Below are 72089 nucleotides of genomic sequence, written 5' to 3' on the forward strand. Positions count from 1 at the left end.
GTTGTCGAATGTCCATACATACTCTTCCTATTCATAGTTCAATTCGAATTAAAGCATGGTGTCTACTCTTAATTCAAACCAAGATAGCTAACATGCAAGCCTAAATGGTGATCAATCATTCAAACTAGCATATTAACTTATAAGCATAATGAATAAGAACAAAAACCATAATTGAAACTTGGAAACTAATCAAACTTGAAACTAAAGAAAAGAATTTACATAATGAAAAGTAAAGTGGAACTAAGAAAAACTTAAGGAAAATTTCAACACAAAAGATTTCATTACAACAATTGAAAACTAGAAAGAGAAACTAAGAGAATTTGAGGGAGAGAAGGGAAGGGAGCTCTAGAGAAGTGTTTGAGAGCTCCCCCCCTTGGGGTGTGTTTACAAGCTTGGGAAACCTCACTATATATAGGCCTAAGGAAGCTGAAAATCTGAATTAAGTATGGCTAATGCATACAACACTTGTTTTATAAAATCTGAAATGGTTGATGCACTTCACTAATGCATACAACACTTCCATTATAAAATCTGAAATGGTTGATGCACTTCACTAATAAATCCCACCAGCAGCCCTAGCTCATCTTCATGTCACCATGACCAAGCTTCCAACCAGAAATAATAGCTCATCCTGAGGTCAGCATGACCAGCAACTTCAAGGGCTTACGAATTGGGCTTCCCTTAAGCAAATTAAGACTTTAAGCACTCAAACTTGAAGTTCAGAATGTCTTCTTTCCAGCCATATATCATTTGGGCCAATCCAAGGTCGGAGGAGGAAGTTAAGGCCAAAACAAATTGCTAACTCATTTTGCGCGCTGATAAAATCCATCCTGAGCATGGCTCTGTGTTTGCTAGGTAACAGACTCCATATTTATCCAATGGGGCTGAATTTTGGATATGTTATATTACACACCCATTGGAACAACTTTCATGAAGAATGTGGCCTCATCCGAGCTATGTAGGTTGCTGAAACAAAGCTTGCAATATGACCTACGAAACTGAGCTGGCAGGGGACTGTAGCCAAAATTGAGTTTGTCTTTAAGCTCTTCATCCATTCATCCAAATTAGGCCCTAACATGCATGGATTGCATCATTTACTATCCAAAGCCCTCATTATTACCTAAAGCTCAATGAACTGAAAGATAAACACAAAAAGGATTAAAAGCACAAGTTTAACTCAAAAACATAACCAAATCATAAGCTAGAAGGGTACAAAATGATATGTAAATATGCACCGATCAAATACCCCCAAACCTAGATTTTGTTAGTCCTCGAGCAAAACAAAAGGAAAACAAAGATAAAAACAAACAAGAAGTTAACTAGACCACTTTCGTAGGTAACTCGATTGCATTGAGCATATGCAACAAGCCTTTAAACCTCTAGGCATCCCTAGTAGGAGGAGTTGTGTCTCCTGAGGGTTTAACAGTTACGATACCCACAAACGTTTTTCTAACTCTACAAAACAAAATGGTTAGAAAACTTATTAGATTTGTTAGTTCTTAAGCAAAACCAAAACCAAAAACAAACATAAAAATAAAAACAAAACACAAAACACAAAAAAAACAAAATCAAAATAAAAACTCAAAACAATCTTTCCGAACATTTTGTGAAGAGAAATGACTCATGCACATGACTTAAACGTTTTGACAATAAAAGCTCAATTTTAGACATTATTCACAAAGCGGCAAAGTTCAAAACATAATATGCTCAAAGTGTAGTAGTGTGATAGCCAAATGCAACAAATTCCCCAATCTTAGTTTCCACACAATTTCAAAAATCATACCAAGCACAAATGCAACTTCAAATCTCACCAAAGTTGTCCTCTCACAAATGAATCACTCAGAAGAGGGCTACAATGCAACACTCAGTTATAGACATGGGATTAGAGTTAAATCATAAGGTACTTAACTCAAAAATAGGAAGATGAAGAACTTGCATTAATATGATCTCAAGAAGGAGGACAAACACTTAAAAGTAGAAAAATGAATGCAATTCAACCACATGACATTTAAGATCAATTTAGGTCTTTAGCATAGGTTGTAATGGGGCCAAGGGTGTAAGGTGAGTAAGAAATGAAGGGTATGGATAATACAAAGTCCAAGGAACTCAAAATGTAAGAACATAAAATAATTGTTTACAAGACTTCGAATCATCACGATTAGATTTTTTTTTCTTTTACATGATCAAAACTCCTTATACCTTCATTTACATTGATTCAAACTCCTTTCCAAACACCAAATTATTTTGAAGGCCCAAAAATGAAACCCAAAAATGAAATTTCATTCAACCACCACTTAATTACAACTTTTCTCTTTTCTTTCACCAATTGTGTGAATTTTTTTTTTCTTTTTCGAAATGTAACACCCATTCCCAAACTTAGTATGAAAAACATATCCGAATTAGAGCTCATGAATTCCTTAGAAAGGTAAATATTTGTTTTTCAGGCTAAGGCGAGGAAATATAATTGGTTAAATGAAAGAAAAGGTTTACATGTAGGCTCAAAATGGTAAACAATGGAAAATCATGCTTAAGCATGCATAAGGTTAGCTTGAAAGGCACAAACGATCCAAAGAGGGCCTTAATATCACTTCTTAAATGTTATGAAATCAAATTGCATAAGAATGAATGACTTTTAAGTGTTCAACCAAATCAATGAATAATGAGATCAAACAACAACTTTGATGACAAGAAAATAAAAGTATGTAAATAACACTCATGAATTGAAGTACAAGGCTCAAAAGCTCACTTTATATAGTTGGTTAAATAAGTCTAATTTGTGATTCATACAATTCTTTAGATCATGCAAATCCTTTAATTGGAAAATTATGAAACAAATGGCAAGTGCAAAGAAGGTTTCGAACATGTCATGCTAGAACGATGCCAAATTAATTAATTAATTAACTATTATTTTTTTACAATAAAAATTTACAAGGAAAAAAATAAATAATAAATAAAATTCAATTTTTTATTTAAGTCATGCAACATTTATCACAATCTCATCAAATGTGTTCGGAAAGTGACTAAACAAGATTTAAAACAAGAAAGAAATTTAAATTTTTTTTTAAAATTTTTTTTTAAGAAAAACCAAGTTTACTTGCTAAACTCCAATACCCCCAAACCTAGAAATGAGCATTGTCCTCAATGTTTAAAAATTAGCCACAAACAATGTCATAACAACAAATGAAAGGTATTAAAGCAAATAAAAAAATCACAAAATCACAAAAGAAAACAAAAACAAAATAATTATAAAATAAAAATTACAACACAAACAAACAAACAAACAAAAAAGAAACAGTAAACCCTAATCAATTCTGAAACCCAAAAAAAAAAAAAAAAATTTTGAAGCCCAAAGCCCACAAGAAAGTTAACCCACCTTGAAACCTAACAACGGTGAAAACCTAACCCACAATGAAATCTGAAGCCCACACGTTTGTTATTATTTTTATTTTTATTTTTTTTATAAATAAAATGAAACTTGAATTGGGAGCGCGAAGGCGGGATTTCTGAAAAGAAAATGTGTGGTCCCTGATGCCTTGGTTCCTGGGAAGTCACGGGTGAAAGGGGCGAGGGACGTGTCGCCGCGCAGAAGCAGCTGTCACATCCCCCAAGCCAGAATTATTGGCTTCTTGGGTGAAGCGGGACGACTTTTTCACTAGAAGGTGGTGAAAGGTGAAAATGCAATTAAGGGGGGTTGGGAAACGGGTGCGGCGACATATAGAGATAAGCCGTAAGGGCCGCACAGAACTCAGAACCACAGCGGCTAGGGTTTAGCAGACTAAGTCTATAAAAGGTAAAAAGAAAGGGTAAAAAAAAACACAAACTCAGAAACACACAAAAGAGAAAAGAAAGAAAGAAGAAAAGAGAGTGAGAAATCAAATGGCCTCTAACTACCCATTTTCGTTGGATCTCAACCTAGCTCCACCGACTCAGACACGAGGCCAAGCAGCGGCACCAGTATGGATGCCCTACTTTTCTTCCGCACGGGGGCCTGTGACAGTAACTGACTCAATACTCCTGGACAACGATGTTGCCATTGGAGTGGCTAGAAATTTAGTGACTCCTAAAGATATACGTGTTATGGGGACAAGGGATGACAACCGGGTCGTGAGCGATGCCCTGGCACTGAGCGTGCAGAGTACAGCAACAGTCGCAAGTTTGGGTCATCGCCTACTTGCGAAGTCCCATGAGGTAGAGGTGCTTAAAGCTCAGTTGGCGGCGGAGCGAAGTATGGTTGAAGAGTGTCAGACTGCTATAAAAAGCTTGAAAAGGGAGAGGTCAAGGATAGTGGAGGTGAATCGACACCAGCTAGAAGTATTGCGGGACGAGAATAGAAACCTATCAAAGATGGTAGAGTTGTACTCTCGCGACATGCGAAAACAGCTGGAAGACCTAGACCGACCGGGTAAACGCAAGCAAGCAGATCGTGAGAGTAGTTACGCTCAAGCTAAGATTGCGATCTTTGGGAGCTCAAGTGGTGAGCCCCAAGAGGCTGTGCATGAAGCCCAGGAAGAGGACAGCCAGAGGGCCAAACTCAAAGCTCCAATGGTCGAGACACCGAGCACTGTGAAGAAATGACTTCTACTGCATTATTGATGTTTTTATTTTAATTTATTTTATTTTTTTGGTTGTTTTTGTCTTTATTTTGTTTTGGAAATAAAAGAGTAAATTTGCAGAAGGAAAAAGAAAACGGAAAAGAAAGCACACTTTCCAAACTTAAATCAAACGAAGACGACAAACGGAAATGGAAGCACAGTTCCCTAACTAAAATAAAATAAAGATAATAGCCGAAAGGGAAAGGCAAAAACACAAAGCTCTAGAAAATGAAAGTAACGGGCAAAACAATAAAACACCAGAAAACACGGAAAAAAAAAAGTAAAGTGAAAGTAAAGGTGCTCCCCCTTGAAGCGATTAGGTCGAGCATGCCCGGGAAATCCGAAATGGTGTTGGCACCTTCATTAGCATATGTCTATTTAAAGCACGCCTCTACAAGCGGATGATACCCAGCATTTCTTCCTGCAAACTCAAGGAAAAACATCAAAAAATCCAGAAACAAAAAAATGGCATCCTCATGCATTCACCTTGATGATCTCGACCTTGAGCTGTCCCTTGCACCACCGAATGCCCAGACAAGGGCTCCTCCAACTCCTGTCTTCCCAAACTCCACATATCATCACGGCACGGCCTCAAACTTTGCTGAGGCAATACCGAACTTTTCTGAGGCACTGTCGAACAGAGCAGTGCTGCTAGGAGGCATGATTAGCAGCAAGCTCACTCCGACAGATCATCTGCATGTGGCACAGAGGTCTGACAAGGCAGCGGTAGAGGAGTCCCACAATTTAACTGTGCTCCACGCGGTCTCCGCTACCAATTTGGGCATGCGATTACTGGCGAGGACAAGGGAGTGTGCCGCGATGAGCGAGGAAATAGCTTCCTTGAAGGCTATGGTGGCGGACTTGCAGAAGCGGCTCTACTGTGCCAATAAGCACGTGGAAGCACTGCAGAGAAAAAATGAGGACCATGTGGAGCTGCTGCAGATTCTACAAGTGCGAGAAAATAGAGGCAAGCCATGATGATGATGGAGATGAAGAAGATGAAGAAGATGATGAAGAAGATGATGATGATGATGTTTTTTTTTTAAATTGTTTTTTTTATTGTTTTGTTTTTTTTTTATTGTTTTTTTTTATTGTTTTTTTTTATGCAATGTTTGAAATAAAAATGTGTTTTAACACTCAGAAATAAACTAACTAACCATACCACGTAAATAAATAAATAAACTAACATAACAACACAAAAACAGAAACAAAACAAAAACAAAGACTCAACAGAAAAGAAAACAAAAAAAATAAAAAAAACTTAATTTAAAAACACACAATATACAAGCAACTCACGGATGACCAGTTAAGGGCCTCAGAAAACACAGCCAGGGGATCCGGGAAGGTTGGAGGGGTCACAATGGTCCCGCTTAAAACCCAAACTTCTTAGACACCGAAGGTGTCGCCTAAAGAACTCCTAGACACTGTATTGACGAAGGTGCTCACTGGAGTTACCATAAGTCGGCTCATATGAAAAATCTTTTTTTTTTTTATAAATATATTCTCGTAAGAAAAAGAAACAAAAACAAATTAAGATAACATGAAATAACAAACCATAAACGAAAATGAACTAAGTACTCTAAACAAACTCGAACAAACGATATAAATTATTGTACTAAAAGAAACAAACCAAGAAACCAAAGAAAAAAAACAAACAGCACTTTCTATCACCTATTTATCACCATTTGGACAGATTCGTTTCATTGTTTTTCAGCTTCGACCTCTGTTCAGTGTTTAGGCTATAACTTTCCAACCGTAAGTCCAAATTTTACGTTCTTTATATGGTTGGATTCAGCATAGAAAAACAAAGAACTCAACGCGGACCAAAAGGCAAAAACAACTACGGAAATAAACAGAATTCAAAGAAGAGAAATGATTGAAATGCTCCCCCTTGAAGCGATTAGGTCGAGCATGGATGCACTTGGAGGTCGCGACTTCTCCCACTACTCCACACTTCCTATCTTTGAAGTTGCCATCTCTCTCCATTTTTATTGAGCTATTTACATTGCTAAAACAAACACATACAAAAACTTGAAATGGAATTAAAAGGATTAGGAAATAAAAACTAAAATGAAAAGGAAAATTAACACACATCCAATTCCATGCTTCAAAGCAACAAGCACCAATGGGTTGTGTAAGCTGGGACTTAAACCCAGTTCTCTTGCTTGTTGGGCAATTGTCCTTTTCTGTTGGACTACAAACACAACTGGTCCATTAACGTCATTAACTTTAAAACAAGAAATTGTCTAGAAAAACATGAAAATGAAAAATAAAAATAAAACAAGTAGGGAAAAGAAATAGAACCAAACTATGTTGCCAATCCCCGGCAACGGCGCCAAAAACTTGTTGTGTAGATACAGCTGCACCAAAATGGATTCAGTTGCATCCTCAACTTGTGATACTCGCAAGTGCACGAGCCGTTGGTAGTTTAGCATATGTAAGTGCGAGGTCGATCCCACGAGGATTGGTGATTGAATGATCCAATTCATTTTCCCTACACAAAACAGAAATGAAAAAGAAATGAAATAAATAAAACAAGGAAGAAAGAAATAACTAACTCAAGCAGATAAGTTCCCAAGTTCAATTAGATTAATGGATTGATTCTAGCTAAAGTATGATTAAGCCATGGTGTGTGGTCATAACCTTGTGTTCCTAATTCCCTAATTTGATCATTTGTTGTCTAACCTAAAATTAAGCATTAGGAACCCATTAAGCATAGAAGAACAATTTAAACAACCAAGCATGTATCTAATCCCTGTTGTCGAATGTCCATACATACTCTTCCTATTCATAGTTCAATTCGAATTAAAGCATGGTGTCTACTCTTAATTCAAACCAAGATAGCTAACATGCAAGCCTAAATGGTGATCAATCATTCAAACTAGCATATTAACTTATAAGCATAATGAATAAGAACAAAAACCATAATTGAAACTTGGAAACTAATCAAACTTGAAACTAAAGAAAAGAATTTACATAATGAAAAGTAAAGTGGAACTAAGAAAAACTTAAGGAAAATTTCAACACAAAAGATTTCATTACAACAATTGAAAACTAGAAAGAGAAACTAAGAGAATTTGAGGGAGAGAAGGGAAGGGAGCTCTAGAGAAGTGTTTGAGAGCTCCCCCCCTTGGGGTGTGTTTACAAGCTTGGGAAACCTCACTATATATAGGCCTAAGGAAGCTGAAAATCTGAATTAAGTATGGCTAATGCATACAACACTTGTTTTATAAAATCTGAAATGGTTGATGCACTTCACTAATGCATACAACACTTCCATTATAAAATCTGAAATGGTTGATGCACTTCACTAATAAATCCCACCAGCAGCCCTAGCTCATCTTCATGTCACCATGACCAAGCTTCCAACCAGAAATAATAGCTCATCCTGAGGTCAGCATGACCAGCAACTTCAAGGGCTTACGAATTGGGCTTCCCTTAAGCAAATTAAGACTTTAAGCACTCAAACTTGAAGTTCAGAATGTCTTCTTTCCAGCCATATATCATTTGGGCCAATCCAAGGTCGGAGGAGGAAGTTAAGGCCAAAACAAATTGCTAACTCATTTTGCGCGCTGATAAAATCCATCCTGAGCATGGCTCTGTGTTTGCTAGGTAACAGACTCCATATTTATCCAATGGGGCTGAATTTTGGATATGTTATATTACACACCCATTGGAACAACTTTCATGAAGAATGTGGCCTCATCCGAGCTATGTAGGTTGCTGAAACAAAGCTTGCAATATGACCTACGAAACTGAGCTGGCAGGGGACTGTAGCCAAAATTGAGTTTGTCTTTAAGCTCTTCATCCATTCATCCAAATTAGGCCCTAACATGCATGGATTGCATCATTTACTATCCAAAGCCCTCATTATTACCTAAAGCTCAATGAACTGAAAGATAAACACAAAAAGGATTAAAAGCACAAGTTTAACTCAAAAACATAACCAAATCATAAGCTAGAAGGGTACAAAATGATATGTAAATATGCACCGATCAGTAAGCAACAAATAAATTGCATTATTCATCATCCGAACTATAATAACCTTCGTTGTCTTCGCTATCATCACTTTCAGTCTCCCAATCATCCCATCCTCCTCCTCCTCCTCCTCCTCCTCCATAACTACATCGTATCTAGGAAGATCACCGAGGTCAATTGTAATGGATTGAATTGGTATTTCTCTTGAAGACACTCCTTCGAGCTGAAATGGTTCCTGAACAACATTTGTATCGCGAAGCGTTTCCGCATCATTTTCCATGCAAGATTCTGACCGTTGGTCAGCGACATCGACGTCAGATGGGTCTAGTTCTGGTATAGCATATACGTTCCTGTGATCCATCTGCTGAACAACTTTCCACCCGCTCCCTGCTTTAGGGTCATCTACATAGACAATTTGTTTTGCCATGTTTGCCAAAATGTATGGGTCGTCATCGTACCAAGTTCTGTTCATGTTCATGTTCACAGATAGTAACCCTTGATCGATTTTAACACTTCCCTGCCTATTTGGGTTTGTATCAAACCATCGACACTTAAACATGATGACTTGGTATCGGTCTTTGTAAAGCAATTACACGACAGTTGTGAGTTTGCCATAGAAATCAATGTCCGTACTTTCCCCTCCACCTGGAACATGGACACCGTTGTTTTGCGTACACAACTTTTCATCTCGTGCAGTCCCTAAAAACTTGACGCCATTAACATGACAACCCGAGAATAATTCAGCTCGAATTGGGCCGAATGCCAAGTTATACAACTCTTCACTGTAAGTGGGGGAATTATCTGATTTCAACTTATTCACCTAATATTATACAAAAACATTCACATGTTAGTTTGAGAAAATTAAATACTACAATATATATGTCAATTACAAAACACTTATAACTTACATATTCCAAAAACCATTTTGGAAACAATTCACGGTGTTTCTTGGAATACAAATGCGATGGATGTTCTCGCTTCATCATCTCTTCATGCTCATCTAAATATGCCATTATCTCATCACAATTGTTCAATACGAACCAATGCGCTACCTCCATGTCATTTCTGGAAAACGACACTCCTCGTACAGGATCTCCAAAGGGTTGTACACTTTGGGCAAAAACAGAAAGTTGCTCATTTCTCACACCTCCGTCATTATTGCGGTGAGGTCAATTGAAAGCCGTGTCCACGTCTTTTAAATACATTCCACAAAAAGTAAGCGCCTCATATTGAACCCAAGCCTCTACAATTGATCCTTCGGGCTTCGCTCTGTTGCGTACGCTTTTTTTCAGCTCTCCGAGTAGCCTGCCAAAATAAAATGAAAAGATGCAAATTAGCAAGTAGGAAGCATGAGATAATGATGCTTACACGAATGATGATGATTATATACCTTTCTATTGGATACATCCAGCGATAGTTGACTGGACCAGCAAGCAATGCCTCTTCTGGTAAGTGAACCATCACATGAATCATACTTGTGAAGAAAGCCGGAGGGAATATCATCTCAAACTTGCATAAGACTTGGACAATGTCATGGCGCAACTGATCAATGTCTGTCTTTCGCAACGTTTTTGCCGTCAGTTGGGAAAAAAATCTGGACAATAATATGATTGGCTTCACTACATCTTTCGGCAATAGGTGTCGAATCCCCATAGAAAGTAGGCGTTGCATAAACACATGACAGTCATGGCTCTTGAGTCCAGTAAATTTACCCCCGTCAACATTCATGCAATGTGCGATATTAGAAGCATATCCGCCAGGAAACTTAACAGACGAGACAAACTGTAGAAACTCTTTTCTGTCATTCGGTTTCATGGAAAAAAATGCAAGATCTCTTATAGCTTTATCAGTGCCCCTTTTCAGCCATAAACCCCTTCGTATGCCCATTCTTTCCAAATCAAGACGAGCTTTTATTGTGTCCTTTGTCTTCTCCTTGATATCTAGAATCGTTCCTATCAATGTGTCAAACACATTTTTCTTAACATGCATAACGTCGAGATTGTGCCTCAATTTTAGTTTCGACCAATATGGAAGCTCAAAAAACATAGATTTGTGCGTCCAGTTCATATGTGTAGCAGGTCTGGTCCGACTAACTATTTTCCCAAATGGAGCAAAATCCAAACGATTAAGCTGTTCCAAGATCTGATCACCGGACGATTCTCTAGGTCTTGCGCGACGCTCTTTGTTCCCGTCGAACTCTTTATCCTTTTCCCGCCACTCGTGGTCCCATGGCAACCATCTTCGATGCCCAAGGTAACACACTTTTCCAGCGTGCCAACCAGAAGTTACATCTTCCTTGCATACAGGGCATGCCATATAACCCTTTGTGCTCCACCCCGACACCATTGCATATGCGGAAAAATAATTCACAGTCCACATAACTGCCGCCCGCAAAGTGAACATCTTCCCAGTGGATTTATCGTACGTACGCACACCATTTGTCCATAAATCCTTGAGCTCATCAACCAACGGCCTTAAGTACACATCGATTGACCTGCCAGGATCCTCAGTTATCAAAACAGTCATCATCATGTACTCTTTTTTCATGCATTTCCAAGGCGGCAAATTATATGGGAATACGAAAATCGGCCAAGTGCTGTGGTGTTGGTTTAGAACCCCGTACGGATTGAATCCGTCAGTGGCAAGTCCCAACCAAACATTTCGGGGATCAGCAGCAAACTCGGGGAACGTTCGATCGAACTCTTTCCATGCCTCCCCATCTGCAGGATGCCGCATCACATCGTCGTCTACTCGTTTTTCCTTATGCCATCTCATGTCTGTGGCAGTATGAGTCGACATATACAATCGCTGCAATATTGGCTTCAGGGGAAAATAACGCATGACTTTTTGTGGAACCTTAGTCATTCTATTCTGAGACGTCTGTTTGAACCTCGACTCATTGCATATAGGGCATGTATCCAATGTTTCATACTCTTTGTAGAATAACATGCAATTATTTTTGCAAGCATGGATTTTTTCATAACCCAATCCAAGACCACTCAACATCTTCTGTGCATGTTTGTGGTCTTTCGGCAAACAATTGTCCGTCGGAAGCATTCTCTTGAAAACCCCCAAAAAGTAATCGAAACACAGGTTCGACATACGATACTTTATTTTTCCGTGCATTAGCTCCACAATCGCCGTAAGAACGGAAAAGCTCTCGCACCCCGGATATAACTCTTGGTTGGCATTTCTTAACAGTTCTTCATACTGTTCAAACTCTGCACTATCCATTGGTGTAGGCACGTCATCTTCCCCTTCCTGATTGCTGCTGGTTGATGCAAATGGAAAAGCATCATGTATAATATCCATGACTTGTTCATTAGCATCCACAATAGGTTCAACATTGTCCACTCTTGTGGCCCTTGAAGACGAACCAATGTCTAATTGTTCCCCGTGATGGTTCCACCTGCTGTATGTCTCAATCATTCCATTCCTTACTAAATGAAATTGAACATTTTCAATTGTATCCCACAACATGTTGTTACACCTCCTACAAGGACATCTGATTCTAGTTGCACCCGGGTTGTGTGACCGTGCAAAGTGAATAAATTCCTCGATTCCATCCAAGTATTCGTCTGCGCACCTGTTAGGGTTCTGTATCCACCTTCTGCTCATAATTCCTGGAACCACAATCACAATATAACAATTATGTTGTATTCTTAGAAAATCATAACGTCACCTTATGCCTCCGGTAAGGGCCCTATCCCATTCGGAAATGCATAGTCATGCCACGTAATTTACAGCTACATGAGATTAGATTTCGACGTGGATGAATTTCGGCAGCATCTCGCTACAATTCTTGAGGTGTACCGTAGATATCAAATACCTACGTACCACCCGAAGAACGTACCGAGATGACACCGAAATCTCCACAATCGAAACCTAATCCTGTAGCTGTAAACTACGTGACACGACTATAGATTTCCAAACTGTCCAAAATATGGGACAATTCAAGAATTAATTGGACCGTAGTCGTGGTTTACCCACCCATGCGCGGTCCAACTAACCTCCAACGGGAACTAAGCTTTACAATAAAAAATGTATGAAGTTAATTTCAATTAACTTCGTACATTGCCGTGCATAATTTAACAATAGAATACAAATATAATTTCACAAAAATAATATATAAAGAAATTAAATTGATATTTTAAATAAATACAAAACAAATAAAATACCTTCTTCAATATGTCCTGAACTGATTTGCAGCTGAGAAAATGGAGAGAACGGAGAGAGAGAGGGGCAGAAGCAGAGGCAAAACTGATTTTTCAGTTTGCCTCTGCAATGGGTGAAATGAATCTGTTAAAGAAGACGGCTTTGCGCGACGAAGGGTTAATTCATCGCGCAAATAAATAAGTCGTGCAAATTCCACTTGAGCGACGCGCAAAGTCGTGCCGACATCACATCTTTGCGCGACGAACACATTTTTTCATCGCACAAGTCAAATTCCGTCGCACAAAATCGACATGCTTGGCGCGCAAAGACGTGCCGACATCACATCTTTGCGCGACAAACACATTTTTTCGTCGCACAAGTCAAATTCCGTCGCGCAAAATCGACATGCTTGGCACGCAAAGACGTGCCGACATCACACCTTTGCGCGACGAAACAATCATTTCGTCGCACATGATGTTAGTCGCGCAATAGAGAATTTCCGTCGCGCAAAAGTCCAGTTTGACACGCACGCAGCCACGATAGCCACCGTGCGCGACTAATTTGCTTTTCGTCGCGCAACGTTGTGGCGCTAAACACCTGGAACACTGTTTGTTTTCCCGCTATTTATTGTGCGCGACGTATGGATTTTTTTGTCGCGCTAAACATCATAGGGCGACGAATATATCTTCGTCGCGCAAATATTTGTCGCGCAAACGTTTTCATTAATAACCGTTGAATATTTTGTCCCATTTCTAGATCTCTGAATATTTGTTATTTGCGATTTTTGGGGTATACAATCTCACAGTATATACAAACACGTTTAATGGTTGGATCGTTGAAATTAGTTTTGTAGAGTTGAATGAACACTTTTTAGTTTCAAAACATATGGAGGTTGATAATCCTACAAAAAGATTCGTACGGAAATTGATAACCCTGAAATTTATTCGTATGGAGGTTGATAACCATACAAAAAGATTCTCCTCTACCATTCCCATAATTAAAAGGGTATGAATGATGATCTTCACTAAAATCAATGAAAAACATATGATTTAGATGGCAAAATTAAAATTAAGGCTTATGATTAATGGTTTTGTATATCGTACCTTGCGCGACGGATAGGTGTTTTGTCGCGCAAAGATGTCATTTGCGACGAGTTTAGTCGTCGCGCAAGAATTAGGCGCTAGAATATTTGTTCGCGGTTTTTTCCCCTTGTTTTACGCGACGGTCGTTTTTTCTGTCGCACGAAGTTGTTTTACACGATGAAATTTCTTCGTCACTCTAGTTTGCGCTACGCATATGATTGTCCGTCGCGCGATGATCTTTTATGCGATGAAATTTCTTCGTCGCTCTAGTTTGCGCTACGCATATGATTGTCCGTCGTGCGATGATCTTTTATGCGACGATATGTCCTTCGTCGCGCAAACTATCGTCGCGCAAATAGAAAAACGTAGTAGTGTCCTAACCTTGTGTTCCTAATTCCCTAATTTGATCATTTGTTGTCTAACCTAAAATTAAGCATTAGGAACCCATTAAGCATAGAAGAACATTTTAAACAACCAAGTATGTATCTAATCCCTGTTGTCGAATGTCCATACATACTCTTCCTATTCATAGTTCAATTCGAATTACAGCATGGTGTCTAATCTTAATTCAAACCAAGATAGCTAACATGCAAGCCTAAATGGTGATCAATCATTCAAACTAGCATATTAACTTATAAGCATAATGAATAAGAACAAAAACCATAATTGAAACTTGGAAACTAATTAAACTTGAATACTTAAGAAAGAATGTACATTACAAATAAAATTAAAGTAGAACTTGAAAACTTGAAGGAAAATTTAGTAAAATCATTTTGTTACAACAATTGACAACTTGAAAGGAAACTAAGAGAATGTGAGGGAGAGAAGGGAAGGGAGCTCTAGAGAAGTGTTTGAGAGCTCCCCCCCTTGGGGTGTGTTTTGAAGCTTGAAGACTTCTCTATTTATAGGGCTAAGAGGGAGGAACATCATGATGAATTCTAACACCACCATTCCTCTTTTAATACAACCCATAACTCTCACTTCATCTTGTCTATGTTAGTGTGGTTGGAATCAATTCCATCCCATACTTCTTTTGCTGCTCTTGAAGCTTTCTTCACATGGGTTTTCAAAGGTGTTCAATTGTGGCTGCCTTTTGCTTCCAACCCATGTGGTTTTCTTTTGGTTGCTGAAAAGAAATGATTCTTCTGAACCAGACTTGGTGTAGGAAGGACAGAGGTTTCAAAACGTATCAAATGGAGTTCAAATTTGGTTATGTTATACTAGACACCCATTGGAACAACTTCTATGAATAAAGTATTCCCATCGGAGCAGTAGAAGTGTGCGTTTTGGGCCTTGCAAGTTGGCTGCCGAACAGAGACTGGAATTGACTTCATTTCATTTCATTTATTTGTTTTTGCTTCACTGGATGCACTTGCTTCTCTTTAATAGCTCCAGCATGTACCAACTTGCTCCTTTAGATTTTCATAGCTGGAATGCCTCCCTACTTCACTCATTATGTTGGGTACAAAGTCAGTTATAGCTGGGGTGAGGCACATGGCTAAAAGCTGGCAGCTGCAAATCCTCCTGAGCAGGGTTCAGTGTTGGACGGGCTAAGGACTCCAGATATGTTCAATTGGGCTGAAATTTGGATATGTTATAGTACACACCCATTGGAACAACTTTCATGAAGATCTTCACCTCATCCGAGCCCCAGAGCATGCTTATCCAAGGCCAAGAAGTTGACCTACGAAACTGGGCTGGCAAGGGTTTGTAGCCAAAATTAGTTTGTCTTTAAGCTCTTCTTCCATTCACCCAAATCAGGCCTTAACATGCATGGATTGCATCATTTCCTATCCAAAGCCATCATTGTTACCTAAAGCTCAATGAACTAAAAGATAAACACGAAAATGATTAAAAGCACAAGTTTAACTCAAAAACATAACCAAATCATAAGCTAGAAGGGTACAAAATGATATACAATTATGAACCAATCACTATAATTTGGGGAAAGAATAAACTCCTTCCAAATAAGAGTTTTATTCTTCACAAAACCCTAGCCTCCGAGGCTCCTATAAACACAAAGCTACACCAAACACTCAAGGTACTTCTAAAACCCTAGAAAAATACCCAAAGCTCCATTGTCTCTCTCTCTCTCTCTCTCTCTCTCCTAGCCAATGGAAACACCAATGCCGCCGGCCTCACCACTCTCCTCTCCCCATATTTTCTCCACACGGATCTAGCCACCACACACAGCTCTGGCCAGCACACACGGCTTCGGCCACTCGGTTCTCACCCTAGAGAGATCTCCCTACCCTTTTTTTAGCAATTGTTTCACTTAGATTCAATCAAACTAACTTAGGCATCAGAGGGTCTTTGACCAACACCCCCAGGGTGTGGTTTATTTACTTCGGTCTTTTTTACAGGAATCAAGGAAGAGAGAGAAGGAAGATCCTGTGAGGATTTTTGCACAGACATTTGGTGCTTTCATTGAGAGCATGAGTTATACTCAACGCGTGCTCTTTAGTCAAAGGAATTTATTTCCTCCTTTTTTCGTTCAATCAAAGCCCTTCGACAACCATGGTCGGAGGCAAACACACGATGAGCAAGATCGTCGTGATGGCTCAATCCGCGACGGCCCAAAGCCACTCATCCAACTATCTAGCGATCGAAGTGGAGGCCCAGCCACCTCACGACGCCATCGTTGCAAACCTGTAGCAAATCCTTGCTGCCATGCCACGGCCTAGCACATCATCAGCTGGAACTGCTCCATAATCGCAATCCCGTGCGACTGGAATCACCACAGTCGATGTCACACCGCACCATGGCGCTGTAGCTGTGCAGCCGTGCAGCCTCAAGGCCTTACTGCCACTACTGTCGCTCCGCAACCCCTCAGAACCGGCGACAATCTCAATCACGGCCCTGTGGCCGACATTGTCCCGTCTCACGGTGCCGTAGCCGAAACTTCCTTGCAATCGCAAGGCCTAGTGGCTGGATATAGACACCATCATGGTGCTGCCGTCATACAAGGTGGAGCTTCCCATCATTGCAATCTCGCAGCCACCGACTTTGGCTCAATCTTGGAACAACTTCAATCATTCCCTCCTTTGCCGCCGCGCTCGACATACGCTCCCGTGTACACCTCTAACCAAACCCTAGCCCGTGCAATTGGGCTCCACACAATTCTCTCATCCCAGGCTATGAAGTCAAGTGAACCTCAATCTTAGAGTCGACCAACTGACCCAAAGAATGGACGACCAAAATGAGTTGATGAGACAGCTCCTCAACCAAATAGACTTGGTCCAAAATCTTGACCTTGGGCGAAGAGAGAAGGATAGACGAACGCGCTGACAGGCAGTTTAAGAGGTCTCAAGGAGGTCAAGCAGGAGCGCACAGACAAGGACAAGGACAAGAACGTGATCATCATGTTGGCATGTCATAAGCTTCCACGAGCCATGCTCCTAGCAGATAAAGTATCCAATCTAGATTGAGTTCAAGGACCAACGCACCCAAGAGGCTGGGCCCGTGACTCGACATCCGCTCTTGCCTGGGCCCACAAGGAAATGTTCATGAGGGGCTAGGCCTTCAAGAAGGTCAACTTGACGACTCTAATAATGAGGAAAGGTGCTTCGCAACCCGCTCCTGAAGAACCAATTCCCATCGACAAGCCTCAGGGAATCCCTTGCAAGCACAGTCCACTAATATGCCACCTAGGCAGGTGTTGCGTAGATACAGCTGCACCAAAATGGGTTCAACTGCATCCTCAACTTGTGATACTCGCAAGTGCACGAGCCGTTTGGTAGTATAGCATATGTAAGTGCGAGGTCGATCCCACGAGGATTGGTGATTGAATGATTCAATTCATTTTCCCTACACAAAACAGAAATGAAAAAGAAGGGAAATAAATAAAACAAGGAAGAAAGAAAATAACTAACTCAAGCAGATAAGTTCCCAAGTTCAATTAGATTAACGGATTGATTCTAGCTAATGTATGATTAAGCCATGGTGTGTGGTCATAACCTTGTGTTCCTAATTCCCTAATTTGATCATTTGTTGTCTAACCTAAAATTAAGCATTAGGAACCCATTAAGCATAGAAGAACAATTTAAACAACCAAGCATGTATCTAATCCCTGTTGTCGAATGTCCATACATACTCTTCCTATTCATAGTTCAATTCGAATTAAAGTATGGTGTCTACTCTTAATTCAAACCAAGATAGCTAACATGCAAGCCTAAATGGTGATCAATCATTCAAACTAGCATATTAACTTATAAGCATAATGAATAAGAACAAAAATCATAATTGAAACTTGGAAACTAATCAAACTTGAAACTAAAGAAAAGAATTTACATAATGAAAAGTTAAGTGGAACTAAGAAAACTTAAGAAGAATTTCAGCACAAATATTTCATTACAACAATTGAAAACTAGAAAATGAAACTAAGAGAATTTGAGGGAGAGAAGGGAAGGGAGCTCTAGAGAAGTGTTTGAGAGCTCCCCCCCTTGGGGTGTGTTTACAAGCTTAGAGAACTTCCCTATTTATAGGCCTAGGGGAAGTGAAAATCTGAATTCAATATGGCTAATGCATACAACACTTGTTTTATAAAATCTGAAATGGTTGATGCACTTGTATTAGAAAATCTAAATTGGGTGATGCACTTGTATTAGAAAATCTTGAATTGGTTGATGCACTTCACCAATAGATCCCACCAGCAGCCCTAGCTCATCTTCATGTCACCATGACCAAGCTTCCAACTAGAAATGATAGCTCATACCTAGCTCACCATGACCAAGCATCCAACCAGCACATGCTGAGGTCAGCATGACCAGCAACTTCAAGGGCTTACAACTTGGGCTTCTCTTAATCAAATTAGGACTTTAAGCACTCGAAATTGAAGTTCAGAATGTCTTCTTTCCAGCCATATGTTATTTGGGCCAATCCAAGGTCGGAGGAGGAAGTTAAGGCCAAAACAAATTGCTAACTCATTTTGCGCGCTGATAAGATCCATCCTGAGCATGGTTCTGTGTTTGCTAGGTAACGGACTCCAGATTTATCCAATGGGGCTGAAATTTGGATATGTTATAGTACACACCAATTGGAACAACTTTCATGAAGAATGTGGCCTCATTCGAGCTATGTAGGTTGTTGAAACAAAGCTTGCAATATGACCTACGGAATTGGACTGGCAGGGGGCTGTAGCCAAAATGAGTTTGTCTTTAAGCTCTTCATCCATTCATCCAAATTAGGCCTTAACATGCTTGAATTGCATGAATTATGCTCTCTAAAGCCATCATTATTACCTAAAGCTCAATGAACTGAAAGATAAACACAAAAAGGATTAAAAGCACAAGTTTAACTAAAAAACATAACCAAATCATAAGCTAGAAGGGTACAAAATGATATACAATTATGAACCGATCAGCAGGACAACTGAGGTGGTCAGCCCTTATGAGCCAACGAGAGGTCAATCAGCGCCGCACAAATCAAGAAGATCACAGGTGTGACCAGCAGGCCATGCACACAGAAGACGTCAAGAAACTTGTGAATAACCGGCTTCGAGACTTAAAGATATATTGGTGGAAAATTTGAAGATACTCTACGCAGGGAGGTAGACCAAGCAAACTCCAAGCCTTTCACAACCGAAATCTAGCAAGCTACTCCCCCATAGCGATTCTCAACGCCTTCTTTTACACACTTCAAATATACGGCAGCGATAATTGTATACGACAATGATAACTATATCATCCCAATGGCTCTTGGGCATGTGAGCTCCAATAAGAAGTGCTAGTGTTGTCTCCAGAATATGTATGTTCTTGCGTTCAACTACACTATTGTGTTGAGGTATCTAAGGACAAGTCGTTTCATGAAGAATGCCTTAGGTTTGAAAAGAGATTTGAAAGTCATGGTTCACATATTCCCCACCATTGTTAAGGCAGATAATTTGTAGTCTTGTAGAGAACTGAGTTTGAATCATCCTATGGAATGACTGAAAAATGCTAAACACATTGTTCTTATATATATATTTTATCAAATTAAGCCAAGTTATGCGGGTACAGTCATCCACAAATGTCAAAAACCATTGAATGCTAGAAGAATCAGTTATAAGTGAGGGTCCCAGACATCAAAATGATTTAAAGTAACAGAGCATTACAATTACTCGAACTCAAAGGATAGGGCACACTGTGACTCTTTGCCAAAATGCAAGTGTCACATTTGAAGTCCGAGTCCTTAAAAATTGAGAATAAATCTGGTAACAGATGCTTCATATAACTAAAATATAGATGTCCTAAACAACGATGCCACATCTATATTTGCCTTCAGTTACCATCAGATGGATGCTTCACATTGTTAGCTCTGCATTACTAAACTCATCCACATAATAAAGTCCCCTCTTGGTACAACGACCAATAATCTCCTTGGTAAGAATATCTTGAAGAAAACAAAAACTTGGGTAGATTAGTGCACAAGAATTCAATTGTTCAGTAACCTGACCAACTAACATCAACTTATTTTATAGAGACGGAGCAAGTAAAGTATTAGAAAATGAGAGAGAGAGTGTAAGAGCAACGATGCTAGCCCTTATCACAAGATAAGTAACTTCATTGGTGTGAGCAATACTAGTTCGTCTGGGTTGGGTGGTAGTCAGAAGATTATTCGAATCAAACATCATATGATCAGTTGCGCCTCAATCAATTATCTAGCAGTGGAATCACTTTTATCCAAAGTATGGAATGCATAACTAGAATCACTACTTGTAGCTTCATGTCGTTTTCGGGCTTTAAGGTCATCCCACCATTCTGGATAGCTATTCAATTTGAAACAAGTTTCATGAGTGTGTTTTGGATTACCTTAATGTGTGCAACCTGCTCCCTATGTCTGGGTCTTTGGTCGGGAAGTCGTAATTTGTGCAACGGAAGATTCATAAGTTATAGTCTCGGTCTGAATCTGGGTATGAATATGAGTCTGAGTCTGAGTTTGGATTTGATTCAGCAACTGGATCATTCTTGAGGTCCATTCTTCTAAGATATGGGTCTGAGACTAATTCATTAACTAGGTCATTCATGAAACCAATTCTTTTAAAATTGGGTGGAATGTGGTAGAGGAGTTGGTCGTGATGCCTCCACGGGGGTGATCGGGTCTTGATCCCTGTGGTGGCAGCTAGGGTTTAGTAACAATCCCAAGATCGGTACTCTAATATCATGCTAAATATGGGAGAATAATTGTGGAAATTTTCTGTGTGATCGGGTCTTGATCCCCTTGTAGCCCAAGTAACGCTATAACTCCTAATTCTATTTACAATAGGTAATCATAAATAGAAGGGAAATCAATTACAATCAATATGGGAGTTAATATAGGAATCTTGGTGTGCAAGTTACTTAACTCACGCCAATAGAGATGATATGCACAAATTTAAATAAATTAGGAGTGGTGAATTACTTGGAGAGATAAGTTAATTCTAGTGTGTAATATTTTGAAAGTGGTCTTAGTGATGAGTCGTAAGTTGAATAATTATTATAGTTAGAATACAAATTGGTTGCAGCCTCAGTCTTCAGAACATATATTGATTTGTCTTATCCTTATATCAATATTTAAAAAACGACAGACTATTGCAAAAGACCCACTAGTGTAGTGTTTTGGAGCAAATGCTTCCCCCCAGAAGGTCCTGGTTTTGAGTTCTAGTATTCGTGTAGTGTTTGTGAGTTTAGTATGTTATCACCCCTCTTAATAGGAAAGGTCCTCCAAATAATTTTTTTTTTTTTAAAAACACGAGAGACTATTTGTTCCCACCATTAGTTTTTTTATAATCAATTTTTAATTCAGGGAATATAGGCATATGTATGTTATGCAACATGCGTTGTATAATTAATATATCAACTTTAAATTCGGAAATAACATAACACTTGAAGGATATGTTCTTATCAAGCAGTTAACAACATAACATATCAAATTATTTGACTAGAATGTTAACTTAACAATTTATTTTTCTGGTATATATTGAATAGGGAAGTTCATTTTGATATTCATCTTTGACGAATATGAAACTCCTATCGTTTGGGGGGAAAAATAGATAAGTGAGGTTATTTTTAAGTCATTGACCATTCTGCTAATTGTAAAAAAGCGTTTGGGGGGAACGATTTTGGAAATTGAGGGACTCAAATGCAAATCGGGTCTAAGTTCAGGGACTAATAAAACGATTAACCCAAAAATTTGTTTCTATATTGGTTTCTACATTAATATACAAAATGCAATAATAGTTTAGTTAGGGGTATTTTAGGAATAAAAAAAGTACAATAAATTCGATTTTACGCTTGATTAGGTAACTTGCCGAGTTGGATCCTAGAACGAGTAGGGTTTTATTCAGACAAAAATAAAGAGATGGGTTGCAGTTGAGGAAAAATAACTTTAAGGGGTTAAGCTAAATTTACTATTAAAGGATTGAAGTAAATTATTAAGATAATGACACTACGGAATAACACTGAGGCGCAAATGATTAACATACACTATTATTTGCTTATATATTATTTAATTCTAAATTAAACCTATCCATAATTTCATATTAAGATGATTGATCACAAAATCATGTCAATTATTCTTACTTGAAGCATGAATCTAACTAGTATTCTCGAATGAGTGATTTACACTAGACCTGGCAATTGCATTGTGTTTGTTATACATGTTCATGTCAACTCACTTTTCTTAACGGGTTGACATGACATGACCTGTTACGTTAATGGATGGAAAATACCAGACACGAACATGACTCGTTAAAATAACAAATGACACGACACGACCCGTTTTAGCCGTTAAAAAAAATTTTAAAGAGAAAAAACAAAACGAAAAAAAAAAATCAAGTTGAGAGTAGTCAGCGGAGGGGAGAAGGAAGCGAAGAAAAAAAAAAGATATATAAAATTACAAAAATATCCCTACTTTTAACAGGTATTCGTGAATTCACACGATATGACCTGTTAGCTTAAGAGTCCACCTATTTTCAACTCAAGCATTAAGCCCTGACTCGAACATTGATTATTTTTTTTTTCCGTATGAATTTCATGTCGGATTAACGGATCATTTACAATATGGCGAGGTATAATTTACATTGACACTCCCTTAGAATTTTGGTGTTGTCATAAAACCCTCCTTATTTCCAAAAATTGATGATGAGCTTTCTACAAATGACAATTAATTTAAAAAATTAGATAGCATACGCACATTTTGAGGTTACTTTTGTCTTTTGAAGAAGTGTTTTTAATGACATTATCAATTTTTTAACGAAAAAGTAATAAAAAAGATTTTGTAAAAACAATTTAAAACCCCAACGAATATTCAGAATTTCTAAATCCTCACAGAGATTTTATGAAAACACCGAAAAAACCCCAGTATGACACTGTCAGTGTGAACAAGTCTTTAGTAAAGTAGTGGAGCGCCTACCGTGGCTAAAGCTGGGCTACGCGGGCCTTGGCTTTTCTGCCGAATTTAGCTGCCAAGACAAGAAACAACTTGCCCCTCCAAGTGTCCCAATCTCCACAGACAAGATATTTCATCTCACTTATCCATCCAGTTAAAGCCCACTTATTCTGACCAAAGTCAAACACGATCACAAGCCTCAAAATGTTCAAAAAGTCCAACGTCAACCCAAAAAAAAAAATATTTAAAAACAAATTGACCTCCTCCCAATCCAAATCTGCCACGTCGTTAACCCAAAGTAAAACCCTACGCGGCCAAAAAAAAAAAAACCCTAGTTACCGACTTAAAAACCCAAAAGGCCCAAACTCTGAATTCTTAAACTGCAGAGCCCCCATCTAGTGTTTTTTTTTTACCATTTTCACTTACCGTGCTCTCCACAAATTCACCTTCTTCTTCTTCCCCCCAGGAAATCTCTCTGCTGTAGTAGAACTGTAAAATCTGGAAGACCCCATGCTCGAAAATTCAAAGTTACCGGAAAATCCAAGCACCGCCACAAGCAACCAGAAGAATGAGGAGGTTGCTGGCGGCGGTGGGCCAGCCTCGGTTGGGTTTGAAGAGGAAGATAGGGCGGGACTTGAAGAGGGTTACCGGAACTGGGCCGGTAATCGGTGGCCTCGCCAAGAGACTTTGGCTTTGCTGAAGATAAGGTCAGATATGGATGCTGAGTTCAAGGAAGCAAGTATTAAGGTTCCTCTTTGGCAAGAGGTGTCCAGGTGAGTTTGCTTTCTCTTATTGACTTGGATTTATGCTTTCTCGGGAAAATCTGCCAGGAAAATGTTTGTTTGTTTCCCCAGAAAATGAAGCTAAATTCAATTTCTTATATCTTGTTTCCTCATAACATTACCACTCGATTAAGTTAATGGGTTTTCAAGAAAATTAATAGTTTTTAAGCTATTATTTACTCTTTTAGCAATTGGTAAGATGGAATTTTTGGGATTGTGTTATTAGGAAAATGGGAGAGCTTGGACATAATAGGACCGCCAAGAAATGCAAGGAGAAATTTGAGAACATATACAAGTACCACAGAAGAACTAAAGAATCTGGTCGACCCAATGGCAAGGCTTATAGGTTTTTTGAGCAACTAGAGGCTCTAGACCACCACGATTTTGAACTTCCTCCTCCTCCTGCTGCTGAAAAAGTTCAAACTTCAGTAGCAGAAATAGCAACAAACCCAACAAATGTTGTTTACAATGCAATCCCATGTTCTTCTATTCAACACCCGGATTCAAGTTTTGTTGAAAACTCTAGTTCTACCACATCGTCTTCGAGCAAAGCATCTGAAGGCACGCATAAGAAAAAGAGGAGATTAGCTGAGTTCTTTGAGAGGATGATGAATGAAGTGATAGACAAGCAAGAAAATTTACAGAAGAAGTTTGTAGAGGTATTGGAGAAGCATGAACAAGATCGAATAGCAAGGGAAGAGGCGTGGAAGATGCAAGAATTGGCTAGAATTAAGAGAGAAAAAGAGATACTAGTTCAAGAGAGGTCGGTTGCAGCTGCAAAGGATGCTGCTGTTCTTGCATTTCTGCAGAAGTTTTCAGAACAATCAGGCACAATGCAATTTCCAGAGCAAGCATTTTCAGTGCATTTCCCAGCGCAACCACCATCATCAATGCAATTTCCAGAGCAACCATCCCCAGTGCAACTTCCGTTGCAACCACCATCAGGACAATTTCCAGAGCAATCAACCCCAGTGCAATTGCCTGTTAACTCACAAGCCGACACACTTATGGACAAGCAAGAAAAGACAAATTATGCAAATGTTGTGCATATGAGTTTGGATAATCAAGAAAGGAATAATGGTAGAAGTTATATGCATATGAGCTCTTCACGGTGGCCTAAAGAGGAAGTTGAAGCTTTGATTAAGATCAGAGCTGATTTTGATTTGCAGTATCAAGAAAGTGGACCTAAAGGGCCTCTGTGGGAGGAGATTTCAGCAGCCATGGAAAAACTTGGTTATGACCGGAGCTCCAAGAGGTGCAAAGAGAAGTGGGAGAACATAAACAAATACTATAGAAGAATAAAAGAAAGCAACAAAAGAAGGCCTGAGGATTCAAAGACATGTGGTTATGTTCGCCTGCTCGATGCTTTGCACAATAAGAAGACTAATAGCGTTGAGAGTCAAGTTAACTCTACTTATGAATTGAAGCCTGAGGAGCTATTGATGCATATGATGGGTGGGCAAGCAGAGCAGCATCAGCCGGAAACAGTGACTGAGGACGGTGATAGTGAGAATGTTGATCAGATTCAAGGAGATGATGAAAATGCAGATGGAGATGGATATCAAATTGCATCCGGTAATCCTTCTTCAATGGCAATTATGAGCTGAGGTTCACAACATAAGAAGTCCTTCCTGAAAGCTTAAGTTGGTGTGCGTAATGTTAGAAGTGAGTCGGGGAATGTTGTGGCTACGGCAGCGTTGTGGGTTAGATTTTGGTTTTGAGAACTTTGTTTTAGTGTTGGTGTAACATGGTGTCTACAAGCATATCTTTAGGTTTATCATATGTTGAATCATGAGAGAGGGAGAGAGAAAGAGAGAGAGAGAGAGAGAGAGAGAGGTGGGGTTTGTAAATTAGTATGGCTTTGGTCCTGTTCAATCCCCATGTTTGCAGAAGTTGGAAATGGTTGGTTTGATTTGAATTAATAAAGACCTGCATCAGTGGTCCTGTTACAATGAAAAGCTCCATTTCTCTTTTAAATCTAAGAAAGTGGTTATTATATCACTCGTGGGCAATCAATCTATTCAACTTCAAGCAATCGCCTTGCTATAATATCACCTGCTGTCGACGCAATGACTTTGAGTATGGATTAAAATTTAATCATCCTCCTTTAAGTTTTAACTCAATCATTATTGTCCGATTTCAATCATTCTTTTTTGTTTGTCTCCCATGGATTTAAATCTAAAAATAAAATAATAACTCTCATATTAGTCAAAGTGAACAGTAGTTAGTGTTTTGCTTTGTCTTTAACAGTTGTAAGTTTTTGCTTTTGTCTTTAACAGTGGTCAGTTTTCTTACGTTTGAAGTTGGTTCTGTCTCTCTTTTTGTCCCAAAGTGTAATTTAGTAAATTTATTATGCTCGAGAGGTAAAAAAGTTGGAGTAGCTATAATCAATCATTGTTGAACTAAAGAATACAAACTAACCCTTCACGTTGACGTCATAATCTCTGCTTTTGACACTTTTTTTTAATCATGATGATTATGATTTTAATATTAAGACTTCCAACCCAAAATGAGTTCGAAATAAAGAATTAAAGAATTAACATAATTTTTGGAGATGTAAGACCGAAGGCTACATAGAGCTCTTACGAGAACTTGGTTGAGACAACTTCAATATTACTTGATACTTTAATTTTTCTACTACAACTCACCCTTGATATAAAGTACATACAATGCCTATTTATAGGCCATAACATTAATTCAACATTAAACTTAATCACAATCATCATACCCACTAAACTTGCATTAACTATAATTCATAAACTAGGTAATAATAACTAAACCCTTTAGATTCGAACTCTTTATTTCCTAAACTTTTAACATTTGAAATAATCCCAACAGTCTCTCATGTAATTTCAAAGATGAATAACGTAATTGCTTTTCCCTTACTCTTCTTCAATGTCACAATGTTCACAACGTTTTCTTAGACATGGCCTTGCTCCATTATAATTTATCAAATATTGTGTCTTCTTGTGCCATCATCATACATTCCTTGTTATAGAAATATTTCATTCAATCTTCTTCATCTTGACCAGAATTTTTCATTTCTCTCTTCGTCTCGTCGTCTCTTCATTTCTCCATCTTTCTATCTCATTGTCATTGCGATGCTTCAATTCTCAATCTTTGATTGCCTTCACGCCACTCAATCCTTTGACCCAACGAGGGCTGCATTGCTCAACTGATGGACTTTTTCTAATTCTTTTATCATTCATAAGAGTCAAATCGCTCCATTTTTATTTCCTTTCTTTTTTCTTTTTCCTTCATGGAGCCAGATCCCTCCATCTTTCATGTTTCTTCAATTTGGTGCACATCTGTCCCGATTTTCAATTTTGGGAACCCTTGTCCCAATTCTTCATATGCCTTTTCTTTCTTCGGTCGGCATCATTGTCCTTAATTTATTCGGCATCCTTGTGCGTTCCTCTCTCAAGAATTCATCCACCCATCGCAAAAAAGAAAAAAAGAAAAAGCATTATTCTTGCATGCTTTCAGTAAACACGTCTCACGAATTCGAAAACATATATTCCTCTTACTTGCAACACACACAATAATCCCCTTTTTTACAAATTTACCGACAAAGTCATAGATCAAGTGGCATCATTGTGCCATCACTTCTAGGGCTCAATTTCCCATCATTCATCTATATTTTTTCAGCATCAATGTGCCATTCTCTCATTGGCATCTTTGTGCCCTTTCTTCGGCATCTTTTTCTTTTCTTCTTCTTTTATCATTCATGGAGCCCAATTGCTCCATCTTTGTTTTTCATGGAGCCAAATCGCTCCATCTTCCATGCTTCATCAATTTGGGTGCATATCTGCCCCAATTTTCAATTTTGGGAACCCTTGTCCCAATTATTTGTAGGCCTTTTCTTTCTTCGATATCATTGTGCCCTTCTTAATTCATTCGGCATCCTTGTGCCTTCCTCTCTCAAGAGTTCATCTACCCATTGCAAGAAAAAAAAAATTGTTCTTCCATACTTTCAAATATGAAGTACGGACACAGATACGAATATGGCGATATGATACGACACGACACGAGAATACGGTTATTAAAAATATATATTAATAAATATATATATAACTTGAAACAAATTTTAAATAAAAGAATTGAAAATTATAAAAAGAGTGTAGCATTTTGGGCTTTCTTTTCTGATTCTTTATATATTTTAAGACATGTATAGCTTTTTTCACCCAAACGTATCATCACCCAAAGCCCATTTTAATACTATTGCTTAAGACCCGCACCCATAACAGATCCATGTAAAAAAAAAAAAAAAACTACAAATCCTGTTTCAGCGCACAAATTCATGCTTTCTAAATACTGGCTCTCTTATTTTCAATTGAATAATGTTATGCATATTCCATTTATGGTGTGTTAACTAATCAGGAATTAGAATTCTCATCAAGAATTGAATTCCACCTATGGAGGATTCCTGCGTTTACTTCACATCAAGGAATTAAAAAGTAAGTGGGGCCCACACAAAATTAGGAATTGAATTCTTGATTTTGGAGGAATTCAATTCTTTGGTGGGAGGTGGTATTCTAATTCCTGGAGAACTAACCCATTAGGAATTCATCTTTTTTACCCATTATATCCTCACACATTTTTTAAAATTCCAAATTTGCCAACTACTTTAACCCAATAACAAGGACATTTTAGTAATTAGCACCACTCCTACCCCAATTCCATATGATTTAGTAAACAACTTCATAGGAATCCAGAATCTAACTCTCCTCAATCCATATAGTTTAGTAAATAACTTCAATAGGAATCTGGAATCTAATTCTCATCAATCCAACTCCTCCTCAATTCAATTTCCTCATAATCCAATTACGGATTAGTAAACATGCAATTAGAGCACTTCCTCTTCTCATATCTCATGGCAATCCAAGGGCAACCACTATTTACATGAGATATGAGGAGATGATTTTTTTATGGATTTTGGTGTGGGAAGTGAAGAACATGGCTAGGTATTTATATAAAAAAAAATTATGAATTTGTTGGCATGTTTTCCTTTTTTTTCAATTTTTTTGGTATTTAAATTGGTCGTTGATGTCACGTCTTGCCCACGCAGCAGTCCAGGCAAGTCTTGCCCAATTTCATTAGCCCACTTCTTGCCATGACAATTTTTCCTTGATGGAGGTTGTTTTTGGAGCCTAGTGTCACGGGATGACTTTTTCGGAGTCTTCCTTCCGTGCGGCCTTAGACTTGATCGCCTATCGAACAAGCTAAGTCAGCCTTCCTTCCTACAAAATAAGATCGAACCAAGCAAGAACACAAAAATAAGAGCAAGAACGATAAGAACGCACAAGAGAGTTTGGGAGAATATATGCTTGTATTGCTACTCAATGTTTTACAAGTTGTGAGGTGAGGATACATAATGAGACATCCTCCTTATATAGTGATCCTATCCCACCTACCACCACAATAGAGGGCCAAGATCGACTGCTACCTAACCATCCGGAAACTACCTACTACTGTACATTGAATCTAGACATGTGGGCTAAGAGATGTAGAATGATCCATCCGACGGGCTGGGTCTTGAGCTTCTCTTATGGGGCTTGACCTTCACAAATGGATCCTCTAGGTTGGCCACATAGTTGTTGGGTTGAGCCTTCAACATGCGGGCCATGACATTCTCCCTCACCTAATTCGGTGACGTCGTCCTCGTCACCGGGGTAGTTCCTTCTCGTTCGAATGCTTCGATCTTGTCCTTGTACTGCCACAAGGACTCTTCTTTCTCCCAATTACCTTCGGACTCTGGCAGACCCTTCCATTTGACAAAGTACTCAAAGTACCTCGGTACACCTTTGCTTCGCACCTCACGCTTGTCCATGATGCACTCGACCTCCTTATCAAATGAAGTCATCATTAAAGGTGGAGCTTGTTGAGACTCCCCACGATTTGGCTCCTCGAGGTCAGCATGGCAGGGCTTGAGGTTGCTCACGTGAAACACCGGATGAATCTTCAATCGTGGCGGTTGTTCCACACGGTAAGCAGCTCTTCCCACGGTTCGGAGGATAGGAAATGGGCCTTCATATCTCCTCAGCAACGCCTTATGTACCTTTCTAGTGGACTTGTGTTGAGAGGGATTGAGCTTCACAAAGACCATATCACCTGGTTGGAACACGACATCTCGTCGATGCTTGTCTGCCCATTTCTTCATCTTCCGAGTTGTTTTCTCCAATTGAGCTTGAGCCAGCTCATTAGTCACCTGCCAATCCTTGGCCGTCTTGTATGTAGCAGGGCTACTCCCCGTGTAGCCTGACACCACTATGTTCGGTGTCATAGGTTGTTGTCCAGTTGCCAACACTTGACCCTGTCGACTCCGATCACTGCAAGTTGTATGAGAACTGAGCAATATCCAACAACTTTGCCCAATCTCATTGGTTGACACTCACATAGTACCTCAAGTATAACTCCAACAATGCATTCACCCATTCCGTCTGACCATCTGTCTGTGGGTGAAAGCTGGTAGAGAAGTTCAGTTGTGAGCCAAGTAGCCTAAAGAGCTCCGTCCAAAGTTTACCAGTGAAGCGAGTGTCACGGTCATTGATAATACTCTTGGGGATCCGCCAATACTTCACCACATGCTTTAGAAACAAGCATGCAGCTTCCTCCGCATTGCAATCCGTTAGTGTGGGGATGAAGGTAGCATACTTGGTGAACCTGTCGACCACCACCAAAATTGAGCCATACCCTTCTGACTTAGGTAGACTCACGAACGAGTTTACATCTTTCCGCATCTGTAGCCAGTAGTAAGCTTCACTTATCAATACTAAAGTTCGATGAATTACCGGATGTCTCCCCCACTTTGAGTCGTGACACTCCTTCAGTAGCTCTCGCCTCAGATTGTCCCACCTTGGAACATAGATTCTCTTCCCTGTTGCATAGAGAACACCATCATCAAGCCAAAATCTTCTTGTCCTTCCATCCTTGACAAGCTCCAACAAACTTTTGGCTTGGGGATCATGCAACAAGCCCTCTCATGTCCTCTGCATGAGAGAACTTTGAGGTTGTACAACAGCTGTGAGTGTGGCCTTCCGGCTTAAGGCATTGGCAACGACATTCGTCTTCCCTTGCTTGTACTCCAATTTGTAGTTGAACTCCATCAAGAAGTCTTGCCACCTTGCCTGCTTGGGTGACAACTTCTGTTGGGACTGAAAGTAGCTTATGGCAACATTATCAGCCTTGACCACGAACTGAGAACCAAGTAGGTAGTGCTTCCAAGTCTGCAAGCAGTGCACTATGACTGTCATCTCCTTCTCTTGAATGGTATACCTCCGTTCAGTGTCATTGAGCTTCCTACTCTTGAAAGCCAATGGATGTCCATCCTGCATGAGTACACCACCAATAACAAAATCTGATGCATCAGTATGTACCTCAAAAGGTTTGGTAAGATCGGGTAGTCTCAGCACTAGTTCCTCCATAAGTGCCCTCTTCAACTCGTCGAAGGCATGTTGGGATAGTGGCGTCCATTGCCACGTCTTGTTCTTCTTCGGCAAATCCGTCAAGCGGGCGGCAATGGCTGAATATCCCTTGATGAACCTACGATAATAGTTGACCAATCCAAGGAAAGACCGCAGCTCAGGTATCTTGGTTGGTGGTTCCCACTCTTGAATGGCTCGCACCTTGCCCTCCTCCATGAGCAATTGTCCGCCTCGTTTCTTGTAATGAGCACTTCTCCTTCTTCACATATAGCTTGTTGTCCCTCAGAATTTGGAACACCTTCTGCAAGTGCTCGAGGTGCTCCTCCAGAGAATTGTTGTACACCACAATATCGTCGATGTAAACCACAACAAACTTGTCCAAGAAAGGATGGAATACCTTGTTCATGAGAGTGCAAAAGGTTGCAGGGGCGTTAGTCAGGCCGAATGGCATGACAAGGAACTCATAAGACCCATAACTTGTCACACATGCGGTCTTCGGTTTGTCTCCCGGTGTGATCCTCATTTGATAGTATCTTAAGCGCAGGTCAAACTTGGTGAAGTACCTAGCTCCTCCCAACTAAACAAACAAATCTGCAATCAAAGGGATTGGATACTTGTTTTTTATGGTCACCTTGTTTAGTGCCCGGTAGTCGATGCACAACCTCAGTGTTCCCTCCCTCTTCTTCTAGAAAAGAACTGGGGCACCATAAGGGGCTTTGGACGGTTGGATGTACCCAGCGTCCAACAACTGCTTCAATTGCTTCCTCAATTCCTCCAACTCAGGAGGTGTCATCCAGTATGGCGCTTTGGTAGGGGGCTAGGCACCCGGTTCCAACTCAATGGCATGAACCACCTCTCTCCTAGGTGGAAATGTGTTGGGCAGCTCCTTGGGCATGACATCTGCAAACTCCTTAAGGACTAACTCCATAGCTTTTGGGACTGGTTGGACTTCCTTCTCAACTATATCCATCTTCATAGTTGCAAGGAACGTCGGCTCACCCTTTTTCCAAGACTTGGAAAATTGCATGGCTGACAAAAATTTTGACTCACCTTGTTGCCTCACCACTGGCACCATGCATGGCATTGCTCCATCCTGTGCAATGCACATAGTATTGTAAAATGGAATGGGAAATGCCTTTACCTTGTCCATGAATTCCATTCCTAGCACGACATCGTAGTCATCCATTGAGATCACGGAGAAGTCAGCTACTCCCTTCCAAGTAGCAATGTGTAGCTTCACACCACGGGCTACTTCATCAATCGGTTTGGCAGTTGAATTCACCGTCTTCATACTGCCTGCTTCCTTTGAGACTCGACACCCAAGTCTCTTTACTTCCTGCATTGACATAAAGTTATGTGAGACACATGTATCCACCAGACAACGGGTTGTCTTGCCATTCACCATGGCATCGACGAACATCACTCATTTAGCTTGAACCTGTGATTGAGCGACTTTGGCCTGTAGGGCATTGAAGCGGTGAAGGGCCCCTATTCTTGCTTCCCTGTTGGCCTCCTCTTCTTTCTCTTGGTTCATAGCATTCAAGGCTTTCTTTTGCGGACAATCCCGCATCATGTGCGCTCCATCGCACAAGTAGCAAGCTAGCACTACTACAAAAAACGAAATAGACGACGGGGATCCACCGTCGTTGTAATGCTTTGAAATCCGTCGTTAAATCGACTGACGTCTATTTGGGTGTCAAACTACGACGGTTTTTCTGTAGAGACGACGGTTTTTAAAGAAAATCGTCGTTGTTTAAAGGTAAAGATCGTTAATTATAGGATGAAAGACGACGGTTTTAAAACCGTCGTGTATTGTATGTAAAGATGACGGTTTTTTATGAAAACTGTCATCTTTACATACAATAGACGACCCTTTTTAAAAAAAAACAGTCATCTTTACTTCACAATAGACGACCCTTTTTAAAAAAAACCGTCATTTTTACATATAATAGATGACCCTTTTAAAAAAAAATCGTCTTCTTTACATATAATAGACGACCTTTTTAAAAAAAAAAGTCATCTTTACCTATAATAGATGACCTTTTTTTATAAAAACCGTCGTTAATTATCTGTAAAGATCATGATTTATTATAAAAACCGTCGTCTAATAAGTTCCCAAATTGCTACATTTTAGTTCTTTTTGATTTCCTATGATGCTATACAACGATTTTAACTAGAAAACCAACCATAATGCTTTATTAATGAATATATACACTCAAAAATAGTTTCTTTAATAAAACTTGAAGATTTAATAGTTATTACATAGTTAACCAATCTTTATTCTACAACAAACATAATTCCTAACAAGACCTATGTACTCCTAATCCAAGCCTTCCTCATCCAAACATACAAATGATGCACAACTGAAGTCTCCTCCATCATCCCTGTAAATAAATCAAAATGACAAAGAGAGAAAAAAAAAGCTAAGATTATAAACATAAAAAATTAGGTGGAAGAGAAATTTTACCATTGGACCATATTTCCATAGAAAACTTGTAAAATGAGCATAAAAAAGACCATCGAGAACTTGCAAAAGAAAAAAATATATAAACAAAATGATAGTGAAACGAGAAGGTAACAAATTTTCAACAACAAAAAAACATACGACTCACATAGAAAACCTGCAAAAGAAAAAGTTATAAATCTACAATCTTCCTCCTCATCTCCTGATAATCAAATCAGAAAATCTAAAAAGAAACCAGAAATAAAAAAAAAATATATGTAAACAAACCAGACAAATCAAGAGAGACAAAATTTGAAATCAGGGAGACAAAGAACATACTAGAAACGCAAAGAGACTAATCCAGAATTTACTAGCAAGATATAGAAGGGTATTGAGAGATTAGGTGACTTTCAAATCAAACCTTTCAACCAGCTTTGATTCTCAAATACAGAACCTCCCTCTACATTTTATGGATCTGCGAAATTCTCTCAACTCTTTCATTGATATCGATTTTTTGATGATTTTGTAGAGAGTTTCATGAGGGTGTTTTAGAGAGTGCAGGAGGGTTTCAAGGAGGGAGAGATAAGGTTTTTAGAGACGGGGGAAAATCTGAAAATTTGTCGAGCGCGAATTCACTTAAGTAGCCTTTTTTTAGCGTGTTTTAAAAGACGACGCTTGTTAATGAGAGATAAGGTTTTCAAAGACGGGTGAAAATTTGAAAATTTGTAAAGCACGAATTCACTTAAGGAGCCATTTTTCAGCGTGTTTTAAAAGACGACGTTTAAAAAAAAAACCGTCATCTTTACATATAATAGACGACCCTTTTTTAAAAAAATCGTCATATTTACTTCACAATAGACGACCCTTTTTTACAAAAAAAAAACGTCATCTTTACATATAATAGACGACCCTTTTTAAAAAAAATTGTCATCTTTACTTCACAATAGACGACCCTTTTTTACAAAAAAACGTCATCTTTACATATAATAGACGACCCTTTAAAAAAAAAAAGTCATCTTTACTTCATAATAGACAACCCTTTTAAAAAAAAAAAACCGTCATCTTTACATATAATAGACGACAGTTTTTTCAAAACAACCATGTCTTTACCAAAAAAAGGACACTTGATTTTTAAAAGACGACGCTTGTCATATCTGCTGTCGTCGTTTTTTGGTCAGATTTTAACTCTGAAGAAAACCTTTTTAATAAGACGACGCTTTTTTATTTGTGTGCGTCGTTATAAAAAAATATTCAATAGTACCTCAATTTTTTAGTTGTTTAAGTCACTTATCCACGACGGTTTTTTTGTTACCATCGTCTTTTTACACACAACGATGGTTTTTTCTTCTACCGTCATCTTTTTCTGGTCGTCTTTTTCACTTTTTGTAGTAGTGTAGCTTCGACTTGTCCTTCCCCTTGTCACCTTTGTCATTCTTCTTCACGGATGACTTGTGTTGCGCCTACCCAAGTGCAAGTAGTCACACGTAGTAATAATCTTGGAAGTCCAAGTATCATATCCTCAAGGAGTATGTAGGCAAATGTCTGCACACAAAGAAATAATTAAAAATACCAAAATAAAAGTGACAAGCAAAATGGACAAGTAATTTGATTTGATTGTTGTAGAGATTGAGTTTAAAAATGAAATATCAATAATGGAAATGCTACGGCATCAAGGTTCAATTCTTTAAGCAAAATATGTTTCATGCTCTTTAATCCAAATTAAACTCGATTAAAATTATCATTGAGAAACTTTAACCGGAAGATAAAGAAATTCAAACCAATTTACTTTTTCAATGTTATCTTTTATTAATGATTGTTCAGAAAATGGAGTTGCTTAATATCTAATCTTTTAATTTAAAAGCATGCTAAGTCAGTTCTTAACAATGAGAAAAATATAATTGAACTCATGAAACGATAGTAGCACTTAACATCAATCAAAATAAAACGATATGAAAATGTTGAACAACCAAAAATAAAAGAATTTAGCAATTCATACCGTATATTGGATTAAAGAACAATTCACAAACTTACTCAAAGGACATTCCCTTTAGCCTTAGCTAGAGTTTTAGCAACTCATTACAAAGGAAAACATAACTAAATTTTGAATGAAATGAATAAAGAAATCTGTCGTAGAGATCCCCTTGCCAAATAAGTTGATGAGTGATTTATAGTAGTCAATGAGGTGAGTGGGAAGTTAATACATTCGTGGTGGGTAATGAAAGGTTTAAGTGAGGGATTAATTGGATTAAACATGTGATGATGGTGGAGAGTTGGTGGAAAAGAAATAACATTGAGGTAGTGGGCGTTAAATGGCTATGAATGACATGAAATAGGCTCCTTAGCTTCAACGGTTTTGTCTTCTCTTCTCCTTCTTTATAATCACATTAATCCCACAATCAATTCTTCAATAAAATCTGCCAGCAATTCTCTTCACACATGGCTTGAACTTGGACAAATGTATGTCTTCATCTTTTGGCTTTCCAACTTCCTACAAAAAATAAATTCACCTAATAAGTTCACCAAGTTAATATAGAAAATTCATAAATCCAGTTGGTGAGTATAAAATGTAACAACAAGTGAAATTATATTTATTAAGCCAAAATTATATCATAAAGTGTCCAAAATAATATTAAAAAGATGTAATTTGAGACTCTCATCAACTTGTGACTGTCAGACTTGTCTCCTGACTTGCTACCCTCTTTTGGCTTGTTGTCTCCCCCACTAGATCCATTGCAACCTTTCTTTCCTTTGAACTTGGAGTCGCTTTGATCATTCTTCTTGAATTCCACAAGAGACTCAGCTGCAGCAATTGCCTTTGACAAGGTTTGGACGTGTCTCCTTTGTAACTCCAGCTTGGCCCAATTCTGCAGGCCACTCATGAAGTACATGATCTTGTCTTCATCTGTCATGCTAGGCACCTCGAACAACAAGTTGGTGAACGTGGCGACATAGTCCTTCATGCTCCCCATTTGCTTTAGCCATCTCAGCTTCTCCTTTGCCTCATACTTGGCATTCTCTGGATAGAAATGCAACATTATATCTTTCTTAAACTCATCCCAAGTCTCAAGTGTAAACGTACCTTGGTCAATCTCCATGGATTGATGACACCACCACATGAGAGCATTGTCGGTGAGAAACAACGTTGTTGTAGTAATCTTGGGCTCATCATCCTTCAACTGGAGGTACTTGAAATAGATATTCCACAAAAACATGTCCAGCTCCTTCGCCTCCCTCTTCCCATTATAGGATTTGGGCTTGAAAGAATCTAACACCTTTGGTTCCTTCGGAGTCTGGGTCTTGTTCAAGACAGCTTCTTTGCACACGGCCCAATCTCCCTTCACATCCTTCACCTCATCACGAAGCGCAATAAGCTCCGCTAAGAAGTGATCTAGCTTAGTTTGGACATATAGCTTGATGCTGTCCAATGCGGAGTTGAGGGCTCCTTGGAATTGGCCTTGAACCTCTTCCACCATAGCTCTAAAGCCCACCTTCGTAAGGACGTCCTCCTCGAGTCTTTGATCGAACTCGATTACGGCATTCTCCATCTTAGAAAGCTGCTTCTCCATCGTTGCTACAACATCTCTAGATTGTTCCCTCTTTGATTTGCCCCCATGATCCAAGTTGACCTTGGACATATCAGTCTCCACATCGGATCCGCTCTTCGACATGCTTCTTCGAATGATTCGAGCTTTCGCTCTGATACCAACTGTCACGGGATGAATTTTTCGGAGTCTTCCTTCCGTGCGGCCTTAGACTTGATCGCCTATCAAACAAGCTAAGTCAACCTTCCTTCCTATAAAATAAGATCGAACCAAGCAAGAACACAAAAGTAAGAGCAAGAACGATAAGAACGCACAAGAGAGTTTGGGAGAATATATGCTTGTATTGCTACTCAATGCTTTACAAGTTGTGAGGTGAGGATACACAATGAGACATCCTCCTTATATAGTGATCTTATCCCACTTACCACTACAATAGAGGGCTAGGATTGACTGCTACCTAACCATCCGGAATCTACCTACTACTGTACATTGAATCTAGACATGTGGGCTAAGAGATGCAGAATGATCCATTCGACGGGCTGGGACTTGAGCTTCTCTTGTGGGGCTTGACCTTCACAAATGGATCCTCTAGGTTGGCCACATAGTTGTTGGGTTGAGCCTTCAACATGCGGGCTGTGACACTAGGCTGGCAAAAGAGGATGGGTGGAAGTGCTCTTATTTATCAAGATTTGTAGTCCTATATGAATTTGTTTGTGACAAAAAGTGTACCCTACTACTTACTTGTCTACTAAGGCACCACTAAGCTTGTGGCATTCAAGGCTAGGTCACCCTTTCCATGCTAATTCTTCATAAAGTTGATGCCCAACATGAGTTAAAGATTAGTGATGATGCCTCTTCATAACAGTTCTTCTGTAATTGTTGTCCCTTTTGCAAGATGCTTCCTTTCTTTTAGTTTCATAAGAAGGCTTCAACACCACTGTATTTGATTCATTCAAATGTTCGGCGACCATGTTCCACATCTTCTGTACTTGGCTATAGGGACTATGTTCTTTTTCTGGATGATTGTATATAGTTCACCTGGTTATATTTAATGAAATACAAGTCTTAAATCCTTGACATTTTCACTACATTCAAAGCTAAAGTAATTGAGAATTTACTTGATTCATGCATTGAGATTTTTAGGTATGATTATGGTGGTGAGTATATTGGTTCAAAATTCACTCTTCCTTTCTTGCTAAAGAGGGTATCTCCCACTAGTTTGTTGTCCCTATACTCCTCAGCAGAATAGAACTGCTGAGACAAAGTATCGCTATATTTTAAAGGTTGCCACATTGTTTCTGGCCTAAGCTTTTTCTACCTTTATATTTGATAAATAGGTTACTTGTTGCTACACATCTCATTCTCCTTGGGAGGCTTTATATCATCAAACCCCATATCATAATAATCTAAAGCCTTGTCTGTGTGCTTTCCATATTTAAAATCCCCTTAACTTTATCCATAGATTATAAACAGGCAGCTAAGAGTTCTAATTGGATCAAAGCCATGCAATTAGCATATGATTGTCTTTTTTAAAAAAAAAAAAAAAACTAGTTCTTGGACGTTGGTGCTATTTAATCATGCTTACAATAAAGTTGGTTGTAAATGGCCTGTTAGAATCAAGGATCATCCTGATGGTTCCATCGGCCGATAGAAAACTTGCAAAAGGATGTCATCAACGTAAAGGTTTGGATTACATAGACACTTAGTCTCATTGCTAAACATTTTACAATTCGTTCTATCTTGGCTCTTGTTGTCTAATCTCGGTGGTTTTTAAATCAGTTGGATGCAAACAAATGCTTTCTTGCATAGTTATCTTAAGGAATCTGTTTATATGAAGCAACTTCCTGGTTTTATTGATTCAAGCATATACCTAATCATGTTTGTAAGCTCAACAAAACACTATATGATCTTAAAAAGGCACTGGCTGGTATGAGGAATTGTGTCATGTGCGCCCTGATTGGATTGGGATATCACTCTTCTGCATTTGACTCCTCTTTGTTTGTTTGAGCGTCTAAGTCTCCTACTATTGCTCTGGTGTATATTGACGATATTAGTGTCACAGGATGCTCTTCTCTGGCTTGTCAGTCTCTCATTAATCATCTTGGCAAGATATTTTAGTTAAGGACCTTGGTCCTCTTCACTTTATTTTAGGCTTGAAAGTTCATCGTAGTTCTGGATTCTTTCTTCTTTCTAATACCAAGTTAATTTATGACTTGTTGGTAAATCACGACTTGATTGGTGGAAAGCATTGTTCTAGTCATGTTGGCTCTGCTAAATTGGATCACAGTAAGTATCTTCTTCCTGATTCGACAACTTATCATTCTATTGTGGGTGGTCTTTAGTACGTTACTTGGACTCGACTTGACATCTCTTTCATTATTGGCCAATTATATTTGTTTATGCATTGATTGATTTCTAGCATTACGTTCCAACCTTCAGTTCTCCCCAGCTCCTTTCACAACCATCCAAAGCTTGAGGAAAAGAACAATCCAAACCCTGAGATCTTAAACCTAGTTGTCATACTAGTGTCAATAGTTAAAATTTTCAATTCGATAGTCTTCCAACTCTCCATTTGGTATTAAAACAGTCTTACCGTCAAAGTCTTCAATTTCACCGTTAAATTTAGGGGTAAAAAATCCATATGAACTAAAATATTAATAAGGTAATTAAAAATTAAAGTAAAATATTTAAAAATTATTACAAATTAAAAAAGGAATAAATTATATGAAATAAAAAAAATTAAAAGTGAAAATTCAAAACATTAAAAATCTTGAGTTTTTCTATTTAAGCCCCGCACTTCACTTTGTTCACCCCATATTCTAAGTTCACCCCAACTTCTAATTCAAATTTTCTCAATTTCTAAGAAAACCCCACTATCTTCCCAAACTACCCCTAAATACACACCCAATGGAAAAAAAAAATTTAAAAATAAAAAACTCATCAACCCTACACCCAACACCCTACTATCTTACCCCTCACCACTCCAAGTTCATCTCAACCTCAAAATTACAGCAAATCTTTAATCACAACATCCTCAATAATTCTGGGAGGAGTCCCAAACCAAGAAATAATCTCTCATTACATACCTCAATTGATGATCCACAAGCCATTATTTGCATACCGTATTTAGGGTTTATGAAGAGAAGATGAGAGTGTAGTAGGTTTCTTGGATCGAAAGAGAAGAGTAATCTGACAATAGGGTGTAGAAGAGTTTGTATTTTTCTAAAACTTAATATGAAAAGTGGTGGGGTGTGTGTATAAATGTACTAGGGTTAAGTATTAAGTTTGATGACCTTTTTGTCTTTTTACACAATAATAAAACTTAAGATCATAATGATTTAAGTATTGGGGTGAACAAAGAAAAGTATGGGATTTAAATAGAAAAACTCAAAATCTTTCGCCCTCTCTCCTCCTCACCCAACTGGCCCCACCACGACCTCACCCACCCATACCCCTGCCGCGTGCCCAGCCACCCCTACCCCTTGCCTCTTCCCCGATCGAAATATGTCGTTCGAGATTCTGAGCAATCTTCCTTGATGATGAAGAAGAAGAAGAAGCAATCTGAATAGGAACAACTCCCTCGATGAAGAACTCCCCTGCTGCGAGATTCTGAATAGGAACAACTCCCTTGATGAAGAAGAAGAAGAAGAAGCAATCTTCTACTGATCCAACTCAGATCCCATCTAATCCAATTCCCACAACAAAGACAAGCCCGCCTGAAGAAAATGCAAGAAGAAGAAGGCAACGACCGGTACCCATAGGTCCATACCCGAAAGCTCGAAAAATTCCACTGTTTCAAATTCCCTTCCCTGACAATTCCAATAGAAAAAACAGAGAAACCACCGGCTTCACGACACCTTTAAGGTCCTCGACAAGGACTCCACCGACTTCGTCTTTGTCTTGGAGCTCCAGCACATCCTCACCAGCATCATTGGAGCCATTTGAGTTGGACAAGTGCATCTGGGAGGAATTGGAGCTGTATGAGCTCGAGAAGAGTAGACCCCCAATGTTTTTGAGGTAGACTATGTGCCACTTTGGGGGTTTACGTCCATGATTGTAAGAAGACCAGAGATCGGTGGAAGAGGCACTTGTCACTGTTTCCGTAAAGAGGGGAGATAAGGGAGAGGGAGAGAAGGAATGGGGGAGATGAAGAGGATGAGAGATGGCTTTGCCCCTAAAAAGACGGGTTTGCCCCTCGATGTCATAGAATAATTGACAAAATTTGACTGTAGCACCATTTTGATACCAAATTGAGAGTTGGAAGAGTATTGAATTGAAAATTTAGTTGATGGACCAAAATGATACTTGAGCAAAGGTTGGGGGACCATTTACATTAAAAACCCATAAAATTTAGTTTGAAGTTCTGTAGAATAAATGAAAATTAAAAATTTAAAGGGGGTGAGTTGCCGCCAGGCACGGCCTGAGCCCTATCTAGAAGCCCTACCCAAATTTTTTGAAATTCTCCCCTGCCTATATACTCCAACCCAACCTTGTAAAAAAATAAAAAATAGAACATACCTAGCCACTCCACCCAATCTAGTTTTATCTACCCGAGCCAGCTCGTGTGCTCCATCCCCACCATCTCACATGTGAGGGCCCACCCAAATGTCTTTTTTCTCTTCTTCTTGTACACTTAGGGCCCGTTCAGTGACGTTTTCAGAGAATGTTTTCTTAGAATATTTTCAGAGAATGAAAATCAGAAAACGAATTTGCATTTTTAGGATTTGAAAATGCGTCTGGTAGATTAATTAGAAAACAGATTCAGAAAACAAAAACAATGAAAATGTGTATGGTAGTACAATTTGAGAATAATAATATATGAGTTATTTTTCAAGAGTATTTTTGTGAATTTATGTTCTAAAAAGATATTTTAAAAAATGTATAATTTAACAAATAAAAAATTATATTATTTTTTAAAAGTTAAAACTATCTTCATCTTTTATTTTTTATCTTTTCTATTTTTCCTATTTTTTCAGCCGACATTGTCCCTTTTTTTTTCTCTTTTTTCTCCCCCTCCTTTCTTTCTTCCTCTTCTCTCCTTTCTCTTTTCTTCTTCCTTCCCATCCAAGGCCTGATATTTCTCTCTCTCTCTCTCTCTCTCTCTCTCTCTCTCTCTCTCTCTCTCTCTCTCTCTCTCTCTCTCTCTCTCTCTCTCTCTCTATCTCTTGTAGTTTTCTAAGTGGGTGGTGGTATTGATGGTAGGGTCAATTGGGTTCGACTGGGTGGTGGTGCGATTAGCAGGCTGGTCTGTTATGGTGATTGGGGTTCGATTGGCCTATAGCGGCTATTTGGTGGTGGTTGTTGGGTCGAGAAAGGGGGAGAGAAGAGAAGGGTGAGTGAGGGGGAGAGAAGATTTTTGTTTTTCGGTCTGATGGGGAGAGAAGATTGAGTGAGAGATTGACGAGAGTGAGCAGCAGCAACTATTCTTTTTCAACCTCCCCTATTTTGAGCGTTTGCCGTGAGAATGAAAACATCCTTTTTTTTTTCCTTCTGTTTTCTACAAGTACATGTGAACTCGTTTTCATTTTATGCAAACATTCTCAGTGTTTTATGCTTTTGGCCTAAACCCTAAACCCTTACTTTTTAATAGAAGTGTTTAACAAGTTATATACAAATTGAAAAAATGTTATAAAACACTATGCCGAAATTTCAATAGAAACTCTCTAATTAAAAAAGTTGGCTTAAAAGTTAGCCCTAATTATTTTCGAATAATGGGTTCGTGCCTGGATGCCACATGGAGCAACCCAACCCAATATGAAAATTGTCAGAAAAATGGTTAAAAAATCCTTTACACAAGATAAAATGTTAAAATGGTCTAGCACCTCCAAAATTGGACAAACCGGTGCAGTTACTGTCCGACAGTGACATGAAATAACTCTTATGTTACTATCAGACAATGACACGAGAGTTGCTCAATCTCACTCTTAGTGAGTGACATAAGAGTTATTTCATGTCGAACAGTGACTGGACTAGTTTGTCCAATTTTGGAGGTGCTGGACCATTTCATCTTCGTGCCCTCCTATTTGTCCTTAGAGCACTTCCAGCGGAGGTCTTTTGCTAGGGAAAAAGGTAGCCCAATCTTGGAATAAAGCCCACAACAACAAAGGCCAGCCTGGGCAAGAATGGGCCCCAGTTACTTGAGTTAGTCCAAAGGCAAGAATTCCCTAGGCTGTTGACTGTGGGCACTAACGTCAGCGACCAATTTAAATACAAAAAAAATTACCAAAAAATTCAGAATTTTTTATATATAAAAGCCTAGCCATGTTCTTCACTTTCCACAACAAAACTCCATTCAAATTTCTCTCCTCATATCTCATGTGAATAGTGTTTGCCTTTACTTACCATGACAATGAGTGGGAAAGCAAAATTAAAAAGTCTAGGGTAGTCACTATTAATGTGAATAGTGTTTGCCCTCACTTGCACTTTGCCATGGTACACTGGGTGGAAGTGCTCTTATATGGTAAAAGCCCCGAAAATTTTCTCAACTTGTTTTTATTGGTCAGAAAATTTTCTAAACCTTCTCAACTTATGAGAACATAAATTGTAAGTCAAATCAAAGCAAATGTTAAGGCGTACATTGAGGCCCCGTTTGGTTCATGGAATGGATTTGAGGGGAAATTACTTCCCATGTCATTTCCAAGAGATGGAAAATGGAAAATTCATTTCTCATGTTTGATAATACTGGGAAAGTTACGACGAGATATCACTTTATTTCTTTTCCCATGTTTGTTTTGAGTAGGAATGGAAAACAAAGTTTGTATAAATTTCCAATTATACCCATATTAAATCAACTAAAAAAAAGAATGCATTGAATGATATATATTGTAATTCTAAATTGTCAATCTCTATGCCTCTTTGGTGAACTAAGAAACCCAAGAAATTGCCAGCTTGGACCCCAAAGACGCACCTGTCTGCCGCGCAAATCTCACGGCCTGGAGTTCCGGGCCGAGGGGAGGTGCGTTAACACGGGGTTTCCTGCTTTTGGGTGCGGTGCGGTTGTGCGCGGGCGTGCTAGCACGGTTTACCGTGCGTTGATGTTTCGATGAGTGTTGGATGGATGAATGGTGCGCCTGTTTGATCTGTCCTCCTAGTCAAACGATTGTAGCCGAGAGAGGAACTGGTCTCAGCTGTTAGGTTCACGGCCTGAACTACAAGGCCGTCGAGTGATGGTGTTGGTGATGGATTTTGGGCGGTGCTCCGGCGCGCTGCTCAGGGAGCGACGGTCGTGTGATATATGGGGTGAATGAACGAACAACAAGGATGGTGCTCCGGCGCCTTGAAAATCAAGGGTCGTATGATATATTGATGAATGGATTCCGCTTACAATCTAACACTACTCCTAGGAAAGCGAGTAAAAATATTGAAAGTGCATTACAGGAAAAAATAAGTTGCTCCGTGGGAGGCTTGTTTTGGTGTTGAACCCTTTGAATGTAGCTCGAGTCTTGTATTTATAGGAAGAGTCCCTGGATGAGTAATCGAGGCTGAATTTACGCATAGTGGAGTCTGATTAGCGCAAGTGGGCAGTCCAATCGACATTTGGGATCGTGAAGTATGGTGGTGAGACTCCAGAAATCCCGGTGAATCTCGGCCGCCGCTCTCGATCGTGGGTTCTGAACCTCTGGCCGTGGAGACGCATTTATTGCCTGGATAGCTGGTGAACCAACATCTCAAGCTGTCAGAATCCTTGTGAGAATGTCCACGTCTAATCACTCTGATCTTCATCACCAAATCCTGACTTCAGTCACTTCCCACCTTTCCTCATGCATTAAATGCTACTTTGTGGCCAATGGGTTCGCTGCATTAAATAGGCACTGTTGTTAATATTATGTTAACTCGCAATTGTACGGGGCAATTAGTAGTATAGCAAGACAAGTACGAGGTCGTACCCACGAAGACTGAGAAGTTAAAACTAGTTATGTACTTAGATTACCAAATTCAAGAAAGTAGGAGGTTATGTCTAAAACAGAATTTAAAACAAGAGTGGTTGTGATTGTTGAACAAAAGAAGCAAAATGAAATTGCAAACAAAAACAAGTAAACAAATGTAACAAAGAGTGGTTTTAAGAGTTGGAAAACAGATTTTGAGACTAGGGCATTCGAATCACCATAACAATTCAATTCTGGGTTATAAAGATTCAAGTAACAAGTCTAATTCAGATTCAAAGATTGATTCTAGCTAAAGTATGATTAGGCCATGGTGTTTGGTCCTAACCTTGTGTTCCTAATTCCCTAATTTGATCATTTGTTGTCTAACCTAAAATTAAGCATTAGGAACCCATTAAGCATAGAAGAACATTTTAAACAACCAAGTATGTATCTAATCCCTGTTGTCGAATGTCCATACATACTCTTCCTATTCATAGTTCAATTCGAATTAAAGCATGGTGTATACTCTTAATTCAAACCAAGATAGTTAACAAACAAGTTCTAATGGTGATCAATCATTCAAACAAGCATGTTAACTTATAAGCATAATGAATAAGAACATGAATCATGAATCAAACTTGAAACTCCAAACTTATAAACCCAGAATATTCATGTTAGGTTACATCGAAGCCCTAGTTATGGATTTAGCTACTCATAATGGAAAAGAGACTTGAACAGAAATGAGAAAACATAATGAATACAATAAGAGTAGAAAAACCCTTTTTCTGAAGTTCTTGTGGTGTCCAAGGCTTCTCCAAGTGCTTCTCCACTTCTAATGCTTCTCCAAGAGCTTCCCCACTTCTAGAAAGATGTATGAAGGATATGGAGGTGATTTGGGATGAGTTTGAGTGAGTGGTGATGGCTAAGGAAGATGAAATTCGTAGGGAAATGGAAGAGAGGTTTGCTGGAGTTGTTTTGGTGATTGTTGGAGTGTTTGGGATTTTGAGAGTGTTTGAGGATGGTTGGAGTGAATTGTGGGGGTTGTGAATCTCAGGATTTGTTGTGTCTTGAATGTGGAATGGATGTGGTATTTATAGGGAGAGGGGAGTGACAAATCTGAATTCAATATGGCTAATGCATACAATACTTGCATTATAAAAGATGAATTGGTTGATGCACTTCACTAATGCATACAACACTTGCATTATAAAATCTGAATTGGTTGATGCACTTCACCAATAGATCCCACCAGCAGCCCTAGCTCATCTTCATGTCACCATGACCAAGCTTCCAACCAGAAATGATAGCTCATACCTAGCTCACCATGACCAAGCATCCAACCAGCACATGCTGAGGTCAGCATAACCAGCAACTTCAAGGGCTTACAACTTGGGCTTCTCTTAATCAAATTAGGACTTTAAGCACTCGAAATTGAAGTTCAGAATGTCTTCTTTCCAGCCATATGTCATTTGGGCCAATCCAAGGTCGGAGGAGGAAGTTAAGGCCAAAACAAATTGCTAACTCATTTTGCGCGCTGATAAAATCCATCCTGAGCATGGCTCTGTGTTTGCTAGGTAACAGACTCCATATTTATCCAATGGGGCTGACTTTTGGATATGTTATAGTACACACCCATTGGAACAACTTTCATGAAGAATGCTGCCTCATCCGAGCTGTGTAGGTTTCTGAAACAAAGCTTGCAATATGACCTACGGAACTGGACTGGCAGGGGGCTGTAGCCAAAATGAGTTTGTCTTTTAAGCTCTTCTTCCATTCATCCAAATTAGGCCTTAACATGCTTGAATTGCATGAATTATGCTCTCTTGCTCTATTGGCCTACAAAACACACAAAGGGAGGGAAATAACTTAGAATTATAGGAACTAAGCAAAAGAAGTAAGTAAATTGGGCATGTATATGTATGAAATTATGAGCTTAACACACCCCCAAACTTAGATTTTGCTAGTCCTCGAGCAAAACAAAAGAGAAACAAAGATAAAAACAAAACAAGAAGTTAACTAGACCACTTTCGTAGGTAACTCGATTGCATTGAGCGTATGCAACAAGCCTTTAAACCTCTAGGCATCCCTAGTAGGAGGAGTTGTGTCTCCTGAGGGTTTAACAGATACGATACCCACAAACGTTTTTCTAACTCTACAAAACAAAATGGTTAGAAAAACAACTTTGAAATCAACTAATGAAAATGAAAGAAAGTTTTAGTCATACCTCCAACACCATAGAGTTGCCAAGATAGGTCATCAATCAGTGTGTACAAGTGGAAGCTATAGCTCAAAGGCACACAGTTTCAAAGCAAGCACACTCAAACCTTGAATAGAGAACATGCTTCGACTCTAATTCTCACAGATAACACTCAATCACTCAGAACCTATGTTTTAATTCTCTCAAGAAAGCATAAGTGAGTGTATGAAATAGAAGCACAAATTTGGTTAGATCTCATGAAAGGAATTAAATACTAAGAATAGAGATACACACATACTTACCAGCACCCATGAATACATCCTCAAAGATCAGCTAGGTCTTTCACAATGTTGTAATGAAAGGCTAAGGTTTAGGGGAAATGGAAGAATTGGAAGGAAAAACAAATAACTTAAGAACATACCAAGGTTGCATGCTTCATTAATCTGCAAGGCATCATTGATTTAGATTGGCATGGCAGCAAACTTCATGGTATCTCCTGGCATAGACTTTATTTTTCACACTTAGATCAAATCGAAACACTTTCATCTTCGTTGATTTGATCTGCATCTTCATTAACTTCATTGCACAGATTCACATCATCTTTATTTAGGTACATGGCTGCAACTTCCTTGCTTCAAACTTTATCTTGGCACACCTTGGTATATTTCTAAGCTATAGGGTATGGCTACAATAGGTCAAGTATCTCAGATTGAGATACAAAGGTAGGGAAATGATGAGGGTGATAGAAGAAAAGGCTTTAAGTGTTTGGCTTCAAGAGGGTTGATGGAACACACATATAGGTAGGGTGAAAAGAAAGCACATAGAATGGTTATGCACACATAGCCTAGCATCACTTCAATGAGTTCATTCATGAATGAGAGCAAGCACATGATATCTGTAAAAGAGAATCATCCTTAGTATTCAATCAAAATGAAATGATGAGATTAATTAGAGTGAATTGAAGAAAATAAGTATGGATGAGAAATAGAACACTTTAAACCCTCTCAAGAAAGCAATTAGGCTCGATATAGCTCACTAGGGTAGTCTCCACTATTTTCCTTCAAGAATTTGAGCGTGGTACTTTAGCCACCAGAATTCTAAGAGCAAAAGCTTTGTGAAGTGCAAAATTCTGATATGAAAACCTCAAATAGCAGCTCCATAGCATTGATTGTATGACATTCTTTAAAAAAAATAAAAATAAAAAAAAAAAAATAAAAAAAATAAAAAATAAAATTGTGACAAGAGAACGAAAATTGAAAACACAAATGGATAAGAAAATTGAAATTGAAAACCTTCCCCCCAGACCTGAATTGAACATTGTCCTCAATGTGAAAGCATACAAAAGATGATTGAGAACAAACAAATGATAAAGGGAAAAGTTTAGAAGAAGGTTTAGGAAAAATAAAAAAAATGAATATATAAGCAACTCATGGATGACCAGTTAAGGGCCTCAGAAAACACAGCCAGGGGATCCGGGAAGGTTGGAGGGGTCACAATGGTCCCGCTTAAAACCCAAACTTCTTAGACACCGAAGGTGTCGCCTAAAGAACTCCTAGACACTGTATTGACGGAAGTGCTCACTGGAGTTACCATAAGTTAGCTCATATGAAAAATCTTTTTAAATTTTTAAATTTTAAATTTTTTTTAAATTTTTATAAAAAAAAAAAAAAAAAAAAAAAACAGAAATTTAAAATAATAACAAGTAAAGAGAAAGGATTGAAATGCTCCCCCTTGATGCGATTAGGTCGATTGCTACCAAGCACCTTCTTCTTGAACACATGGGTTGCCTCCCAAGAAGCGCCTTAGTTACTGTCTTGGCAAGACATTGTGCAATCAGCTAAGTTGATGGTACGAAGGGAAGTTGATCTACCACATGGCCAGTTTGGATGCCAGCTGAAACTCCCTCATAGAATGGCTTTAAACGTTGTCCATTTACTTTGAAAGTCGAGCCATCTTTAGGGTTTTGAATCTCCACAGCTCCATAGGGAGAAACATTGACCACGGTGAATGGGCCTTGCCATCTAGACTTCAATTTTCCTGGAAAGAGACGCAAACGTGAGTTAAACAAAAGAACTGACATACCTTTGGAGAACTCTTTCCGTTGAATGTTTCTGTCATGGTAACTCTTGGTTCGTTCTTTGTAAAGCTTTGCATTCTCATAAGACTCATGTCTAATTTCTTCCAATTCATTCAGCTGAAACTTTCTTGCATGGCCTGCCTTGTCTAGATCAAAATTTAACTTCTTGATGGCCCAAAAAGCATTGTGTTCAAGCTCCATTGGCAGGTGACAAGCTTTCCCAAACACAAGACGATAAGGGCTCATTCCAATGGGAGTCTTATATGCTGTCCTATAAGCCCATAATGCATCATTGAGCTTGGCTGCCCAATCTTTCCTTGTATTGTTCACCACCTTCTCCAGGATGTGCTTAATTTCTCTATTGCTTATTTCCACTTGACCAGAAGTTTGCGGATGATATGGTGTAGAGACTCGATGGGTGATGTTGTACTTCTTCATGAGTGCTTCGAATGGCTTGTTACAGAAGTGGCTGCCTCCATCACTAATGACAGCCCTTGGAGTACCAAACCTTGTGAAAATATTATCCTTCAAGAACTTCAGCACCACCTTATAATCATTGGTTTTGGTGGCTATGGCTTCCACCCATTTAGACACATAATCAACAGCAACAAGTATGTAAGTATAACCAAAGGAAGATGGGAATGGTCCCATGAAATCAATACCCCACACATCGAAGAGCTCCACAACAAGTATGTTATTCAATGGCATTTCATTCCTGCGACTTATGTTCCCCATCCTTTGGCACCTATCACACTTAACACAAAAATTAAATGCATCTTTAAATAGAGTGGGCCAAAAGAAACCAGATTGCAGAATTTTAAGTGCTGTTTTCTTAGCTCCAAAGTGACCTCCACAGGCCAATTCGTGGCTATGCCTAAGTATGCTTTCTTGCTCTTCTTCTGGAACACATCTTCTGATGAGTTGATCCGGGCAATGCTTGAATAAGAAAGGTTCATCCCATACATAATGTTTCACCATGGAAAAGAACTTCTTCTTATCCTGAGAAGTTAGATCATTTCTAAGAACACCACAAGCAAGATAATTAACAAAATCAGCATACCATGGCTCTTTGACTTGGGCAGCATATAGTTGTTCATCAGGGAAAGTCTCATTCAAGGGTAGCACAGCTCCTCCTTTTTCTTCAACCACAATTCTGCTCAAATGATCAGCTACCACATTCTCACATCCCTTCTTATCTCGAATCTCCAAATCGAATTCTTGCAGCAAGAGAATCCATCTAATCAAGCGTGGTTTGGCATCCTTCTTAGTGAGCAAGTATCTAAGGGCTGCATGGTCAGAATAAACAATTACTTTAGAACCAACAAGGTAAGAACGAAATTTTTCTAAAGCAAAAACCACAGCAAGCAACTCCTTCTCTGTTGTGGAGTAGTTGATTTGAGCATCATTCAAGGTCCGGCTAGCATAATGAATCACATGGGGCAGTTTGTTCTTCTTTTGACCTAAAACTGCACCAATAGCAAAGTCAGAGGCATCACACATTATTTCAAATGGTAAAGACCAATCCGGAGCTATGATAATAGGGGCTGAAGTTAGCTCCCTCTTCAAGGTAGAAAAAGCTTCCATGCAAGCTTCATTAAACTCAAAAACAGCATCCTTAGCAAGGAGATTACACAATGGCCTTGTAATGCTTGAGAAATTTTTGATGAACCTTCTATAGAATCCAGCATGACCTAGAAAGCTTCTAATTCCTTTAACAGAGGTAGGGGGTGGAAGATTTGAGATGAGGTCGATCTTGGCTTTATCCACTTCGATTCCCTTGCTTGAAATCACATGGCCTAGTACAATGCCTTGTCTCACCATGAAGTGACACTTCTCCCAATTCAAAATCAGATTTGTTTCCTGGCATCTTTTAAGCACTAGAGACAAGTGGTGAAGACAATTATCAAAAGAGGAACCAAAAACTGAAAAATCATCCATAAATACCTCAATGAATCGTTCCACCATATCTGAAAAGATTGACATCATGCATCTTTGGAAAGTTGCTGGGGCATTGCACAAACCGAATGGCATCCTTCTATAAGCAAACGTACCAAATGGGCATGTGAATGTGGTTTTCTCTTGGTCTTCCGGAGCAATGGGAATTTGATTATAACCTGAAAAACCATCAAGAAAACAATAGTAAGCATGGCCAGATAAACGTTCAAGCATTTGATCAATAAAAGGTAAGGGGAAATGATCTTTTCTAGTGGATGTGTTCAACTTCCTGTAATCAATGCAAACTCTCCAACCAGTGACAGTTCGTGTAGGAACTAGCTCATTCTTCTCATTCTTCACAACGGTGATTCCGGACTTCTTTGGAACAACTTGCACAGGGCTCACCCACTTAGAATCTGAAATTGGGTAGATGATTCCTACATCGAGTAGCTTTAAAACTTCAGCTCTAACCACCTCTTTCATGTTGGGATTTAGCCTCCTTTGGGCATCACGAGATGGTTTGCTGTCTTCTTCCATTAAAATCCGGTGCATGCACATGCTTGGACTAATTCCTTTGATGTCTGCTATGGTCCACCCAATGGCTGTTTTATGCTCTTTTAGAACTTTAATTAAGCTCTCTTCTTCATGTGAGGAGAGACCTGCAGCAATTATAACAGGGAGAGTTTCGTTAGCACCCAAATATGTATATTTAAGATTATTGGGAAGAGGTTTAAGTTCTAGCTTTGGTGGGATGACAATGGATGGCTCCAATTTCGTGGATGATGGTCCAAGAGGCTCGATTGGTGGCCTAAAGGATGGTGGGTATGGCGGAAACACTTCTAAGGCAGCCACCACTTCTTGGAACTCCGGTTCACAAAGATCTTCCTCTTCTTGTGTTAAGACAGCTTCTAGAGCATCATTAGACTTTCTCTGCAAAATTTTGGAAGAAACCTCATGATCCACAACATCAATTGAAAAGCAAGAATCAAGAGAGATAGAAGGTTGAGATAGAGCATTAAGCATTTTAAATTCAACAGTTTCACCCAAAACAGTCATGGAGAGGGTGCTATCTTTCACTTTGATGATTGTGTCTGCAGTGGCCATGAATGGCCTGCCTAGGAGAATGGGATCAACACGATCTCCATTTGGATTGTCTTCCATGTCCATCACTACAAAATCAGCAGGGAGAATTAGTGTATTAACTTGAACTAGAATATCTTCTACAATACCTTTTGGATATTTTATAGAATGATCAGCTAGTTCAAGTCGCATTGAAGTCTTCTTCATCCCTTCTAAGCCAAGCTCTTGATAAACTGAATATGGCAAAACATTGATGCTTGCTCCCAAGTCCAACATGGCTCTTCCAACCTTCTTGCCTCCAATGTTAATGGGAATGTCAAAGCTGCCAGGATCATCTAGTTTTGGTGGAAGCTTCCTTTGCAATACAGCACTTACATTCTGGTCGAGCTTTACTCCTTCATTTGGAGCGAAATTGAGCTTGTGAGTTTTCAAGTCCTTGATGAATTTTCCATATGCAGGAATCTGTTCAATAAGATCAAGCAAAGGCAAATTGATATTAACTTTACTCAAAATATCATAAATCTCTTTAAAAGCCTTATCTTGCTTTGCTTTCTTAAGACGGCCTGGAAATGGAATCTGTGGAACATATGGAGCGGGTGGCACGTATCTATCTTCTTGAAGATGTGGTGGCACAAATTTGTCATCCCTTTTATGCAATTGGAATTGATCGGATTTCTGAGAATCTGATTTGGCCTTAGGAGCAGATTGAGAAGTTTTGAGTTGTTCTCCTTCCGTGGCCATGGTCTCCTCCTCTTCATTTTCTACAATCACAACATCATTTGAAAGATTAGAATCATCTTTATTATCAATGATCTTACCTGATCTGAGCACATGAATGGCCTTGGCTTCTGGGTTCTTTGGATTGATCTCAGTTTGGCTTGGCCATTTCCCAGGCACTCTTTGAGTTATTTCAGCAGCTATTTGGCCTAATTGGACTTCCAATTTGGAGATGGCAGCTTGTGTAGTTTGCTGAAAATTGGATTGGTTGATTGCCATCTGCTTCACTATATCTTCCAATGATGATGATGATTGTTGTGGCCTTTGGAATGAAGGGGGATTTGCTTGATTCTGGGTATTTCTCCATGAAAAGTTTGGATGATTCCTCCAACCTGGATTATAACTTTGAGAGTATGGATCATTTCTTGGACCTTGGTTGTAGGAATTTACCAACTTAGCTTGCTCTTGCACAAATTCTGGATATCCAGCCCCAAGTGGACAAGCTGTGGTAGCATGGTCATGAGATTCACAAATGCTACACACTTCCTTCGGAGGGCTTCTTGAGTTTAATGCAAGAAGAGCATCTAGCTTTTGTTCCAGTTTTGAAATCTGCACACTAGAAGCATCATTAGAACCACTAATAACACGTTTACCTCTTGTATCCGTATGTTGGGTCTCCATTGCTATCTCCTCAAAGAGTTCGTACGTTTCTTCTGGAGTTTTGGTTTTAAAAGAACCACCTGCAAAATTGGTGACTATATTATGACTAGAAGGGGTTAGTCCTTTATAAAACATACGCATTTGAAGCTTCAATGGAATCCCATGATGAGGACATTGGTTGAGCAACCCATTGAATTTCTCCCATGCTTCACAAAACGATTCATCATCTTGCTGTGCAAATAATAAGATCTTGTCCCTAAGCATGTCGGTCTTTTGCGTGGAGAAGTATTTTTCCAGGAACTTCTTTTGAATGGCAGACCATGTAGTGAGTGAACCAGGCTTCAAAGAATTCAACCAATACTTCGCCTTATCCTTTAAAGTGTATGGAAACACTCTCATTCGAAGTTGATCTTCTGTCACACCTGTCAAGGGAAAAGAACTCACAACATTAAAAATATCCTTTATATGAGTCAATGGATCTTCATTAGGTAAACCATAAAAGGAAGGCAGCATATTAAGATGAGAAGATTTAAGCTCATAATTTCGAGCTTAACACGGGCAATTAGTAGTATAGCAAGACAAGTACGAGGTCGTACCCACGAAGACTGAGAAGTTCAAATTAGTTATGTACTTTAGATTACCAAATTCAAGAAGTTAGGAAGTTAAATCTAAAACAGAATTTAAAGCAAGAGTGAGTTTGAAAACAAATGCAGCAAGATTAAAATGAACTTTGAAGTGAGAATGCTTGTGATTATAGAAAGAAATGAACAAACTGAAATTGCAACGGAAAGCAAGTAAACAAAAGTAACAAAGGGTGGTTTTGAAAGTTAAAACACAGGTTTGGAGACTAGGGCATTCGATTCACCATAACACTTCAATTCTGGGTTATAAAGATTCAAGTAACAAGTCTAATTCAGATTCAAAGATTGATTCTAGCTAAAGTATGATTAGGCCATGGTGTTTGGTCCTAACCTTGTGTTCCTAATTCCCTAATTTGATCATTTGTTGTCTAACCTAAAATTAAGCATTAGGAACCCATTAAGCATAGAAGAACATTTTAAACAACCAAGTATGTATCTAATCCCTGTTGTCGAATGTCCATACATACTCTTCCTATTCATAGTTCAATTCGAATTAAAGCATGGTGTATACTCTTAATTCAAACCAAGATAGTTAACAAACAAGTTCTAATGGTGATCAATCATTCAAACAAGCATGTTAACTTATAAGCATAATGAATAAGAACATGAATCATGAATCAAACTTGAAACTCCAAACTTATAAACCCAGAATATTCATGTTAGGTTACATCGAAGCCCTAGTTATGGATTTAGCTACTCATAATGGAAAAGAGACTTGAACAGAAATGAGAAAACATAATGAATGCAATAAGAGTAGAAAAACCCTTTTTCTGAAGTTCTTGTGGTGTCCAAGGCTTCTCCAAGTGCTTCTCCACTTCTAATGCTTCTCCAAGAGCTTCCCTACTTCTAGAAAGATGTATGAAGGATATGGAGGTGATTTGGGATGAGTTTGAGTGAGTGGTGATGGCTAAGGAAGATGAAATTCGTAGGGAAATGGAAGAGAAGTTTGCTGGAGTTGTTTTGGTGATTGTTGGAGTGTTTGGGATTGTGAGAGTGTTTGAGGATGGTTGGAGTGAATTGTGGGGGTTGTGAATCTCAGGATTTGTTGTGTCTTGAATGTGGAATGGATGTGGTATTTATAGGGAGAGGGGAGTGACAAATCTGAATTCAATATGGCTAATGCATACAACACTTGCATTATAAAAGATGAATTGGTTGATGCACTTCACTAATGCATACAACACTTGCATTATAAAATCTGAATTGGTTGATGCACTTCACCAATAGATCCCACCAGCAGCCCTAGCTCATCTTCATGTCACCATGACCAAGCTTCCAACCAGAAATGATAGCTCATACCTAGCTCACCATGACCAAGCATCCAACCAGCACATGCTGAGGTCAGCATAACCAGCAACTTCAAGGGCTTACAACTTGGGCTTCTCTTAATCAAATTAGGACTTTAAGCACTCGAAATTGAAGTTCAGAATGTCTTCTTTCCAGCCATATGTCATTTGGGCCAATCCAAGGTCAGAGGAGGAAGTTAAGGCCAAAACAAATTGCTAACTCATTTTGCGCGCTGATAAAATCCATCCTGAGCATGGCTCTGTGTTTGCTAGATAACAGACTCCAAATTTATCCAATGGGGCTGAATTTTGGATATGTTATAGTACACACCCATTGGAACAACTTTCATGAAGAATGCGGCCTCATCCGAGCTGTGTAGGTTGCTGAAACAGATCTTGCAATGTGACCCACGAAACTGGACTGGTAAGGGGCTGTAGGAAAAATGAGTTTGTCTTTAAGCTCTTCTTCCATTCATCCAAATTAGGCCTTAACATGCTTGAATTGCATGAATTATGCTCTCTTGCTCTATTGGCCTACAAAACACACAAATAGAGGCAAATAACTCAGAATTATAGGAAACTAAGCAAAAGAAGTAAGTAAATTGGGCATGTATATGTATGAAATTATGAGCTTAACACACCCCCAAACCTAGATTTTTGCTAGTCCTCGAGCAAAACAAAAGAAAAACAAAGGTAAAAACAAAACAAGAAGTTAACTAGACCACTTTCGTAGGTAACTCGATTGCATTGAGCGTATGCAACAAGCCTTTAAACCTCTAGGCATCCCTAGTAGGAGGAGTTGTGTCTCCTGAGGGTTTAACAGATACGATACCCACAAACGCTTTACTGAGTCTACAAAACAAAATGGTTAGAAAAACAACTTTGAAATCAACTAATGAAAATGAAAGAAAGTTTTAGTCATACCTCCAACACCATAGAGTTGCCAAGATAGGTCATCAATCAGTGTGTACAAGTGGAAGCTATAGCTTAAAGGCACACAGTTTCAAAGCAAGCACACTCAAACCTTGAATAGAGAACATGCTTCGACTCTAATTCTCACAGATAACACTCAATCACTCAGAACCTATGTTTTAATTCTCTCAAGAAAGCATAAGTGAGTGTATGAAATAGAAGCACAAATTTGGTTAGATCTCATGAAAGGAATTAAATACTAAGAATAGAGATACACACATACTTACCAGCACCCATGAATACATCCTCAAAGATCAGCTAGGTCTTTCACAATGTTGTAATGAAAGGCTAAGGTTTAGGGGAAATGGAAGAATTGGAAGGAAAAACAAATAACTTAAGAACATACCAAGGTTGCATGCTTCATTAATCTGCAAGGCATCATTGATTTAGATTGGCATGGCAGCAAACTTCATGGTATCACCTGGCATAGACTTTATTTTTCACACTTAGATCATATTGAAACACTTTCATCTTTGCTGATTTGATCTGCATCTTCTTTACTTTATTGCACAGATTCACACAAAATTTTTATTTAGGTACATGGCTGCAACTTCCTTGCTTCAAACTTTATGTTGGCAAACCTTGGTATATTTCTAAGTTACTAGGGTATGGCTACAATAGGTCAAGTATCTCAGATTGAGATACAAAGGTAGGGAAATGATGAGGGTGATAGAAGAAAAAGGCTTTAAGTGTTTGGCTTCAAGAGGGCTAATGGAACACACATATGGGTAGGGTGAAAAGAAAGCACATAGAATAGTTATACACACATAGCCTAGCATCACTTCAATGAGTTCATTCATGAATGAGAGCAAGCACATGATATCTGTAAAAGAGAATCATCCTTAGTATTCAATCAAAATGAAATGATGAGATTAATTAGAGTGAATTGAAGAAAATAAGTATGGATGAGAAATAGAACACTTTAAACCCTCTCAAGAAAGCAATTAGGCTCGATATAGCTCACTAGGGTAGTCTCCACTATTTTCCTTCAAGAATTTGAGCATGGTACTTTAGCCACCAGAATTCTAAGAGCAATAGCTTTGTGAAGTGCAAAATTCTGATATGAAAACCTCAAATAGCAGCTCCATAGAATTGATTGTATGACATTCTTTTTAAAAAAAAAAAAAATATATATATATATATAGAGAACGAAAATTGAAAACACAAATGGATAAGAAAATTGAAATTGAAAACCTTCCCCCCAGACCTGAATTGAACATTGTCCTCAATGTGAAAGCATACAAAAGATGATTGAGAACAAACAAATGATAAAGGGAAAAGTTTAGAAGAAGGTTTAGGAAAAATAAAAAATAAAAAAAATGAATATATAAGCAACTCATGGATGACCAGTTAAGGGCCTCAGAAAACACAGCCAGGGGATCCGGGAAGGTTGGAGGGGTCACAATGGTCCCGCTTAAAACCCAAACTTCTTAGACACCGAAGGTGTCGCCTAAAGAACTCCTAGACACTGTATTGACGGAAGTGCTCACTGGAGTTACCATAAGTTAGCTCATATGAAAAATCTTTTTAAATTTTTAAATTTTTAAATTTTTTTTAAATTTTTATATAAAAAAAAAAAAAAACAGAAATTTAAAATAATAACAAGTAAAGAGAAAGGATTGAAATGCTCCCCCTTGATGCGATTAGGTCGATTGCTACCAAGCACCTTCTTCTTGAACACATGGGTTGCCTCCCAAGAAGCGCCTTAGTTACTGTCTTGGCAAGACATTGTGCAATCAGCTAAGTTGATGGTACGAAGGGAAGTTGATCTACCACATGGCCAGTTTGGATGCCAGCTGAAACTCCCTCATAGAATGGCTTTAAACGTTGTCCATTTACTTTGAAAGTCGAGCCATCTTTAGGGTTTTGAATCTCCACAGCTCCATAGGGAGAAACATTGACCACGGTGAATGGGCCTTGCCATCTAGACTTCAATTTTCCTGGAAAGAGACGCAAACGTGAGTTAAACAAAAGAACTGACATACCTTTGGAGAACTCTTTCCGTTGAATGTTTCTGTCATGGTAACTCTTGGTTCGTTCTTTGTAAAGCTTTGCATTCTCATAAGACTCATGTCTAATTTCTTCCAATTCATTCAGCTGAAACTTTCTTGCATGGCCTGCCTTGTCTAGATCAAAATTTAACTTCTTGATGGCCCAAAAAGCATTGTGTTCAAGCTCCATTGGCAGGTGACAAGCTTTCCCAAACACAAGACGATAAGGGCTCATTCCAATGGGAGTCTTATATGCTGTCCTATAAGCCCATAATGCATCATTGAGCTTGGCTGCCCAATCTTTCCTTGTATTGTTCACCACCTTCTCCAGGATGTGCTTAATTTCTCTATTGCTTATTTCCACTTGACCAGAAGTTTGCGGATGATATGGTGTAGAGACTCGATGGGTGATGTTGTACTTCTTCATGAGTGCTTCGAATGGCTTGTTACAGAAGTGGCTGCCTCCATCACTAATGACAGCCCTTGGAGTACCAAACCTTGTGAAAATATTATCCTTCAAGAACTTCAGCACCACCTTATAATCATTGGTTTTGGTGGCTATGGCTTCCACCCATTTAGACACATAATCAACAGCAACAAGTATGTAAGTATAACCAAAGGAAGATGGGAATGGTCCCATGAAATCAATACCCCACACATCGAAGAGCTCCACAACAAGTATGTTATTCAATGGCATTTCATTCCTGCGACTTATGTTCCCCATCCTTTGGCACCTATCACACTTAACACAAAAATTAAATGCATCTTTAAATAGAGTGGGCCAAAAGAAACCAGATTGCAGAATTTTAAGTGCTGTTTTCTTAGCTCCAAAGTGACCTCCACAGGCCAATTCGTGGCTATGCCTAAGTATGCTTTCTTGCTCTTCTTCTGGAACACATCTTCTGATGAGTTGATCCGGGCAATGCTTGAATAAGAAAGGTTCATCCCATACATAATGTTTCACCATGGAAAAGAACTTCTTCTTATCCTGAGAAGTTAAATCATTTCTAAGAACACCACAAGCAAGATAATTAACAAAATCAGCATACCATGGCTCTTTGACTTGGGCAGCATATAGTTGTTCATCAGGGAAAGTCTCATTCAAGGGTAGCACAGCTCCTCCTTTTTCTTCAACCACAATTCTGCTCAAATGATCAGCTACCACATTCTCACATCCCTTCTTATCTCGAATCTCCAAATCGAATTCTTGCAGCAAGAGAATCCATCTAATCAAGCGTGGTTTGGCATCCTTCTTAGTGAGCAAGTATCTAAGGGCTGCATGGTCAGAATAAACAATTACTTTAGAACCAACAAGGTAAGAACGAAATTTTTCTAAAGCAAAAACCACAGCAAGCAACTCCTTCTCTGTTGTGGAGTAGTTGATTTGAGCATCATTCAAGGTCCGGCTAGCATAATGAATCACATGGGGCAGCTTGTTCTTCTTTTGACCTAAAACTGCACCAATAGCAAAGTCAGAGGCATCACACATTATTTCAAATGGTAAAGACCAATCCGGAGCTATGATAATAGGGGCTGAAGTTAGCTCCCTCTTCAAGGTAGAAAAAGCTTCCATGCAAGCTTCATTAAACTCAAAAACAGCATCCTTAGCAAGGAGATTACACAATGGCCTTGTAATGCTTGAGAAATTTTTTATGAACCTTCTATAGAATCCAGCATGACCTAGAAAGCTTCTAATTCCTTTAACAGAGGTAGGGGGTGGAAGATTTGAGATGAGATCGATCTTGGCTTTATCCACTTCGATTCCCTTGCTTGAAATCACATGGCCTAGCACAATGCCTTGTCTCACCATGAAGTGACACTTCTCCCAATTCAAAATCAGATTTGTTTCCTGGCATCTTTTAAGCACTAGAGACAAGTGGTGAAGACAATTATCAAAAGAGGAACCAAAAACTGAAAAATCATCCATAAATACCTCAATGAATCGTTCCACCATATCTGAAAAGATTGACATCATGCATCTTTGGAAAGTTGCTGGGGCATTGCACAAACCGAATGGCATCCTTCTATAAGCAAACGTACCAAATGGGCATGTGAATGTGGTTTTCTCTTGGTCTTCCGGAGCAATGGGAATTTGATTATAACCTGAAAAACCATCAAGAAAACAATAGTAAGCATGGCCAGATAAACGTTCAAGCATTTGATCAATAAAAGGTAAGGGGAAATGATCTTTTCTAGTGGATGTGTTCAACTTCCTGTAATACGAGGTCGTACCCACGAAGACTGAGAAGTTAAAACTAGTTATGTACTTAGATTACCAAATTCAAGAAAGTAGGAGGTTATGTCTAAAACAGAATTTAAAACAAGAGTGGTTGTGATTGTTGAACAAAAGAAGCAAAATGAAATTGCAAACAAAAACAAGTAAACAAATGTAACAAAGAGTGGTTTTAAGAGTTGGAAAACAGATTTTGAGACTAGGGCATTCGAATCACCATAACAATTCAATTCTGGGTTATAAAGATTCAAGTAACAAGTCTAATTCAGATTCAAAGATTGATTCTAGCTAAAGTATGATTAGGCCATGGTGTTTGGTCCTAACCTTGTGTTCCTAATTCCCTAATTTGATCATTTGTTGTCTAACCTAAAATTAAGCATTAGGAACCCATTAAGCATAGAAGAACATTTTAAACAACCAAGTATGTATCTAATCCCTGTTGTCGAATGTCCATACATACTCTTCCTATTCATAGTTCAATTCGAATTAAAGCATGGTGTATACTCTTAATTCAAACCAAGATAGTTAACAAACAAGTTCTAATGGTGATCAATCATTCAAACAAGCATGTTAACTTATAAGCATAATGAATAAGAACATGAATCATGAATCAAACTTGAAACTCCAAACTTATAAACCCAGAATATTCATGTTAGGTTACATCGAAGCCCTAGTTATGGATTTAGCTACTCATAATGGAAAAGAGACTTGAACAGAAATGAGAAAACATAATGAATACAATAAGAGTAGAAAAACCCTTTTTCTGAAGTTCTTGTGGTGTCCAAGGCTTCTCCAAGTGCTTCTCCACTTCTAATGCTTCTCCAAGAGCTTCCCCACTTCTAGAAAGATGTATGAAGGATATGGAGGTGATTTGGGATGAGTTTGAGTGAGTGGTGATGGCTAAGGAAGATGAAATTCGTAGGGAAATGGAAGAGAGGTTTGCTGGAGTTGTTTTGGTGATTGTTGGAGTGTTTGGGATTTTGAGAGTGTTTGAGGATGGTTGGAGTGAATTGTGGGGGTTGTGAATCTCAGGATTTGTTGTGTCTTGAATGTGGAATGGATGTGGTATTTATAGGGAGAGGGGAGTGACAAATCTGAATTCAATATGGCTAATGCATACAATACTTGCATTATAAAAGATGAATTGGTTGATGCACTTCACCAATAGATCCCACCAGCAGCCCTAGCTCATCTTCATGTCACCATGACCAAGCTTCCAACCAGAAATGATAGCTCATACCTAGCTCACCATGACCAAGCATCCAACCAGCACATGCTGAGGTCAGCATAACCAGCAACTTCAAGGGCTTACAACTTGGGCTTCTCTTAATCAAATTAGGACTTTAAGCACTCGAAATTGAAGTTCAGAATGTCTTCTTTCCAGCCATATGTCATTTGGGCCAATCCAAGGTCGGAGGAGGAAGTTAAGGCCAAAACAAATTGCTAACTCATTTTGCGCGCTGATAAAATCCATCCTGAGCATGGCTCTGTGTTTGCTAGGTAACAGACTCCATATTTATCCAATGGGGCTGACTTTTGGATATGTTATAGTACACACCCATTGGAACAACTTTCATGAAGAATGCTGCCTCATCCGAGCTGTGTAGGTTTCTGAAACAAAGCTTGCAATATGACCTACGGAACTGGACTGGCAGGGGGCTGTAGCCAAAATGAGTTTGTCTTTTAAGCTCTTCTTCCATTCATCCAAATTAGGCCTTAACATGCTTGAATTGCATGAATTATGCTCTCTTGCTCTATTGGCCTACAAAACACACAAAGGGAGGGAAATAACTTAGAATTATAGGAACTAAGCAAAAGAAGTAAGTAAATTGGGCATGTATATGTATGAAATTATGAGCTTAACACACCCCCAAACTTAGATTTTGCTAGTCCTCGAGCAAAACAAAAGAGAAACAAAGATAAAAACAAAACAAGAAGTTAACTAGACCACTTTCGTAGGTAACTCGATTGCATTGAGCGTATGCAACAAGCCTTTAAACCTCTAGGCATCCCTAGTAGGAGGAGTTGTGTCTCCTGAGGGTTTAACAGATACGATACCCACAAACGTTTTTCTAACTCTACAAAACAAAATGGTTAGAAAAACAACTTTGAAATCAACTAATGAAAATGAAAGAAAGTTTTAGTCATACCTCCAACACCATAGAGTTGCCAAGATAGGTCATCAATCAGTGTGTACAAGTGGAAGCTATAGCTCAAAGGCACACAGTTTCAAAGCAAGCACACTCAAACCTTGAATAGAGAACATGCTTCGACTCTAATTCTCACAGATAACACTCAATCACTCAGAACCTATGTTTTAATTCTCTCAAGAAAGCATAAGTGAGTGTATGAAATAGAAGCACAAATTTGGTTAGATCTCATGAAAGGAATTAAATACTAAGAATAGAGATACACACATACTTACCAGCACCCATGAATACATCCTCAAAGATCAGCTAGGTCTTTCACAATGTTGTAATGAAAGGCTAAGGTTTAGGGGAAATGGAAGAATTGGAAGGAAAAACAAATAACTTAAGAACATACCAAGGTTGCATGCTTCATTAATCTGCAAGGCATCATTGATTTAGATTGGCATGGCAGCAAACTTCATGGTATCTCCTGGCATAGACTTTATTTTTCACACTTAGATCAAATCGAAACACTTTCATCTTCGTTGATTTGATCTGCATCTTCATTAACTTCATTGCACAGATTCACATCATCTTTATTTAGGTACATGGCTGCAACTTCCTTGCTTCAAACTTTATCTTGGCACACCTTGGTATATTTCTAAGCTATAGGGTATGGCTACAATAGGTCAAGTATCTCAGATTGAGATACAAAGGTAGGGAAATGATGAGGGTGATAGAAGAAAAGGCTTTAAGTGTTTGGCTTCAAGAGGGTTGATGGAACACACATATAGGTAGGGTGAAAAGAAAGCACATAGAATGGTTATGCACACATAGCCTAGCATCACTTCAATGAGTTCATTCATGAATGAGAGCAAGCACATGATATCTGCAAAAGAGAATCATCCTTAGTATTCAATCAAAATGGAATAATGAGATCAATTAGAGTGAATTGAAGAAAATAAGTATGGATGAGAAATAGAACACTTTAAACCCTCTCAAGAAAGCAATTAGGCTCGATATAGCTCACTAGGGTAGTCTCCACTATTTTCCTTCAAGAATTTGAGCGTGGTACTTTAGCCACCAGAATTCTAAGAGCAAAAGCTTTGTGAAGTGCAAAATTCTGATATGAAAACCTCAAATAGCAGCTCCATAGCATTGATTGTATGACATTCTTTAAAAAAAATAAAAATAAAAAAAAAAAAAAATAAAAAAAATAAAAAATAAAATTGTGACAAGAGAACGAAAATTGAAAACACAAATGGATAAGAAAATTGAAATTGAAAACCTTCCCCCCAGACCTGAATTGAACATTGTCCTCAATGTGAAAGCATACAAAAGATGATTGAGAACAAACAAATGATAAAGGGAAAAGTTTAGAAGAAGGTTTAGGAAAAATAAAAAATAAAAAAAATGAATATATAAGCAACTCATGGATGACCAGTTAAGGGCCTCAGAAAACACAGCCAGGGGATCCGGGAAGGTTGGAGGGGTCACAATGGTCCCGCTTAAAACCCAAACTTCTTAGACACCGAAGGTGTCGCCTAAAGAACTCCTAGACACTGTATTGACGGAAGTGCTCACTGGAGTTACCATAAGTTAGCTCATATGAAAAATCTTTTTAAATTTTTAAAATTTTAAATTTTTTTTAAATTTTTATAAAAAAAAAAAAAAAAAAAAAAACAGAAATTTAAAATAATAACAAGTAAAGAGAAAGGATTGAAATGCTCCCCCTTGAAGCGATTAGGTCGAGCGTGATGCATTTGGAGGTCGCGACTTCTCCCACTACTCCACACTTCCTATCTTTGAAGTTGCCATCTCTCTCCATTTTTATTGAGCTATTTAAATTGCTAAAACAAACACACAAACTTGAAATGGAATTAAAAGGATTAGGAAATAAAAACTAAAATGAAAAGGAAAATCAACACACATCCAATTCCATGCTTCAAGCAACAAGCACCAATGGGTTGTGTAAGCTGGGACTTAAACCCAGTTCTCTTGCTTGTTGGGCAATTGTCCTTTTCTGTTGGACTACAAACACAACTTGTCCATTAACGTCATTAACTTTAAAACTTGAAATTGTCTAGAAAAACATGAAAATGAAAAATAAAAATAAAACAAGTAGGGAAAAGAAATAGAACCAAACTATGTTGCCAATCCCCGGCAACGGCGCCAAAAACTTGTTGTTAATATTATGTTAACTCGCAATTGTACGGGGCAATTAGTAGTATAGCAAGACAAGTACGAGGTCGTACCCACGAAGACTGAGAAGTTAAAACTAGTTATGTACTTAGATTACCAAATTCAAGAAAGTAGGAGGTTATGTCTAAAACAGAATTTAAAACAAGAGTGGTTGTGATTGTTGAACAAAAGAAGCAAAATGAAATTGCAAACAAAAACAAGTAAACAAATGTAACAAAGAGTGGTTTTAAGAGTTGGAAAACAGATTTTGAGACTAGGGCATTCGAATCACCATAACAATTCAATTCTGGGTTATAAAGATTCAAGTAACAAGTCTAATTCAGATTCAAAGATTGATTCTAGCTAAAGTATGATTAGGCCATGGTGTTTGGTCCTAACCTTGTGTTCCTAATTCCCTAATTTGATCATTTGTTGTCTAACCTAAAATTAAGCATTAGGAACCCATTAAGCATAGAAGAACATTTTAAACAACCAAGTATGTATCTAATCCCTGTTGTCGAATGTCCATACATACTCTTCCTATTCATAGTTCAATTCGAATTAAAGCATGGTGTATACTCTTAATTCAAACCAAGATAGTTAACAAACAAGTTCTAATGGTGATCAATCATTCAAACAAGCATGTTAACTTATAAGCATAATGAATAAGAACATGAATCATGAATCAAACTTGAAACTCCAAACTTATAAACCCAGAATATTCATGTTAGGTTACATCGAAGCCCTAGTTATGGATTTAGCTACTCATAATGGAAAAGAGACTTGAACAGAAATGAGAAAACATAATGAATACAATAAGAGTAGAAAAACCCTTTTTCTGAAGTTCTTGTGGTGTCCAAGGCTTCTCCAAGTGCTTCTCCACTTCTAATGCTTCTCCAAGAGCTTCCCCACTTCTAGAAAGATGTATGAAGGATATGGAGGTGATTTGGGATGAGTTTGAGTGAGTGGTGATGGCTAAGGAAGATGAAATTCGTAGGGAAATGGAAGAGAGGTTTGCTGGAGTTGTTTTGGTGATTGTTGGAGTGTTTGGGATTTTGAGAGTGTTTGAGGATGGTTGGAGTGAATTGTGGGGGTTGTGAATCTCAGGATTTGTTGTGTCTTGAATGTGGAATGGATGTGGTATTTATAGGGAGAGGGGAGTGACAAATCTGAATTCAATATGGCTAATGCATACAATACTTGCATTATAAAAGATGAATTGGTTGATGCACTTCACCAATAGATCCCACCAGCAGCCCTAGCTCATCTTCATGTCACCATGACCAAGCTTCCAACCAGAAATGATAGCTCATACCTAGCTCACCATGACCAAGCATCCAACCAGCACATGCTGAGGTCAGCATAACCAGCAACTTCAAGGGCTTACAACTTGGGCTTCTCTTAATCAAATTAGGACTTTAAGCACTCGAAATTGAAGTTCAGAATGTCTTCTTTCCAGCCATATGTCATTTGGGCCAATCCAAGGTCGGAGGAGGAAGTTAAGGCCAAAACAAATTGCTAACTCATTTTGCGCGCTGATAAAATCCATCCTGAGCATGGCTCTGTGTTTGCTAGGTAACAGACTCCATATTTATCCAATGGGGCTGACTTTTGGATATGTTATAGTACACACCCATTGGAACAACTTTCATGAAGAATGCTGCCTCATCCGAGCTGTGTAGGTTTCTGAAACAAAGCTTGCAATATGACCTACGGAACTGGACTGGCAGGGGGCTGTAGCCAAAATGAGTTTGTCTTTTAAGCTCTTCTTCCATTCATCCAAATTAGGCCTTAACATGCTTGAATTGCATGAATTATGCTCTCTTGCTCTATTGGCCTACAAAACACACAAAGGGAGGGAAATAACTTAGAATTATAGGAACTAAGCAAAAGAATGTTCCCCATCCTTTGGCACCTATCACACTTAACACAAAAATTAAATGCATCTTTAAATAGAGTGGGCCAAAAGAAACCAGATTGCAGAATTTTAAGTGCTGTTTTCTTAGCTCCAAAGTGACCTCCACAGGCCAATTCGTGGCTATGCCTAAGTATGCTTTCTTGCTCTTCTTCTGGAACACATCTTCTGATGAGTTGATCCGGGCAATGCTTGAATAAGAAAGGTTCATCCCATACATAATGTTTCACCATGGAAAAGAACTTCTTCTTATCCTGAGAAGTTAAATCATTTCTAAGAACACCACAAGCAAGATAATTAACAAAATCAGCATACCATGGCTCTTTGACTTGGGCAGCATACATTTTATAGCTTTTTACTTCCTTTTTGTGTTTTCTTAGATTTTGCCTTGGTTGGGATGAAAATGAGCTAAAAGTGCATTATTAGTTATAAATTCTGTTTTTGTTCATTTTCGTAGGTCAACTTCTTGGCCTGGGATCAACATGCTCTGGTGCTCGGATGAGGTCATGATCTTCATGAGACTTGTTCCAATGGATGTTAACTACAACATATCCAAATTTGAGCTCCATTGGACAAGTATTGCCTATCCAACCAATCCATCATGTTACCACAGTTCTGGAAGTCCGGATTTGGCCAGCTTTTACCTCCCTTGTGTCATCTTAACTTCTTGTTACCATAACTCTTGGTAACAAGGAATTACATTTGTAAAATAGATATTTTCTGAGCTTTTGGCATCTTTGTGAAGTCAAAGCTCCATCATGGCAAGGGGACAATGGGCTAAGGCTTTATCAAAGGTGGTAGTTTTATATTAAAAGGTAAAAGCTGGAAAGGAGGAGAGAGGGAGGAGAAGTCAAAATTGCAATCTGATATTGGGAGCCTTTTGATCGTGGGAAATCAGGCTATTCCACATTCTATACAGATTGAGAGCAGATTTTGGAGAGTTTGGAGCTTGGAGAAAGCCAAGGTGCAGCCAAGAAAAGTGGAGAAGAAGACTTCCACCATTGATGATCTTGAAGCTTTCATCATTTTCTGAAAATCTGTAAACTCTTTCTAATTTCATTTTGAGTTTGTATTTGAAATAAGTATGAGCAACTAAACTCTATAGCTAGGGCTTAGGTTGAAGCCCTAAACATGATTACCTTATTGTTTTGATACTTGAGTGTATGAATTTCTAGATATTGTTGATGAATTCCAATTCACCAAATTAATCTATCCTTGATGTGTGTTTTTCCTTGGTTGGCCATCTTTGAAAGCATGCTTCTTGAGATTGTTGGGATTATGTGTATCTTCATGTTATCCTAAACAATAAATGGATGAAGTAAGAATCATCCATGTGAATTGGTTTCTTGAATACCTAATGTAAACACCATGCTATTAGGATTCTTGTGATGTTCATATTCTCTTTGAACTTAATGGGTTCTCCTTGTAATTGAATCAAAGTACGAACCATACCTAGGTTCGGTTATGGGGAGGGCACAAGTATTGTAGCACGAACCATGCACTTTACGTATATTAGAGAGAATCAATGCGTCTTGAGCCACGACCCATGGCCTTGATTGCGAACATTTTCATCAACACGTTTAGAGTTCATCACTTGAGTATTCATGAACTTGGGTAGAATTGTTTAGGGTGGATTCCGAAACCCTAGTGTTTGTTACTTTTTAATTCCACTCTTTGATATTTCATCTCTGCCTTTCTCATTTAAATTCAAAGTCCATTTACTTTCATGCAATAGAAATAGGTCACTTGAAACAAATCAAAACCCCCCCCAATGTGTGTGTGAGTTGTGTGTTTGATACGTGGTGTGTCTTTGATACTGAATTTTATTTGTTTCCGTAATTGTTTTGGACTTTTGGTCCGCGTTGTGTTCTTGCATTTTCTGTTCTGAATCCAACCGTATAAAGAACGTGAATTTTCGACGTACGGTTGGAAAGTTATAGGCAAAACACTGGACAGAGGTCGAAATTGAAAAACAGAGAAACGAATCTGCCCAAAAACGACCGGTCGTTACTGTTCACGACCGGTCGCTCATCACACGTTTATTGAAATTTCGACTCTGCCGAAAAACGACCGGTCGTCACTGTTCACGCGACCGGTCGTCACTGTTCACTGTTCACGGCACTGTTCATGTCACTGTTCACTGTTCACGGCACTGTTCACATGTGATCAACAGGTGATAAAATGGCAATAGAAAGTGCTGTTTGTGTTTTTCTCTAGTTTTCTTGTGTTGTTCCATTTCTTTTACACTTCTTTACTCATTTCTAGTTTCCCTCTTTTATTTGTGCATTTGTGGTGTGTTAAATAAGTGTTCTTTATGTACTCAAATTAGAACTTATAGGAAGCCGACAAGTTCTTCGTGGGATCGACCCCGTACTTACATAATCTATACTTCGATAGATTCGTGCACTTGCGGGTATTTTTAATTGGTTGTTTGCACATTAATTTGTGTCCTCTTAGGAATGCAACAATTTTTGGCGCCGTTGCCGGGGAACTGGCACGGTTGCTTATTTGTTTTGTTTGAGTATGTTTAGAGTACTTAGTTTTATTTTTGTTTATTGATTGTTGTTTCATTTTATCTTGATTTGTTTTTGTTTCTTTTTCCTACAGGAACATCCGAGGAGTCACCTCCACCATCTCCAATGGTAGCCGCAACTGAAATTGTGGAACTTACTATGTAAGAATACTCCAATAAATTTGTGATGGAAGAAGCAAATGTTTTTGGCTCATTTCATAATGAATTGCCTATGAATGAATATTTCCGACAAACATACAATTCGGAGTGGAGAAATAATTCAAACTTCTGGTGGACCGACAATCCAAATTTTCAACAAGGGTCATATCAACCATATCAAGGCCAACATAATACTTGTCCACCTTATGGTCAACCCCAATATTATAATCCACCACCACTTAGTCAATCTCACCAACCACCTCAAGGACCAACTTTGGAAGAAATTGTTGCTTCAATGGTTAGACACACAGATAGTTTCATCATGCAGAGGAATGACACCCATATGCAGAGGAATGATACCCACATGCAGAAAATGGTTAAGGCCATTGCCAATCTAGAAAATCAAGTGGGGCAAATTGTCACATCTTTGAGTCAAAGGGAAGCTAGGATAATGTCTAGCCAAACAGTGATACAAAATGGGCGTGAGCATGTTCAAGCAGTTACCTTGAGAACTGGTAAGGTAATTGGTGAAATTGATGGTTCTAAAAATTTGATTCACAATGTTGATGAAATGCAGGTTGAACAAGTGACTGAGCTTAAGGAAAAGGATGAAATCAACATGGGGGAAGATAAACAAGCAGCATCTTCACCTGAGTGGATCCCAAAGCATGAACTTGCAAGAAGGGCAAGAAAGGAGAAGGTAAGTCGTGAACCTACTGATGAAGATATCTTACATGCTCCTTTTCCTCACAGGTTGATGAGTTCTAGGAAAAATCAACATGCCAAGGACATATTGGAAACTTTCAAGCAAGTGCAAGTCAATATTCCTTCCTTGGATGCAAACAAGCTCAAGGAATGCGAAACTGTTGCATTAATGGAAGAGGTTTCTGCTGTTTTGCAAAGGAAGCTTCCTCCCAATTTGCAAGATCCAGGAAGTTTCACAATTCCTTGTATAGTTGGTGATAAATTGTTTGAAGAACCTTTAATTGATTTCGGTGCTTCAATTAATCTAATGCCATATTCTGTTTTTGAAGTACTAAAGGAAGACAAGCTGAACATCCATGTTCCAAGCACCAATCATATGTTCAATGTCACTCCTTCTACTCAAATGAGAAGGCCACCCGACCCTAAATATGTGCCTCCTCCATCTAATCCACGTATTGAAGAGCGCTTAAAATTGCTTTTGAAATCTACTCATGCGCATAAAAAGAAAAGAATACGAAATGGGTTGATTAGATGGCAAAGAGATTTGAAGAAACTTCATGTTCGGCACAAGGAGGCGATTGAGCCAAAACCCCCTAAGTGACCATGGTATGTTGGAAGTCCGGCAAAAGACTTTAAACTTAGCGCTTCTTGGGAGGCAACCCAAGGTGAATAGAAGAAGTTTGTTGTCGTCCTAATCGCTTCAAAGTGGAGTTTCTCTAGACTCAAACTTTCTTTTATTTAATTTTATTTATTTAATTTTTGTGTTAGGGTTACAATTTTCCAACCAAGGTAATTTCGAATTTCTTGTTGTTTCTCTTTGTTTTTCTTACTCTTTCTTTCTTTTATTTGTTTGTGTTTCTATTTTGTTAGTAAGTTTGGGAAGTAGATTGCTTCATGATTGCACACTCTGAACTTTGGCTCAAATGCTTATTCCATTTCATAACATGTGATTACATTTATAAACTTGAAAATGCATACATAAAATTCCTAATCACACGTTCATTGTTGCATTCTGCGCCACCTGAGGCTTCTGCTAATTGCCTCTATCTGTTCTTGCTTGTAGAATCTGCAGCAGCTCTACATGATCATCATTCCTTTTTTGCAGCATCTCTACATGCTGGTTGGCACTGTAGAGCCGCTTCTGCAGGTCCGCCACCAGAGCTTTCAGGGCCGCCACCTCCTCACTCAGTGCCCCGCACTCTCGTGTTCTTGCCAGTAGGCGCATGCCCAAATTTGTGGCCGAGACCGCGTTGAGCACGGTTAGATTGTGGGACTCGTCCACTGCCATCTGGTCAGACCTCTGCGCCACATGCAGATGATCTGCAACTGTCAGTCTGCTGACAGTCATGCCCTCCGGCATTACTGCCCTACGCGGCACCACCTCAGAGAAGTTCGAGGCCGAACCATGATGGTATGAGGAGTTTGGGAAGATAGGGTTTGGAGGAGCCCGTATCTGGGCATTTGGTGGTGCAAGCGACAACTCAAGGTTAA

The 72089-nt window shown here is 38.8% G+C and overlaps 1 protein-coding gene, 1 non-coding gene and 1 pseudogene across 2 annotated transcripts; 2 read left to right on the forward strand and 1 right to left on the reverse strand.

Moving 5' to 3' along the window:
• The first annotated feature begins 23548 nt into the window (after positions 1–23548).
• LOC110754000 (trihelix transcription factor DF1) lies at positions 23549–25892 on the forward strand. The gene is made up of 2 exons (XM_021954988.2): positions 23549–23925; positions 24161–25892. Exons 1-2 carry the CDS (start codon positions 23663–23665, stop codon positions 25539–25541), a joined length of 1644 nt encoding a protein of 547 aa, XP_021810680.2. The 5' UTR covers positions 23549–23662; the 3' UTR covers positions 25542–25892.
• Positions 25893–29575: 3683 nt separating this feature from the next.
• LOC110753998 (uncharacterized) lies at positions 29576–37469 on the reverse strand (annotated as a pseudogene).
• A 16562-nt stretch (positions 37470–54031) lies between these two features.
• On the forward strand, positions 54032–54138 carry LOC148293847 (small nucleolar RNA R71). The gene has a single exon (XR_015836832.1). It is a non-coding gene; the product is annotated as a small nucleolar RNA R71 (small nucleolar RNA).
• Positions 54139–72089: the final 17951 nt, after the last annotated feature.

This window comes from Prunus avium, chromosome 6 (assembly GCF_965620075.1).
Source record: "Prunus avium chromosome 6, drPruAviu1.hap1.1, whole genome shotgun sequence".
NCBI classification, from domain to species: Eukaryota; Viridiplantae; Streptophyta; class Magnoliopsida; order Rosales; family Rosaceae; genus Prunus; species Prunus avium.

Excerpts from the sequence above, each read along its gene's own strand:
- LOC110754000 (XM_021954988.2), top strand. The coding sequence starts at position 23,663 with ATGCTCGAAAATTCAAAGTTACCGGAAAATCCAAGCACCGCCACAAGC. Across the intron at positions 23,926-24,160 it reads CTTTGGCAAGAGGTGTCCAG|GAAAATGGGAGAGCTTGGAC; the intron begins GTGAGTTTGCTT and ends TTGTGTTATTAG.